This window comes from Morus notabilis, unplaced genomic scaffold, assembly GCF_000414095.1.
Source record: "Morus notabilis unplaced genomic scaffold, ASM41409v2 Scaffold804, whole genome shotgun sequence".
Taxonomy (NCBI): Eukaryota; Viridiplantae; Streptophyta; class Magnoliopsida; order Rosales; family Moraceae; genus Morus; species Morus notabilis.
This window is the reverse complement of record NW_010361209.1, coordinates 21,418-91,897: the sequence shown is the minus strand read 5'-3', so window position 1 is coordinate 91,897 and position 70,480 is coordinate 21,418. Positions and strand designations below refer to the sequence as shown.

The 70,480-nt window shown below is 35.2% G+C and overlaps 8 protein-coding genes and 1 pseudogene across 11 annotated transcripts in view; 6 read left to right on the top strand and 3 right to left on the bottom strand.

The window, feature by feature from the left end:
• The window catches only part of LOC21402432 (protein indeterminate-domain 7), a 3,506-nt gene extending 413 nt beyond the window's left edge, over positions 1–3,093 (bottom strand). Inside the window, exons 1-4 of the mRNA XM_010098752.2 lie at positions 2,792–3,093; positions 2,090–2,672; positions 1,441–1,840; positions 1–839 (exon numbers count right to left, since the gene is read on the bottom strand). The exon at positions 1–839 is cut by the window's left edge and continues 413 nt beyond it. Of these exons, the coding sequence (XP_010097054.1) occupies positions 1–839; positions 1,441–1,840; positions 2,090–2,270 (1,420 nt within the window). The 5' untranslated portion in view covers positions 2,271–2,672; positions 2,792–3,093. The remainder of the gene's footprint in view (positions 840–1,440; positions 1,841–2,089; positions 2,673–2,791) is intronic.
• A 16,126-nt stretch (positions 3,094–19,219) lies between these two features.
• Positions 19,220–22,241, top strand: LOC112091743 (annotated as a pseudogene).
• Positions 22,242–25,737: 3,496 nt separating this feature from the next.
• LOC21402430 (beta-fructofuranosidase, insoluble isoenzyme CWINV1) lies at positions 25,738–29,246 on the top strand. Its single transcript, XM_024166048.1, has 7 exons — positions 25,738–25,950; positions 26,114–26,122; positions 26,445–27,307; positions 27,581–27,742; positions 28,005–28,243; positions 28,704–28,794; positions 28,890–29,246. Exons 1-7 carry the CDS (start codon positions 25,791–25,793, stop codon positions 29,091–29,093), a joined length of 1,728 nt encoding a protein of 575 aa, XP_024021816.1. The 5' UTR covers positions 25,738–25,790; the 3' UTR covers positions 29,094–29,246.
• A 2,039-nt stretch (positions 29,247–31,285) lies between these two features.
• Positions 31,286–34,275, top strand: LOC21402429 (beta-fructofuranosidase, insoluble isoenzyme CWINV1). 2 transcript variants are annotated; one of them, XM_024166052.1, is made up of 7 exons: positions 31,286–31,619; positions 31,781–31,789; positions 31,962–32,797; positions 33,087–33,248; positions 33,357–33,595; positions 33,692–33,782; positions 33,898–34,275. In XM_024166052.1, the coding sequence occupies exons 1-7, from the start codon at positions 31,460–31,462 to the stop codon at positions 34,117–34,119; spliced, it is 1,719 nt and encodes a 572-aa protein (XP_024021820.1). In that variant the 5' UTR covers positions 31,286–31,459; the 3' UTR covers positions 34,120–34,275. The 2 variants fall into 2 exon arrangements, with proteins under 2 accessions (XP_024021820.1, XP_024021821.1); XM_024166053.1 differs by lacking the exon at positions 33,898–34,275 and having other exon boundaries at positions 33,685–33,775.
• Positions 34,276–37,599: 3,324 nt separating this feature from the next.
• Positions 37,600–41,700, top strand: LOC21402428 (probable ADP,ATP carrier protein At5g56450). The gene is made up of 2 exons (XM_010098748.2): positions 37,600–38,344; positions 40,800–41,700. The coding sequence occupies exons 1-2, from the start codon at positions 37,886–37,888 to the stop codon at positions 41,433–41,435; spliced, it is 1,095 nt and encodes a 364-aa protein (XP_010097050.2). The 5' UTR covers positions 37,600–37,885; the 3' UTR covers positions 41,436–41,700.
• Positions 41,701–44,414: 2,714 nt separating this feature from the next.
• Positions 44,415–45,545, bottom strand: LOC21402427 (glutaredoxin-C6). Its single transcript, XM_010098747.2, is given in 2 exon segments — positions 44,415–45,065; positions 45,067–45,545. Coding segments are annotated over 2 exon segments (432 nt in total). The 5' UTR covers positions 45,403–45,545; the 3' UTR covers positions 44,415–44,969.
• Positions 45,546–60,204: 14,659 nt separating this feature from the next.
• On the top strand, positions 60,205–62,617 carry LOC21402426 (heat shock factor protein HSF30). Of its 3 annotated transcripts, none has more exons than XR_002902291.1 (3): positions 60,205–60,648; positions 61,046–61,938; positions 62,215–62,617. XR_002902291.1 is itself a non-coding variant. In XM_010098746.2 (3 exons), exons 1-3 carry the CDS (start codon positions 60,334–60,336, stop codon positions 62,237–62,239), a joined length of 1,122 nt encoding a protein of 373 aa, XP_010097048.2. In that variant the 5' UTR covers positions 60,205–60,333; the 3' UTR covers positions 62,240–62,617. The 3 variants fall into 3 exon arrangements, 1 of the variants encoding a protein (XP_010097048.2); XR_002902292.1 differs by lacking the exon at positions 62,215–62,617 and adding an exon at positions 62,063–62,208; XM_010098746.2 differs by having other exon boundaries at positions 61,046–61,827.
• Positions 62,618–65,739: 3,122 nt separating this feature from the next.
• On the top strand, positions 65,740–69,358 carry LOC21402425 (cytochrome P450 711A1). Its single transcript, XM_024166051.1, has 5 exons — positions 65,740–66,183; positions 66,514–66,666; positions 67,664–68,462; positions 68,584–68,679; positions 68,887–69,358. The coding sequence occupies exons 1-5, from the start codon at positions 65,915–65,917 to the stop codon at positions 69,214–69,216; spliced, it is 1,647 nt and encodes a 548-aa protein (XP_024021819.1). The 5' UTR covers positions 65,740–65,914; the 3' UTR covers positions 69,217–69,358.
• Positions 69,359–69,409: 51 nt separating this feature from the next.
• Positions 69,410–70,480, bottom strand: part of LOC21402424 (protein IQ-DOMAIN 1) — a 2,772-nt gene continuing 1,701 nt past the window's right edge. The window contains exons 4-5 of the mRNA XM_010098744.2: positions 70,413–70,480; positions 69,410–70,326 (exon numbers count right to left, since the gene is read on the bottom strand). The exon at positions 70,413–70,480 is cut by the window's right edge and continues 46 nt beyond it. Coding sequence (XP_010097046.1) covers positions 69,628–70,326; positions 70,413–70,480 — 767 coding nt within the window. The 3' untranslated portion in view covers positions 69,410–69,627. The remainder of the gene's footprint in view (positions 70,327–70,412) is intronic.

Genomic DNA, 70,480 nt, shown 5'->3' with positions numbered 1-70,480 from the left:
TCCTCATTAACTGTGCTTCCGAGTTCCCACCAGCACCAGTAACTGTACGGCCAGTAACTGTACGGCCGGTACTACTGCTTGACGGAACTTCCAGAAAGTTCCCAGCACCAGCCGCCGCCGCTTGATCTCCAAACGTCGGCGTACCGGCCATGATCATATGATTCGCAGGAGGCGCAGACGTCTGCAGAGAACTCATCATGTCATGGACGAGATGAGCCGCTTCGAAATCATGATGTTCATGAGTAGTACTAGTAGTACTACTCCCCGCCTCCATCAACATCTGATGGTGAGCCAAAACGGCGGCGTTTGGGCCCATGATACTGGTACTGCTACTCTCAGGCGACATCATCTGGTGAGCTTTGAAAAATGAAGAAGAACGGTTGTTGCTGTTGCTGCTCATTGTTGCACCCATTTGGGCCGCCCTCTGAAGCAGCGCAGTGGCCGAAGCGAAAGCCGAAGGAGCCGGTGGGGCTGGGCTAGGGTTAGGTTTTTGGCTCATTACTAACTGTTGTTGTGTGAAAGAGTTGTCGAGGACGTTGTTATTAATGGGCGTGGCCGTGGAGAATAGCGGCGGCGGCGGCGACAACCACGGCGGAACGTTTACTACAGCTTCTTGTACTGCTTCTCTTTTGATTAGTGAATTTAGGGCTCCAAACTGTGTCATGTTGTCGAGATGTGGAGGTAGTAGTAATGCTTGTGACGAGGAGGCGGCCGAGAGGAGAAGTGTGTTATTGTTGTTGTTTAACGCAGTTGTACTCATCATGGCTCTGGCAGTGTTAGTACTAGTCTCCTGCGCTAAAGCATCACAAAAGGCTCTGTGGGTGATGAAGCTGTCCCTCCTGTTGTGTCATATATGCGTTACAAATTATAAACTAATTGCACAAACAAACAAAAAGTACAAGCCCAATTAAAAATATGGCAAAGTCACAAGAGCGCAACATTAACATATGTAGTGGGGTTTTTTCTTTCATTCATTTTTTTTTTTTTTTTGGTTTGGGGGAACAAGAGTAGTGTCTCGCTCACATGTCATGCACCTTTTTGTATTTTGCTTTGAAGGAAGGCAGTACAAGAGACATGATGGCATGAAGATATAAATAGCAGGTTGTAACCCATTAAAGCATATCACGACAAGCACTTTACGTTAGATATTAGAACCTAAAAAAGCTTGGCCACTACTAGTTAGTTCTCTAAAGGGAGTCATGTGAATATATATAGCTCAGGAAAAAAAAAATACTATATATACATATATCTATACATATGGTTTCTGCAGCTAAACACACGAATACTCTTTTCTTTCTCTCTCCGTCTCTCTCAGCACATTCAAGAGAGCAAAGTGATTAGTTACTTGGTTCGTTCAAATGTGGGTTTGGCTTATAAAATATTACTACGTACGTACATCAAATTCATATGCTCTTACATAGTTATATATAACATATATACCTTGAGAAAAGGGTTCCACAGTCGCATCTGTACTCTCTTGTGCCACAGATCTTGGAATGGGCTTTCCAATCCGATTGAACAGCATAGCGCTTTGAGCACTTCTCACACTTCCACTTCTTCTCGCCGTGCTTTCTGAAGAAGTGCTTCTTAATGCCGGTGAGATCCCCAAGAGCCCTTGAGGGGTCATGGTGTACGCATGTCGGCTCTGGGCAAACATAAACCTTCTTCCTCACCACTTCCTTGTTTGTCCTTTGCTTTAGCTTCCATGGCAGATTATGCCCTCTTCTGTGGAGCTGAAGGTTCTGGTCTCGCTGAAACCCCTTGTTGCAGATCTCGCATATGAACCTATTCGTTGTGAGTAGTGTTTTTGGAGACAAGGCCACCACTTCAGCATCTGGGTCTGATTCAAAATCAAAGCTAATATCAACGGAAAACGAATTGAACTAGTACATGACCGTAAACTGCCAGATAATGATGACATAGAAGTATCAAATAATGTAGTTTCAGATATAGTTTAGTGGTAATTCCACTCTTACTCCACGGTAAGGTGTAAAGTTTAAATCCTAATGCTGAGTTTAAAAAAAACATAGATGTACATATATACATATATATATATATATTGAGCTGAATTAATCTGTGATTTTGGGACCTGGGTTTCCTGGGAGGCTTCGTTTCTTCTTTGGTGGTGGTGGTTGATTTGTTGAAGCAGAGGACTGTTGAGGGTACAAGTTGGCAGCGGATTCATTTCTTGTACTTGAAGAAGCACTTACTTCGCCAGATGCAAAAGTCAAATTCGACATGTTGTCATCCACTATCAAACCCTTCATCATTTTTTATATATATTCTCTCTATCTTGTGGTGTTACAAATCAGAGGAATGTATACACACGCGCACGCGCACACACACACACATATATATGTTTATATCACTAGTTTTAGCTAGCCATACATATACTTCTTCTGTGGTTGGTGCCACAAAAAACTAGTCAGAATATTCATTTATGAGCTATCAGATCTCATCTATATATGGTCATTTTGTACTGGCCTGATGAAATCTGAGTGCTGCAAACCCTAATAATAAGTTGGAATAAGCAGTTCCAAAAGCGCATTAATTTTAGCTTCTCATCAGTGTACATATATGTCTATAAATCCCTTTATTTTCTTTTCTTTCCGATGAATATATCTAAGTACACTTCTTGGTGATTTTCTGTTCCTTCACATCAACGCTCTAATCTTTAAAAATTGAAGAGAGAAAAACAAAAAGAAAAAGTCAGAAGGAAGAACATATATAAAATTGAAAAAGGACAAATAAAAATAAAGAAAAAGAAAAGAATTACTTCAAGTTGGATTACCTTGTGGCCATTAATTCTCCTTATATAAAGTCTTCAACAACCACCTAATTAGCTTGCTGATTGCAAATTAAACACCAAGAAATCCAGAGAAAAAGCAAACAATATAAACCAATATCAGTTTCACATAATCGGAAAAGATTTAAAAAAATGTATTCTGGTGCTGGTGAGAGATAGAAAGGGGGGGGGAGAGAGAGAGAGAGGATACGTGTGAGTTAGAGAGAGAGAGAGAGAGAGAGAGATGTGGATGAAGGAGGGATTCCTTTCAAGCTCTCCATCCATCCTACACCACAGCCTAAGCCAACATGCTTGTTCTGACGTTCACTTTCTGTCTTTTCCTTTGTTTTCTTTCCACACCAAAAAAATATATTTTTTTTCTCCTTTAGTAATAATTGTATATTAATTCTAATCAATTATAAAATCTATACACAGTAGTTTTGCTTGATTTCTTTATGTACATTTTAAATCATCGCACCACCTTTCCTATGCCGTAAAAGTAGAAATAAAGCAAACAAGTAAAAAGAGAGCAAGATTTCACACACATCGATCGAAGAGAGAAAGATATGATACGGCCAGGATGATAATTATAAGAAGTTGATTATGGCCTTTTAACATTATGGGGGTGAAAGAGAAAAAGCAAAATCGTTTTTCCCTCTCTCATGTCCACTTACATGAGGCGCATGATTGGAACAATATTTAACGAATAAAGTCTCGTTTATTTTATTAATTTAAATTTTATTACAGTAAAATTTTTTTAAAAATAATCACATTTAATTTTTTTATTACAGTTAAAAATTTTCATATAAAATCACATCTCAATTTAAATTAAAAATTTAAATCATCAAACTAAACGGATCCTAAATTTTCTGCAGACACGCTTTATAGAAAACAGTTATTTAGATTCCTTTTCTATAATATATGCATGCATGGTTCAGTATCTATTATACATATGTATGTATGTAACTATATATATACACTAATTAGTTTTTTCTAGCCAGTTAATTAATATGCTTATTTTCTTTTTTTTTTTTTATTTTAACAGCGCTAGCTAGCTGCTTTATAAATTAAATACCTAATCAAATAATTAAAATATATATAGTAGCTAGATATCCTGGCATCGTCTTGGTTTCTGAAACCAAAAGGCAACAAGAAATAGGTCGGTCCCCAATGCTGCCCAACCCATCATCACTTATTTTATTGTGTCATGTGAGTGAGAGAGAGGGAGAATATCTCTATGAACGACATGCAAAAGGTACTGGCCTCATGATCTGGCGACGACGAGGAGGAGATAAAAAGGAGGATATTGGCTTTCAACTTTGATATATGGAGAAAATAAAAAAAAAATAAATCTGAATAAAATAGTTTTACTCCAATTATATTTCACTTGTTACAGTATTAAATATTGTGGAGCTAAAACTTATACATGACTAGCTACTTAGATACGTTGCGATGAAAATTAGACTTCGTAATGATTTGACTTTCTACTTTAAAAGATTAACTGGTCGGTTAAATGGAGTGATTAATGTCCTTACAAATTAATATTTATTTTTATATTTAAATGATACGAGACTCACATTTATTTTTGCTCTTTACATGTCAGATGCCATCTTAAGTACTGTATATGCAAGTATGCCCTTCTTAATTAGAAAGGTAGCACGTTTGCGAAGTAGGTAGAAATCTACCACGACTAATATAAGCATGAACTTGTTAACTCGGTGTGAGGACTAACTAGTATAGCAAAAGCATGTGAATATAATTATCAATGTTTAAGGTATTTTGAGAAATATCAGGCGCATTTGAAACTCATTCCAAAATTATTTTTATTTTTTGTATGTAAATGAAATTGAAAACATTTTTAATTTCAGATAAAAATCATTTTTGAAAATGCGTTTGGTAATTTTACCAAGAGATTATTTTCAGTATAAAAAACTACATTAATGTCTCTCTTTCTCTCTCTCTCTGCTCATTTTAAACTAAATTAAAAAATTATTTTCATTTCCGTTTTTTATCTTTATTGCGCCAAACATCGTTTTAAAAACGTTATTATTTTTTATTTTTCAAAAAATGTGAAAAATAAAAATAGAATCAATTCCAAACATAACCGATCATTTTCATGTTAAATATATATTTTTTTTTCCGGAAAGAAAAGGGAGACGGATCAGAAACATATATTTAAGAGGGGTGGCCCTTATTGCGCAAACCTTACTTCAAGTAACAGATGACTTTCTGTAGCACATTTTGAATCAGCATAGTTTCAACTCAAGTTTGTTCACGTTCTCAACAGTTTTGTCTTTCTTCACCCTACCAAAGGGATAAGATATATGGAATTTTCAATTTTTTGAACTTGGTAAGAAGGGTTTTGTTTATTAATTTTGCTTTCATTTGTCATTTTCAGCTTTGCGTGGGTCTTAAATTTTGTTTTTTTCCCTTTTGTTTTTTCCTTTGAAAAAGTTGCTGCCAGCTCGCCATGGTCTCACATTTTATTTACTTCATTATCCCAGAGGATTATTTGCGTTCCTGATTTATCTATATAATTTGGTTTATAAAAAAGGAATATGAATTGGGCCAGAAATGAGAAAAGTCCGAATTCTGAAGATTCGCAGAATAATTTTATTCAAATTAACTTATTCTTAGGAAAAGTATTCTCGAATTTACAATAAAAGAGAAAATATGGAAAACTGAGTGTTCAGTTCAAATCTCTAGAATGTTATGATAGTATAGTCAATAGTGAAAGACTTATTAACCAATAACCCAAGAAATGAAACGGGATAGATTGCTTAAATCAGAATGAATAACTTAAAAATTTTATTAGGAAGAATGAATAGTCTTGCAACCCCATAAAATAAAATATTAATCACTCATTTCTTTAAAGAAAATTAGATGACATGCTATAATTTTTTTACATGTTTTTTAATTTATATCATATTTTGTTGATCTTTAAGTAGTTCATTTGTGGTACAAATTTGAAATAGTGGCACAAATTTGAAATAGTAGTACAAATCTGAAACTCCAATATCAGTCAAATAAATTCGTTGGTGTGATTTCTTTTTGCCATTTTTCTAATCATTTTTCTTTTCCAATTTCAAAGTGGGAGAAACTCCCCCTCTATCGTGGTGTGAAATTAAGGCAAAAAAAAATAATGAAGAAAAATCAAGAGAAAATTACAGAATTTATTCTTAAAAGTGCATGAGCTTGAATTTTTTCTCATCATTCTTAATTAATACCCTTTTGTTAGTATAATTATTTGACTAAAAATGTTGTTAATCAAGAAGAATGGGTAAAAATCTTGACTCATGCACTTTAAACTTTAGGTATTTGTTTTCTTCCCCCTATTATCAAATTATCGCCCGGGAAAATACACGATATAGCATATTTAATATTCATGTTTGAAGTAAATAGCATTTTTTTAAGTTAGTGAATTAGAACATATTTGTATTTTCTCTTTTAAAATAATTAGTAAATTTCTAATTTTACCCTTAGTTGTAGGGTTTCCCTATACAGAATCTCTTCTCAATCTCTCTCTCCCCTCAACCTCTCTCTCTCTAGCTTCTCCCAATCTCTCTTCCTCCTCTCGGTCTCTCTCTCCTCACCTCACCTGAGAAGTGCAGATCTGTCGATCTGCTTCAGCGACCGACTTCGACACCGATCTCTCCATTCGGCTCTTCGTTGTCTGCTTCAGCAAATCGAAGATCTCTTCAGCGAACGCCGGCGAGCACCTCGCCTTAGAAGTGCAAATATGAGCTCTGTTTCAGAAATCTCCTTCAGCTAACGCTAGCGACCATATCTCCGAACCAGTGCGAACATGTCACGCCCCCCAAACGGGGTGGGTGACATGGAGCTCGATTAGGGGTTAATAAAGCAGATTTCCAGATGAGCCCCACTCAACTGCATTAAAATATAAATAAATTATAGAATTCCAGAGCCTCTGACACACAGGGCTCCACCCCACAGGACATACAATATCGTACATACATGCTCATGTAAATAATCATTACAACAGACATCAACCACAGTCTAGTTAATCCAAATATTACATAAGTTTACAGAATTTCTCAAATTCCTTACATTTGTCCAAGAAGATGAACTCAATCCTCACTTGATCCAACAGTAGCAATCTTCCACTACCCTGCACCGCTCCTAGAGTCTCCTGGGAGGGGTTTAATACACTTGAAATATAAAACGTGAGCGAAAGGCCCAGTAGGATATAATTTGAAATAAACGTTATAAATAAATGAATAATAAGTAAGCGAGGAAACAAATAAATAAATAAGTAAATAAAATAAGACATTCAGTTCCAACAGACAGCCGGAACCTCACATCCTTTTTCTCAAAGGAAATATAACTGAAAATAACCGTTTTTACAGGCTTCAGCAAGTAATTAGTACAAATTACTTACCTAACCAAGTGCCTCGCCTACCCGGACCGAGTTTCGGGTTATGCCCCTGAGGATGCACTCTCCGCATCCTATCTAGGCTTACAGTAATAGACTCTTTTACCAGTTCATAAGATCTCTTTGCTTAAGAAATCATTCATTAACATTCTGAAATCGTTAATATGACCCCACGAACTACTCAAGCCGCGGGCCCATGACTGGAGAAGCCATGAGGTTCCATGACTAATCAAGCCATAGTTTTCAAAGCATTTTTCTTTCACAAACCAAACCCTTTCTTTAAAACATTTTCAAGGCCAAATCTTCTTTTTAAAAACAAGCTCACAAGGAAAAGGGATAGAAATCCTACCTCGCGATATCAAACCTGAGACTAGCGTTGCCTTTTCCGGCTTCCGCTTCCTCAAGCCCCTTCAGCCTAAATCCTCAGCAATCACTGATACAAGACAACACTTTAGGATTAATTCTCATTCCTAAAGCAATCCAAATCTCAATTTCCAACCAAGATTTCCTATTAGCGTGCCCTAATCCATTTTCATGTTTCAAATTATCATTCCAATGGTTTTCAAGCTCAAAACAAGGATTAAAGATGTAAATCCATCCATCTCAAGTCCCCAAATGAAGCTAATTTGGGTTCTCCCTGAAAACAGGGGTCAAAACAGCAATTTCAGGCCAAACAGGGTCAAACCCCATGTCAACCGGTCGACCGGTGACAGAGCAGTGCAACACTACCGGTCGCCCGGTCAGCCTACAATCCGGTCGACCGCATAGGTCGACCGGTTTCCATGTGATCCGGTCGACCGGTGGAATCAGCTGCGCGAGAGAAGCTTATGAAAATCAGTCTAAAAACCTGCAAATCCAGTCTCAAATCAAAATATTTCAAAGGGAAACCACTAGATCTGGGTTCTAGGTCCTAAAACAAGTCCAAAGAACCCAAGATCTCCAATTTCTACCCTAGTTTTACTCAAAAACCATCAAAATCCGGTTTGAACCAAAAATAAGTTTTGAAATTCAAAAACTTGGGATTCAAGAGAGGCTCTTTCAGTAATCTTACCTCGAATCCTTCTCTTGACGTTGAAAACTTCTTTAAATCTTTCCTTGGTTCAAGATCCGTTTGATTTGGGACAAAAATGAGAGAGAGAGAGAGAGAGAGCACGGGAGAGTGGGAGAGAGTGAGAGAGTGAGAGGTGCACGGGAAAGAAAAGGAAAAAGGAAAGGAAAAGGAAAAAGAAAAGAAAAGGAAAAGGAAAAGAAAAAGACATGTGTACAATATTTTAAAACAACAGTCTAGAAATGCGCCCATACACACTTATGGTTTAAAATAAATTACTGAGAATATTTAAATACCTTAGAACTATTTAAACTCACACGTGTCAGAAACATTTATTAATTAATACTCAATTAATAATCCAGATTAGGCACACTAATAATCTCAATTACCTTAATTGATCTCAATTAATTCTTCAGGGTGTTACAGCTCCACCCCCCTTAGGAGATTTTGTCCCCGAAATTAAAGTCTACCTCAAAGTGTGAACAGATGCAGATACTGCTCCTGCATCGTCGTTTCAAGCTCTCATGTCACTTCCTCAACTCCATGGTGCTGCCATAATACTTTTACTAGAGGAATCTCACGATGACGCATACTCTTTATCTTCCGGTCAAGAATCTGAACTGGTGCCTCATCGTACGACGCGTCATGCTATATCGGAACGTCAAACCACTGCACTACAGCTTCCGGCTCAGGTTGACATTTTTGAAGCATGGAGACATGAAACACGTCATGCACGTGAGATAATTCAGGCGGTAAAGCCAACCAATAAGCCACCACTCCGACTCGTTGCACGATCGGGAATGGTCCCACATACCTTGGTGCAAGTTTCCCTTTCACACCAAACTAAACAACTCCCTTGCGTGGGGAAACCCTCAGCAAAACAAAGTCGCCTTCTTGGAATTCCAAAGGCCTACGCCTTCTGTCAGCATAACTTTTCTGACGACTTTGAGCTGTCAATAGTCGTTCCTGAATCACAGATATCTTCTCATTATTCTCTTGAATGACTTCTGGTCCAGTGCTCAGTCGATCCTCTGGTTCCAACCAACACACAGGTGACCTACAAGGACGACCATATAGAGCCTCAAACGGTGTCATTCTAGTACTGGCCTGATAGCTATTGTTATAAGCAAACTCAGCTAGATGCAGGTATTTCTTTCAGTTCCCACCAAATTCCAGAATACAAGCATGAAGCATATCCTCCAGAATCTGAATAACTCTTTCAGATTGCCCATCCGTCTGGGGATGAAATGCGGTGCTGAAGTTCAAGTCTGTTCCCATGGCTTCCTGAAAACTCCTCTAATACCTTGCATTAAAACGCGTGTCACGATCTGGCGTGATAGACAATGGCACTCTGTGTAGCCTCACGATGTGCTCCAGGTACAATTCAGACAGAATTTTCAGAGAATACGTCGTACGAAACGGTATGAGTGTGCAGACTTCGTCAACCTGTCCACCACCACCCAGATGGCATCGTGCTCCAGCTCGATTCTCGGTAGCCCCATTAGAAAATCCATAGTGATGTGCTCCCATTTCCATCCAGGGACAGGAAGAGGTTGCAACTCTCCCACCGGCTTCCGATGCTCAGCTTTAATCCGGAGGCAAGTCACACATTCTGAAACATACTCACGAACGTCCCTTTTCATGTCTCTCCACCAATACTGTCTTTTCAGGTCCTGGTACATCTTTGTACTTCCCGGATGAATAGCATACCTCGATTTGTGTGCCTCTTGCAGAATCGTCTTCTTTACCTCACACGCCTTAGGAACAGCAAGGCGGTTGCGGAAATACAAGGCTCTATCCTCTCAGATTCTCCAATCCTCGAATTGTTCTCCATTCTGGATCCGAATCCAAATTCCTTGGAGGTATGGATCCTGCCATTGATTCTGCTTAACCTGTTGCACCATATCCGGTGTAGAGATCAGATTGTACACCATAGCCTAGTTACGATCTTCGTAAAACTGAAGATCCTACTCTTTCACCACTTCAGTCCTTTTCTAATCTTCCAAAGCTAGTGACGCCAGAGCCCCTGTCGTCTTCCTACTAAGGGCATCAGCCACCACATTAGCTTTTCCATGATGATATTGCAGAGTGAAGTTGTAATCTTCCATATACTCCACCTATCTCCTTTGCCTGAGATTCAAGTCTTTCTGAGTAAACAAGTACTTCAGGCTTTTATGGTCAGAAAAGACCTGAAACTTTGCTCCATAAAGATAACATCTCCATATCTTCAGAGCAAATATTACCGCTGCTAGCTCCAAATCATGAGTGGGGTAATTCCGTTCATGGGGTCTTAATTGGCGAGATGTGTACGCTACCATGCGTCCCCCTTGCATTAAGACACAACCAAGTCCACTTCCCGAGGCATCAAAATACACCTCATATGGTTCCTCACTATCAGGAATAGTCAAGAGTGGTGCACTTGTCAGTCTAACCTTCAATTCCTAAAAAGCATTTTCACACTCAGCGTCCCACTGGAATCTGACTTCTTTCTTGGTCAACCGAGTCAGCGGTGCAGCAATACTCGAGAAGTCTTTCACGAAACGCCGATAGTACCCTGTAAGTCTGAGGAAACTGCGAATCTTCGCTACATTCTTCGGCCTTTCACACTGTAGCACAGTCTCGATCTTGGAAGGATCTACAGAAATTCCCTGTCTAGAAATCACATGCCCAAGGAACTTCACTTCTGTCAGCCAGAAGCCACACTTCTCCTTCTTAGCATACAATTGGTGTTCTCGAAGAGTCTGAAGAACAATTCTCAAGTGCTGCTCATGTTCTTCCCAAGTCTTCAAGTAAACCAGTATGTCGTCAATGAAGACGATCACGAACCGATCCAAGTATGGCCAGAAAACACGGTTCATTAGATCTATGAATGCAGCCGGGGCATTCGTCAACCCAAAAGGCATTACAAGAAATTCAAAGTGTCCATATCGAGTTCTGAAAGCAGTCTTCGAAATGTCTTCCTCCTTGATTTTCAGCTAATGGTACCCAGATCTCAAGTCAATCTTAGAGTAGAACTGTGATCCACCCAACTGATCGAATAATTCATCGATCCTTGGCAGTGGGTATTTGTTCTTCACAGTTACCCTATTCAATTGACGGTAGTCAATGCACAACCGAAGAGATCCGTCGTGCTTCTTCACAAATAGCACCGGTGCACCCCAAGGAGAAGTACTATTCCAGATATATCCCTTTTCTGTTAGCTCCTCAAGCTGCGTTCTTAATTCTTTCATCTCTGCTGGAGCCATCCGGTATGGAGGAATGGAAATAGGTGCCGTTCCCGGAACCAAATCAATACAGAATTCAATCTCCTGATCTGGCGGTAAACCAGGTAGTTCATCAGGAAATACATCTGTAAACTCATCCACTACAGGGATTCCCACACTATCTCCAATTATCTCGGGTTCATCTTTTAGAGCAAGAAGAGAAGATAAACATGCCAAGTTCCTCCGTCCCCCAACGCTGTACTTCAACAGTCGTTCCCCCAGGACTGGGTTCATATCCGCCTGATAAGAAATCACTGTTCCAGAATTCGTCACCAAAGTTACTTTTCTACGATAGCAATCAACAATTGCACCGTACCTTGACAACCAATCCATTCCGAGTACCACGTCAAACAGGCTCATTAGAAGGATAATCAAATCCGCTCTCAATCGCTCACCGCCAATCGTGATTTCACACGATTTACACTTACACACACTCATTACCTCTACACATCCCAATGGAGAGTTCAAAGTCATCGGGACTTCTAAATTCTCAGATTTCAGTTTCAAAGTTCGAACAAAAAAACTTGATATAAACGAGTGTGTGACACCTGTGTCAAACGACACGTGAGCAAAAGAATGAGATATTAGAATCATACCCTCAACCACCGCGTTGCTGGTCTGACCTCCAGAACTGCCTCCTGCCAAGACATAAGCTTGTCCCTGTACTTTCCCTTTCCTTCTGTCACCAACATTAGGTCGTTGGGTCGGAAGCCTATACTGTTGTGGTGGAGGTGGTTGTACCGGTCTCGGCGCTTGAGGCCGGAATTGTGTAAACAGAGGTGGTTGATAGGTTGGCACATGAGGGTTATGGCATCTGTTGTGGCTGATATGCTGGCATGTACTGTGGTGGCCCTTCTTGACTGTAGGAAGCGTCACTTTGGGCTTGTTGAGCCGGCGGTCGATTAGGACAATTCCTCTTAATATGACCCACATGCCCACAATGGTGACACCTGGGCCCGTATGGAGCACTTCTGTCACTTCCTGGCGAACTACTGCCACTGCTAACCACTCCCCCACCAGGCTGTCCCTGGTTGCTGTTCCTTCTACCACTCCTCTGTGGCCCGCCGGAAACAGATGGTCCCCCAGAAACTGAAACTCTTCCAGCTTGTTCTTTACTCTGGTGATAAGCTATGTTATCCTGCTCCACCCTAGTAGCAGCAGCCACCAAATCCCAGAAATTCCAGATTCTCAAAGCCACCAATGGCCTCCTCACAGAGTTCTTGAGGCCCTTCTCAAACTTAAGGCATCTAAGGTGTTCAGATTCCACCAAAGATGGCACGAACCGGGACAGGTCATTAAACTTGGCCTCATACTCCCTTACAGACATGTCACCTTGCAGTAGAGACATGAATTCGAGCGTTTTTTTCTCCCTATAACTCTGAGGGAAGTACTGCTCATTAAACAGGGTTTCAAATTGCTCCCAGGTCAATCCTGTAACATCTATCCTTATCTTGACCTGTTTCCACCAAGTATTCGCTAAGTCCTCCATCTTGTATACCACAAATTCCACCCAGTATTCATCTGGAACTCCCATAGTACTCAAATGCTTGACTATGGAGTCCAACCAGAACTCTACTTCCTGGGGTCCTCCCTCACTATTAAACGAGGGGATACGCGCACGCCTAAATTCCTGAAAGTAACCTTGCTTCCTATCCTCAAGCATCAAGGCCATGCCTTGAAAGGCAGCATACATGGCATCCAGAAATCCCTGATTCTGTTGTGCTGGTTGATTAGCGGGCCTACGGCAAGGCGCCATTTCCTTTAACTGAAATAAAACTAGACTATTTAGTGGATAACATATGTCACACATGTATGTATAATCCTGGGGTTTCTTAACCTAGGGCTCTGATACCACTTTTGTCACACCCCCCAAACGAGGTGGGTGATGTGGAGCTCGATTAGGGGTTAATAAAGCAGATTCCCAGATGAGCCCCACTCAACTGCATTAAAATATAAATAAATTACAGAATTCTAGAGCCTCTGACACAAAAGGCTCCACCCCACAGGACATACAGTATCGTACATACATGCTCATGTAAATAATCATTACAACAGACATCAACCACAGTCTAGTTAATCCAAATATTACATAAGTTTACAGAATTTCTCAAATTCCTTACATTTGTCCAAGAGGATGAACTCAATCCTCACTTCATCCAACAGTAGCAATCTTCCACTACCCCGTACCGCTCCTAGAGTCTCCTGGGAGGGGTTTAATACACTTGAAATATAAAACGTGAGCAAAAGGCCCAGTAGGATATAATTTGAAATAAACGTTATAAATAAATGAATAATAAGTAAGCAAGGAAACAAATAAATGAATAATTAAATAAAATAAGACATTCAGTTCCAACAGACAGTCGGAACCTCACATCCTTTTTCTCAAAGGAAATATAACTGAAAATAACCGTTTTTACAGGCTTCAGCAAGTAATTAGTACAAATTACTTACCTAACCAAGTGCCTCGCCTATCCGGACCGAGTTTCGGGTTATGCCCCCGAGGATACACTCTTCGCATCCTATCTAGGCTTACAGCAATAGACTCTTTTACCAGTTCACAAGATCTCTTTGCTTAAGAAATCATTCATTAACATTCTGAAATCGTTAATATGACCCCACGAACTACTCAAGCCGCGGGCCCATGACTGGACAAGCCATGAGGTTCCATGACTAATCAAGCCATGGTTCTCAAAGCATTTTTCTTTCACAAACCAATCCCTTTCTTTAAAACATTTTCAAGGCCAAATCTTCTTTTTAAAACAGGCTCACAAGGAAAAGGGATAGAAATCCTACCTCGCGATATCAAACCTGGGACTAGCATTGCCTTTTCTGGCTTCCGCTTCCTCAAGCCCCTTCAGCCTGAATCCTCAGCGATCACTGATACAAGACAACACTTTAGGATTAATTCCTATTCCTAAAGCAATCTAAATCTCAATTTCCAACCAAGATTTCCTATTAGTGTGCCCTAATCCATTTTCATGTTTCAAATTATCATTCTAAGGGTTTTCAATCTCAAAATAAGGATTAAAGATGCTAATCTATCCATCTCAAGTCCCCAAATGAAGCTAATTTGGGTTCTCCCAGAAAACATGGGTCAAAACAGCAATTTCAGGCCAAACAGGGTCAAACCCCGTGTCAACCGGTCGACCGGTGACAGAGCAGTGCAACACTACCGGTCGACCGGTAGTGTGCACACCGGTCGACCGGTCAGCCTGTAATTCGGTTGACCGCATAGGTCGATCGGTTTCCATGTGATCCGGTCGACCGGTGGAATCAGCTGCGCGAGAGAAGCTTGCGGAAATCAGTCTAAAAACCTACAAATCCAGTCCCAAATCGAAATATTTCAAAGGGAAACTACTAGTCTGGGTTCTAGGTCCTAAAACAAGTCCAAAGAACTCAAGATCTCCAATTTCTACCCTAGTTTTACTCAAACCCCATCAAAATCCGGTTTGAACCAAAAATAAGTTTTGAAATTCAAAAACTTGAGATTCAAGATAGGTTCTTTCAGCAATCTTACCTCGAATTCTTCTCTTGACGTTGAAAACTTCTTTAAATCTTTTCTTGGTTCAAGATCCGTTTGATTTGGGACAAAAATGAGAGAGGGAGAGAGAGAGAGAGAGAGCACGAGAGAGTGGGAGAGAGTGAGAGAGAGAGAGTGAGTGAGAGAGGTGCACGGGAAAGAAAAGGAAAAAGGAAAGGAAAAGGAAAAAGAAAAGAAAAGGAAAAAGAAAAGAAAAGGAAAAGGAAAAGAAAAGGACATGTGTACAATATTTTAAAACAACAGTCCAGAAATGCGCCCATACACACTTCTGGTTTAAAATAAATTACTGAGAATAATTTAAATACCTTGGAACTATTTAAACTCACACATGTCAGAAACATTTATTAATTGATACTCAATTAATAATCCAGATTAGGCACACTAATAATCTCAATTACCTTAATCGATCTCAATTAATTCTTCAGGGTGTTACAGAATAACTGCCTCTGAAATCTCCTACGGCAGTAACGACCTTCGATCAGATCACTAACCTCTGATCAGATGTCTTCCGAACCAACGCGAAGATGCTGATCTCTGATCTCATTGGCTCCTCAAACCAGATCCGGCAGAGATTCATGACATTGCGATGAAGATTCAGTGATCTCGCTGCGTTCTCCAGCCGCTCCGGCCGCTCCTGCGCTCATGTCACAGCGCCGATGATTTTTTTTTTTGGTTTTATTGGTTATGTTTGCATGTTTTGGTTTTTGTTTTGTTGGACGTTGCAGTGGCAATTTTTAGTTCGCGGCAGTGGTGGTTTTTTTTCCTACCTTGGTCGACAGCGAAGGGTAGGCTGAGGCATGGCTGGTTGGCTGCGGTGGTTAGGGTGGGTTTTGCCGGGAAGGGGTGACTGGCATGGGTTAGGGTTTAGGAAAGGGGCTGACTTGGGGTTGATTAAGGTATTAGGGTTTTTTATTTTGATTTTGTATTAGGGATTTTTGGGATCAATTTTAAGTATTAGTTAATTTGCATAATTTTTTGTAATTCTATGGATTTCTTCATACATTCACAAGATTGAAAATAATTTAGTATTTAGATGTAAATACGGTATTTACCATTCTCGACGCAGGCATTCAAACTTCCGAGTAAATATAGTATTTGACGCTGCAAATATGGTAAATACTGTATTACCATACTTTACTGAATCCAATTTTTAATATGGTAAATATTGTATTTACTGGTAAATATTCACTGAATTCGAGTTTGAATATGGTAAATATTGTATTTACTAGTAAATACTTCACTGAATTTGAGTTTGAATATGGTAAATATTGTATTTACTAGTAAATACTTCACTTTATCCAATTCTTAATTTGGTAAATACTGTATTTATCAGTAAATACTTTAGCAGTTAGAAGATTGAATATGGTAAATATTGTATATACTTGAAAATATTATAGTAGTTATAAGTTTGAATCGGGTAAATACTGTATTTACCAGTAAATATTTTAGTAGTTACAACTTTGCATCTGGTAAATATTGTAATACCTTTAAATACTTTAGTAACTACAATTTTGAATATGGTAAATATTGTATTTACATGTAAATACTTTGTGGTTACAATTTGGAATCTACTATATTTACCGGTAAATACAATGTCTAATGGCCGCCGGAGTTGGTGGCGGAATCTTTGGATAAATATGATATTTACTAGTGAATACAGTATTTACCGGTAAATACAATGTTAAACGGTCTCTGATGTAGGTGGCCAAATTTTTGGATAAATATAATATTTCCTTGTAAATACAATATTTAATGGTAAATACAATGTTAAACGGTCGTCGAAATCGGTGCCTAAATTTTCAGATAAATACGATATTTACTAGTAAATATAGTGTTAAACGATCACTGAAGTTGGTGGCCGGATTTTCGAGTAAATATGATATTTACTAGTAAATACGGTATTTATTAGTAAATACGATATCAACTTATAAATACAATGTTAAACGGTCACCGGAGTCAGTGGTCGGCTTTTCGGATAAATATTATATTTACTAATAAATGCAGTATTTAATAGTAAATACGATATTTAAGAGTGTTTTTAGGTTTTTAATTATATTTAAAACTTAAAACATCAAATTATATTATAATTTACTATTTTAAAAAATATGCTATTATTTACGAATCATATTACCAATTATGCTATTTTTTTCCTTTATCTCACGTCGCCCTACCCGAGCTGACTGTTTTGGGCCGGCAAAGCTTAGCTCGACGAAGTAAAATCAAGATGGGTAACACCAATCTGAGGCGTCGTTACAAATTCAAGCCCATGAACCAATTGTCCAGGGCCAAATAATTGCTGGTTGTCTCAGCAATGCCATCCGTCGTTGTCTATCACGCATCTTTCGCGTGTCTATATCCTCACTGGAAAAGACAACCTCTTAATTATGTTTTGCGTTGGACAAGTTCATTAAACTTGTTGATTTTTATAATCAACAACCTCGTAATCAGCAAGTTGAACGGTCAACCAATAGACTCGAAAGGGATAAATGAACTAAATCAAGTTCTAATCCATCTTCCATATCAATTTTGAGGAAGCTGAATAAGACTTGCTACCTAAAATTATCAGAAGAAATAGAAGAGAGATGTCTGTGATTTGGGTTAATATTGGTTTAATCATCTTATTATGGACAAAGACATTTTGATCAGTCCCAATGAGCAGCCCTACAAAACTGGCTTTCATTTTCAACCTCCTAAGAATTGGATGAATAGTACTCTCTCTCTCTCTCTCTCTCTCTCTCTCTCTCTCTTTCTTTCTCACTCTCTCTCTCTCTCTCTCTCTCTCTCTCTCTCTCTCTCTCTCTCTCTCTCTCTCTCTCTAAGAGATGTCATTACAGTGCACTCTCTCTCTCTCTCTCTCTCTCTCTCTCTCTCTCTCTCTCTCTCTCTCTCTCTCTCTCTCTCTCTCTCTCTCTCTCTCTCTCTCTCTCTCTCTCTTCCTAATGCTAATTTGGAGTTTCCTTTCTCAGACTTTTTCTCTCTATTCTATCAGTCTATTCTCTTGTGCTGACTTTTTCTCTCTTCCTTTCATTTGGCAAAATGGACGATGATGACTCGATGCAGATCCTAATGATATGTTTTCTCCACTTCCCATGTTTACTTTTTTTATTTTAATGCTCCCCAACTATTTAGGACCCGTTTAGTTCGTTGATTCGAGTTTTTAATTTGAGTTGATATGTGATTTTATGTGAAAATTTTTTACTGTAGTAAAAAAGTTAGATGTGATTATTTGTGAGAATTTTTTACTGTAATAAAACTCAAATTTTAAACTCGAATCAACAAAATAAACAGGACTTTATTCTACTTGTTTTTAATATTTTAAAATATGTTAAAACATCTTTTGTATACAAAACAGGTACAACCCTTCTGTCTAAATCTGTCCATAAATTTAACAAATACGCTGATGTGCAGCACACGTCAAAAAATGTTAAAATTATATTTATTTTACTAATTTAAATTTAAATTTTAAATTTTATTATAATAAAATATTTTTAAAAATAAATATTTTTAATTATTTTATTACAGTAAAAAAAAAAATTTTAAAAATTAGATCTTAATTTAAATTAAAAAATTAAATGATTCTTAAATTAAGCTTCAAAAAAGAGTAATTATTAAAAAGTAATAAACAAACTCATAATTTTTCTTTTGCTGGCAAAACAAACTCAGAATTTTATTATTAAAAGATAAATAAAAAAAATTCTTCCCCAATTTTCCTCACGATCCAAACCCAAAACAACTCTGTCGATCTCTCTCTCCCTCTAAGATCTTGTTCACCTTGTTCAAGAACAACCCAGACATTCAATGTTGGATTCCATGTTGAGCTTTTTTTGATTTTGATTCTTTTCGGTCTGTTCTGGAAAACAAGGGATGAATCCATAGCCAGAGTTATGTCTCTTGCTGATCTTGTGTCTTTCCCATTGCAAACACCCACTTGTACAGACGACGAACACCAGCATGCCTCCTTCCCTTCTTCTTCGCAGCCAAACGGGCTTTTGATCAGTACGAACGAAAAGGCGACGATGGAAAACGTTAACGGAACAAAACTACCACCACCTGCTGCAAGCCAAGCCGATCCAGCAAAATAAAAAAAAAATTTGGGCTGTAAAACGACGGTCAATTGGGCGGGCAAAGGTTCGGAGGGCGGAGATGGGCGGACACCGACGGTCAGTGCGGACCTGGACAACAAGGATCGATGAGGGAAGGGGCTGTTGTACTCGATGGGATGGCTGCAACGACGGCAGCGACTGCAAGTTCTGAGTTCAACACGACGGCGAGCTCTGGACTCCGTTGGCTGAGCTCACGACGATTGATTGGCGCCGGCGTGGGTTAGCAGCCATAGATCCACGATGATGTTCTGGACTTTTTTATAATAATCATAAAAAATCCAAAACTTGAACTCAAGACCCTTTTCTATTAGACAAATGGGCTTGAACCAGATTGGTTCAGAGACCCAACAACTGCACGATTAGGCGCAGACAAGATTTGTCGGGGAGAAAGAGGGAAATACATCGTATTTGAGATGAATTAAAATTAATAGATTAATAATTTACATAAATTAATAAATAAATTAAATTATTATTTTTATCTATAATTTATCTGGTTATGAATCATAACTTAATAAATTATTCACAGTTTTTATCTATAACTTATCTGATTATGAATCATAACTTAATAAATTTATCCATAATTTATTTAATTATGAATTATAACTTAATAAATTATGATCTATTAATTTTTATAATTAAAAATTAATCTATATATTTTTTTAAAATTTTCATATTAACATATTTTCTACCATTTTCGTTTGTCGGTCATCATTGGGCCCCAAATTAATGGAAAATGAGTCGCCATTTTGTGCAAGGGCAAAGACTTTGTCAAGTGGAATAGGACTAATAATCCGTCCGCTACACTCGTCTGCAAAAACTAACATGTGGGAGTGTCCCGATTTTTTCCCTGTTAGAGTTAATAGCACAAATGGTATAGACTTTTAGGACGATCAAGACCAATTTAATACTAAACATGTTCTTAAGGCAAGTTTTAATAGCCATGACTACTATATATTGGGGAAATACGTGGCCAAAACTGACGAATTTGTGGTTGAAACTGATTTTATGGATGTTGGTTGGGATTTGCGATTAGATTATGGTAAGTTTTACGTTTTTAAGGTATTTAGTTCATAAATTTAGAATCATAATTTAAAATTATTCTCATTTTATTTGTATTTTTTAAGAGAAAAATACTGTAAAAAATTATGAATCATAATTCAGAATCAGAAACGAATACAGAAAATAAACACCCCTTACGCTTCCAAAGTGTTTTATGATAGTGCAACGCAAAGGAGGATATTATGGGCTCGGGTTAATGAGTCCGACAGTGATTTGGATTTTGTGAACAAATGATGGTCCGGCCTAATCTTGAGAAATACTCTTTAAAATTACATGGATCAAAATTTTTATTCTTTACTTTTAATTTATAACTTTTTTAGTCAAATAATTACACGAACAAAAGAGTATTTATCAAGAGTAAGAGATAAAAGTCTAGATTTATGCACTTTTTAAATTCTCTATTTAAAAAAAATTATATATTTGTGTGTGTGTTTTTAAGTGAGGGTACCATAATAATTTTTCTTATTATACAAAACAATAACTAAGAATTTATGAAAAATTTATTAATCATATTTAAAATCTTAAAATTTAGTGACTCTGTCACTTATTGTATGTTCAAATGACTATCTAATCATGTATGCCTGACTAGTTGAAAAATGTGTTGAGACTATTGAGCATGGTGCTCAAGAATGTTTTTAACCGTAACAAGTGATTTGAATTTTGCATGTGTTTTTTAACTCTAACAAGTGGTTTGAATTTTGCATGTGTTTTGTTTTACAGATATTTCCTAGAAGTATTATTCTAAGCAATTCTGGACGACAATTAATACAATGCCCAATTAAAGAAATCGAGAAACTGAGAAGCAACAAAATTGATCTTCAAAAGAAGCTTGAACTCTCTTATTCGAAGTTTTTGGTGTCACATCTTCATAGGTAAAATCAATTGAACTCTCTTATTAGTTGTTTGTTTTTATCTAATTTATTTCTATTTAAAGTGGATGTAGAAGCTACATTCGATTTGGAGGAACTAGGAAATGCAAGTTGTTTGATCCCAGTTGGATTGATCCCCAACTGCATTGTAGTCAGAAAAATGCATCTGTTAAGAGGCAAAATTGGATCATTTGGTTTGTTGGCTTTGGCTTCCAAGGACTTTGACATAACAAACTACAATCTTCTTCCGCATATTAAAAAGCAGTGAAAATTATGGGCGCGTTTAGAACTCGTTCTAAAATGATTTTATTTTTTATATGAAAATGAAAATGAAAATGTTTTTAATCTCGGATAGAAATTATTTTTGAAAATGCGTTTGATAGTTTTATCAAGAGATTATTTTCAGTATAAAAAATTCATTAATGTCTCTCTTTCTCTCTCTATACTTGAGAGAGGAGAAAACGAAAATAAAAATTAAAAAACGACTAAAAGTTATTTTTCATTTCTCTCTCATTTTACACTAAATCAAAAAATTATTTTCATTTCCGTTTGTTGTCTTTATCGCGTCAAACGCTATTTTAAAAACGTTTTTATTTTTTCTTTCTCAAAAAATATGAAAAATAAAAACAGAATCAATTCCAAACACGATCGATGTTTTTCTCATGTGTAGTGACCAAAGCAGGTGAGTGAAATTATACTTGTTCAAATATAAACCTTTCTTTTATCCTTAGTTATTATAAGAATTAAATTAATTATGAAAATTAAAAATGGAGTAGGTCTTCATTGAGGGAAGGGCTTGACAAAACCACATATGGAGCGTTTGTAGACTTAGATCCTAGCAAAGTGAAAATAACATTGAGAAGCTTGGTATGTTTGCCCCTCATTTGGTTGCTCCTTTTATTTTCGTTGAGTTTTTTTTTTTTTTTTTTTTTAATGCGTTTGTTATTTTAAAATATGATATATGAGTTTATTGTGGTGCAGATTGATAATTGTTGAGACTTTTGGAGGGAAAGGAAGAACGTGCATCACAGCTAGAGTTTATCCGAAACTAGCAATTGATAAAAGAAGCCCATTTATATGGCATTCAACTATGGAAGTAAAAATGTTGAAATCTAGAGCCGGTAATATGGATCACGATACGACGACACGACTCAAAAATGATACGAATTTTGTGTGTTAGGGTTGAGAAAAAAGAGGCTCGGGTTAGAATCGGATCGACCTGAAATTGACACGAAAAACACGGATCAATTTTGGGTTGGACCCGCCTAACCCGAACACGACACGAAACTCGTAAAAAACTAAAAAATACATATATTTTTCATTTCATATTTTAAATTTTATTATGAACTTGTGATATCATGATAGTTATACTCAAAATCTTATACTATTATTTGTTTAATTTCAATGGATGTTATTATAATTTAGTGTGTTATGAATTTTAAAGTATTTCTAATATGTAAAAAACTAAATAAAAGTATACAATTTTCGTGTCAATTTCGGATTCACGGGTCATTTTCGGGTCGTGTGTCGTTTTAACTCGTAAAGTGGTCGTGTCGTGTTTGTGTTTGTGTTGCGGTTTTTAAAAAATTTCGTGTCACGGGTCGTGTTCGGGTTGACTGTAAATTTAAAAAAAAAAATCAAAACACAATACGTGACACGAATTGTCACCCCTATTGAAATCTCACCATAGAAAGGGGAAGAATACCAATAATTGGTGAGGAAGACAATTAAGAAGATTCAAATATTGTCCTTGTCGATAATTTCTCAGCCTCGCTTTGAATTTGTATTCGAAAACATCAAATATAAATTTGGCAGTACACACCGTCTATCTCTTTTAATTATCATATGTTAAAGCATCTTCAATACAATAAGAAATTAATGTAGTCATGCTTAAATATAGTATTGAAAAAAAAAAAACCCTTCTCTAATAGGTTATGTCGATTTTTACACGATTAACTCTTATATTATGTTTATCTACGCGTAATCAGAATGAGCATGAATTAGAGTGAGCATGATTCGGAGTGGGTAGGATTCGGAGTCAGAATAAGTTGTTTACTTAGTGATAGGATTCAGAATCGGAGTCATTCTAAATCTCATTCATACGTTTACTTACACCCAGAATCGGAATAAAAAAGTGTAAAAATATTAATATACTCTTTAAATCAATTTGATATTTTCAATTTAAAAATATATATTGTGTACTTATTATATTAAAATTAATCATAATTAAAATATTTAGTGTAATAATTGAGTACTAAAATAATAAATTTAAATTGTACAACTATTTAAAATATAAAAATAAATTTTTAAAAAATAAAATAAAATAAATAAAAATAAAATATAGTGTTAAAAAATAAAATATATTATTAATTTATTAAAAAATAAAGTACATATTTATTATATTAAAGTTAACAATAATTATGCTAATATTATAATATTAGGCAAATAAAATAATAAATATATGTTGCATTTATTATTTTTTGAATTTTATTTTTAATTGTGTATTTATAAGTAAAATAAGGGTATAATAGTAAATTGATATTAATATTAGCAATGAGAGTCTCAATCCCAAGGGGGAGCATGGGAATGCCAATCTCATTCTTTAATCTCAAATTTGAGTGGGACCCACCAATCTCACTCTCATTCTAGGATAAAAAAGAGCAAGTAAATATGGAATTGACTTTCATTCCCCACTCTCATTCTTCAATCTTAGTAAGTAAAATGATTAATTATAAATGAACTATAATACATGAAAAATAAACTATTATAAATTCTTTGTTGTTGTCTTCTTCGCGCTTTTTTTTTTGTGTTTTTTTTCCTTGGTTGCTAAGTTGCTATTGATTTTGTATTTTTCAAATTTTGCTGCTTCTTGTTTTTTTTTTTTTTGCCATTATATCTGAAATAAAAAAAAAGAACAATCACACACTAATTATTTAAATACAAAGAAAATCTAATACAATCAACTACTGATTTATCAGTGATCGACTCAAATAGTGAGTCCAATAGAGCCAATCCTCAATAGACCTTAGTTTATGAGCAAATTGACTAAAGAAATAGTGAGTTCAAGGTGTTGATAAGATCTAAAGGATGAGGGGATTCGGCGAGCTGAGTTTTGAAGAAGCAAAGGGACGTTGCAATGGCGATATCTACTGGAGGAGGAGGCCACAAGGACTCGATCTAGCGATGTCAAGAATAGCTTGGCGATCGGAAGATGGAGATGGAGATCTCCGTGGATGGTTGGGGAAGGATGTGATGGGCAATGGAGATCTTGGTGGCTCGGTTGGAAAGGTACTTTGTTATGGCAACTAGTGCCCTTGAGAGAAGGTCATAAGCAAAGCATGTGACAGAAACCGTCTATAATGTAACATACATTATCAATTGGACTCTTGATGCAACAATTTTGAAGTTGAAGGGGTCAATTGTCAAATTTTTTTTTCAGGGACTGATTTGTGAATCACGTAAAATTTAAGGGGTAACGTTCCAAAAAATCCTTAGAATTTTTCTTTCATTATGGTCTGATCATGTTTTTTCTTTAACGTAATGTTTTTTTGATGATTTTTCGTGAATGAAATTACTTATTATTTTGCTTTTACTTTTCATTATGGTCTGATGATATTTTTTCTTTATTGTAATGTTTTTTGATGATTTTTTGTGAATGGTATTACTTATTATTATTTTTTTAACTTTTCATTATAGTCTGATCATTATTTCAGTGAAATTACTTATTCATTCTGTACATATTTTTGTGTGTTTTGGGCACTCTAAATTGGATGGGGTTTGGACTTTTTTGGTCGTGGTTGCAGAGCTTTTAGGGCTTCCTTTCTTTGTGTTTTTAATGATCAAATGGTCTACTCTTTTTTTTAAAAAAAGAAGAAACTTTCTTTTTTATGCTCACAATTTCATTAATAAAATTACGGTAGTTGACTTCTTTTAAAACAATTTCATTACATACAATTGTTGAGGTTTTTACGATCTTTGACTTTTTCCTATTTAAAATTTATATTTAAGATTTTATCCCATTTTTATACTTTTTTGTGTGCTTTAATTATTTCTTTCTGTTTTTTATTATATGAGGACAAAATTGTCTTTATACATGCGATGGTCAATAATTTTATAAATAAACAAAAAAATAGGTATTTTTAAATTTAAGGTACTCATAATAGACATTTATGTAAATAATCCCCTCAATAATACCATATGTCGTCATCTATCCCTCATCTTTCACGTGTATATATCCTCACCGGAAAAGACACCCTCTTAAGTCTTAATTATGTTTTCCGTAGTACAAGTTGATCAAATTTGTTGATTTTTATATAAAATGATGATGACCTCCCTTTAGTAGTTAATTAATGGACGTTAAATTTACTAATTTAAATTGAGATATAATTTTATATAAAAAAATTTTATTATATTAAAAAAATTAAATGTGATTATTTTTATTATAATAAAATTTAAATTTTAAATTTAAATTAATAAAATAAACAAGACTAAATAAGACTGAAGAAAGTATTCAATATAATAACAAGTCTCCTATTAGTCTTTTTTAAATTCCTTAGTTTATGTAACTTGTAACATTAAACAAGGAATATGATTTTTTAAAAATAAAAAAAAATTAGTTTCAATATTTTTTAAATGAACTAAATCAAGTTCTAATCCATCTTCCATATCAATTTTGAGGTAGCTGAATAAGACTTGCTACCTCAAACTATCAGAGGAAGACCGAAGAGAGATGTCTGTGATTTGGGTTAATATTGGTTTAATCTTTGTGCTGATCAGCCATGGAACTGAAGCTTCTTATCATGAACAAAGAGATTTTGATCAGTGCCTTTCTAATGGTCAGCCCTACAGAGCCGGCTTTCACTTTCAACCTCCTAAGAATTGGATGAATGGTTCTCTCTCTCTCTCTCTCTCTCTCTTCTCTCTCTCTCTTCCCAATTTGGAGTTTCCTTTCTCAGACTTTTTCTCTCTATTCTATCAGTCTATTATTCTCTTGTGCTGATTTTCTCTCTCTTCCTTTCATTTGGCAAAATGGCCGATGATGACTCTATGCAGATCCTAATGGTATGTTTTCTCCACTCTGCCATACATATTTACCTTCTCTATATCCACATATTTCATTTTCCAGATATATATATATATAGTTCCAATCGATCATGAGAATTATTACCCGTTTATAGGAATCAACGCCTTCATATTTTCCAGATATACATAGTTCTAATGGATTCTGAGAATAATTACATGTTTATAGGAATCAATGCCCTCGTACTTATACAGATAATAAAATTTGGCCCTAATTTAACCTATTTTATCTGAAAAATTTTCTGGAAAACAAATTGAACTTTATCTTCAAAAAAATATTGCTTATTCTTCACCACAAATACAGGGCCAATGTACTATAAGGGACTTTACCACCTGTTCTATCAGTACAATCCGTTCGGTCCATTATGGCGTAAGAACATTACATGGGCACATTCAATATCATCCGATCTCATCAACTGGGTCCATCTTGATCATGCCCTACACCCCATCGATCCTTTCGACATCAACGGTTGTTGGTCGGGTTCCACCACATTCCTTGATGGGAAAATTCCTGCGATTCTATACACTGGAATCGACTCCCAAAACCGTGAAGTCCAAAACTTGGCTCTCCCCAAGAACCCATCAGACCCTTTTCTATTAGAATGGTCCAAATCTCCACACAATCCTTTGATGATTCCGACAAATGGGCTTGAACCAGATTGGTTCAGAGACCCAACAACTGCGTGGCTAGGCCCGGACAAGATTTGGCGGGTCGTCGTTGGGGCCCAAATTGATGGAAAAGGAATGGCCATTTTGTACAAGAGCAAAGACTTTGTCAAGTGGAATAGGACTGATTATCCGCTACACTCGTCTGCAAAAACTAACATGTGGGAGTGTCCTGATTTTTTCCCTGTTAGTGTTAATAGCACAAATGGTATTGATTTTTCGGATGATCAAGATCAATTTAATACTAAACATGTTCTTAAGGCAAGTTTCAATAGCCATGACTACTATACATTGGGGAAATACGTGGCCAAAACAGACGAATTTGCGGTTGAAACTGATTTCTTGGATGTTGTTGGTTGGGATTTGCGATTAGATTACGGTAAGTTTTACGCTTCCAAGGCATTTTATGATGGTGCAACGCAAAGGAGGATATTATGGGCTTGGGTTAATGAGTCCGACAGTGATTTGGATTCCGTGAACAAAGGATGGTCCGGCCTTCAGGTAATCTTAAAATTATTATACATATTTGTGTTTGTTTCAAGTGAGGATACAATGATTATTTTTCTTATTATACAAAACAATAACTAAAAATTTATGAAAAATTTACTCATCAAATTTAAAATCTTAAAATTTAGTCGTTCTGTCACTGATTATGTGTTCATACGACTATCTAATCATATATGCCTGACTACTTGAAAAATCAGTAGTGACTGCTCAAGAATGTTTTTAACTCTAACAAGTGGTTTGAATGTTTGCATGTGTTTTGTTTTACAGACATTTCCTAGAAGTATTATTCTAAGCAAGTCTGGACGACAATTAATACAATGGCCAATTAAAGAAATTGAGAAACTGAGAAGCGACAAAGTTGATCTTCAAAAGAAGCTTGACCTTAAGGGCGGGTCAGAGTTTGAAGTTTTTGGTGTCACAGCTTCACAGGTAAAATCAATTAAATTGAATTCTCTCAGGCCTCGTTCATTTCACCGATTTGAGTTTAAAATTCGAGTTTTGTTACAGTAAAAAACTCTCAGAAGCAGCCACATCTAACTTTTTTACTACAGTAAAAGCTCTCACATAAAGTCACATCTCAACTCGAATCAGCGAATTAAACAGGCCGTATTACGCCAACATATATGTCATTAATAAACATACAAATTAGTTATTAGTTGTTTGTTTTTGTCTAATTTATTTTTTATTTAAGGCGGATGTGGAAGTTACATTTGATGTGGAGGAACTAAAAAAGGCAGAGTTGTTTGATCCTAGTTGGGTTGATCCCCAACTGCTTTGCAGTCAGAAAAATGCATCTGTTAGAGGTGAAATTGGTCCGTTTGGTTTGTTGGCTTTGGCTTCCAAGGACTTGACAGAACAAACTGCAATCTTCTTCCGTATTTATAAAAGCAATGAAAAGTATATTGTTCTCATGTGTAGTGACCAAAGCAGGTGAGTGAAATAATGGTTCGTTTAAAATTTGTTCTAAAATAATTTTATTTTTTATATAAAAATAGAAATGAAAATATTTTTAATTTTATGCAGAAATCATTTTTAAAAATGCGTTTGGTAGTTTTATCAAAATATTATTTTCAGTATAAAAAAATTTATTAATGTCTTCCTCTATCTTTCTCTACTCGAGAGAGGAGAAAACGGAAATAAAAAATGAAAAACGACTAAAAGTCTTTTTTTATTTCTCTCATATTTTACACTAAATTAAAAAATCGTTTTTATTTCCGTTTTTTATCTTTAATTGTGCCAAACGCCGTTTTATAAACGTTTTCATTTTTTTTGTTTCTCAAAAAACGTAAAAAACAAAAATAAAAACAACTTGTTCAAATATAATCCCTTTTCTTTTTGTCCTTGGTTATTATAGGAATTAAATTAATTATGGAAATTAAAAATGGAGCAGGTCTTCATTGAGGGAAGGGCTTGACAAAACCACATATGGAGCGTTTGTAGACTTGGATCCTACCAAAGAGAAAATAACATTAAGAAGCTTGGTATGTTTGCCTCTCATTTGGTTGCTCCTTTTTTTTTTTTTTTTTTGGGTGCATTTGTCATTTTAAAATATGATATATGGGTTTATTGTGTGCAGATTGACCATTCAATTGTTGAGAGTTTTGGTGGAGAAGGAAGAACGTGCATCACAGCTAGAGTTTATCCAAAATTGGCAATTGATAAAGATGCCCACTTATATGCATTCAACTATGGAAGTAAAAGCGTTAAAATCTCAAAGCTTAATGCTTGGAGCATAAAGAGTGCCCAATTTGTCACCATGAAAGGGGAAGAATACCAATAATTGGTCAGGAATACAATTTCGAAGATTAAAATATTGTTGCCACCGATAATTCCTCGGGCTCGCGTTGAATTTGTATTTGGCCATGCACACTGTATGCTCCGTATCTATCTTAACTATCATATGTAGTAAGAATTTAATGCTGCAATACTTAAGGCCGTGTTTAGAATTGATCTTATTTTTATTTTTTATGTTTTTTAAGAAAAAAAAAATGAAGATGTTTTTAAAACAGTGTTTAGCGTAATAAAGATAAAAAACAGAAATGAAAACGATTTTTTAATTTAGTGTAAAATGAGAACATTTTTTATTTTCGTTTTCTCCTCTCTCGAGCAAAGAGAAAGAGAGAGAGATATATATTAATGGGTTTTTTATACTGAAAATAATCTCTTGATAAAATTATCAAACGCATTTTTAAAAATGATTTTTGTCTAAGATTGAAAACGTTTTCATTTTCATTTTCATACAAAAAACAAAATCATTTTGAAACGAGTTCTAAACACACCTTATATTTAGCATTTGAACACAAAAATTTTTTTTCTCCAATACAATGTAATGGTAATTTTGGCACTAAATATATCATATATCAAACATTGAAATTTGGGATTTTATTCATTGATTCAAATATTTGTTGCCAATTGCTATCAATTGTTACTCGGCCTTGCTTTGACTTTTGTATCTGAAAACATCTGTGTTTCTTCCCATATAATTTGGCCACGCACACTCTCTCTGTTAATTATCATATGTCGGCGCATCTCCAATGCAACAAGAAATTAATGTAGCTATTCTTAAATTTAGTATTCGAACACAAAATTACTCTAATGCAATGCTATGCCAATTTTGTTAATAGTAAATAAAACATATACCAAATATTGAAATCAGAATTATTCGCCCACTTTTCAACAATTAATCACAAGTTACATTGTTTATATTTAACCTTTTATTTTTTGTTACAAAACTCAATGATGATAAAAGAGTTATACACGGTGGTTGCAAGCTTGAATTAGTCATTAATGGTAATCCTGACTTACCTTCGAAGTTGAGATCTAAAGTTCGAATTCCTCCACGTCATATTTAAAAAAAAAAAGAAGAAAAAGTGTCATGAATGGCAATAAAAAATAATTAAAATAATACTTTAAAGTAATGACAAAAGTATAATATTTGTAGTACGAGATTTGATAGGATTAGTGCATTAAAACATAAAATGAATAATTGTGTCAAATGTAGTATTTTAGATTTCGTTGGCTATATTTAACAATAATGTGACATTACATACGAAGACGGTTTTAGGTTTTTTTTTATTTTTTATTTGTTCAAATAATAAATGAGAATTGCGATTTTTTTTTATATGGGGAAACATTGGGAGATAGTTCACCATTAAAAACAAAATGAGGGAAAAATATCATGTCATTATTGTCATGTAAAAGAAACATGTCTTTTATCTAGTGACAATTTACATAAACGACATGTCATATGCTGTCAACATATTATTTTATTGGTAGAAATTACATATTAAATTGAGTCGTTTTGATAAGAGAACAAAATTGATTGAAAATTATTATAAATAACAGATTTATGAAACTAATTTAAGTAAATTATAGATTTATAAAACTGAAATTAAGTAAAAAAGAAAAAAGGAAAAACACAACTAAATTCTCTTGGGAGGTAAAATTTTATCCTGAAAAATTGAACGCTTTGTTCATTTTTATCGATTCGAGTTTTTAATTTTAATTTTATTATAGTTAAAAACTCTCATAAAAAATTACATCTAACTTTATTATTACAGTTAAAAATTCTTCTCAACACAAATTAAAAACTCAAATTAAAAACTAACGAGGCCGAAATTTCCAAATTCCTGAGCATGAACAATCTGATAAGGTCTAAAATATTGACCTCCGACTCTTTGTACTGTCTCCTTCTTTCTTTCTTTAAAATAAATAAATAAACAAACTCCCTGTGTCGTCTTGCGCTTGTCATCCATGATCCTTCACTTGTTTATCTTTTTTTTTTTTTTTTTTTTAAAAAAAAATCATCTTTTCTATAGCTTAGCAAATCAAACCTTTTTTTTTTCCCCGCTTGTAAAACTTCTTTTCTTACAAGCCGATCAAACTTGTCAATGCTCATCTAAAGATTACCGCCCTTGAGTACTTAACTAAACAAAACCGAGGCAAATATTTACTAAAATAACATCCTCCCTGAATTATTGTATCATTTAAACAGAACTATATGTTTCTTTATTAGCTCTGAGTAATTTTTAAATGCAAGTTGGAGATCCAATTGACCCGAAAAGGATGAGTCAATTAAATTTGGATTTTAAGTCCATTTTCCCATCGATTTCTGGTAGCTGAATCCCGAATGTGAGTTGAACAGAAATGTCTGTGATTCAGGTTATTTGTCTATTATTTGTGCTGGTCAGCCATGGAATTGAAGGATCTGATCATGGACAAAGAACTCAAAGAAGTCTTTACACTTCAAAAGGGCAACCGTACAGAACTGCATATCATTTTCAACCTCCTAAGAACTGGATGAATGGTTTGTCTCTCTGTCCCACTTGAATCTACTTGTTAGTTCTTTCTTTCTTTTTGAGATCTCCTGTGACATTGGAAGTTTGATTAAAGAACCTCTATTTTCTTCTTCTTGAGTTGACTTTTCCCTCTCGTTTTTGACAAATGGCCGCTGGTGACTATATGCAGATCCTAATGGTATGTTTTCTCAACTCTCCTGCATTTGGCTGCTGTTTTGGTTATAAAGCACATATAATGTACATTTGAAAAGGATGAGATACATTTCCTCAACAAAAAAAAAACACCCATCTGAAATTTTTCTGGAAAAATTGAAATATATGTCTAAAAGATGCTCATTCAATTTACATAGGGCCAATGTACTACAAGGGGGTTTACCATCTGTTCTACCAGTACAATCCATACAGTGCAGTGTGGGGAAACATCACATGGGGACATTCAATATCATACGATCTCATCAACTGGGTTCATCTTGATATTGCTCTAAACCCCACTGATCCTTTTGACATCAACGGTTGCTGGTCCGGTTCCGCCACAATCCTTCCTGATCAAAAGCCTGCCATTCTATACACCGGACGTGACACCGAAAACCGTCAAGTTCAAAACCTGGCCGTGCCCAAAAATCTGTCTGACCCTTTTCTAAGAGAATGGTCCAAAACACCCCATAATCCGTTAATGGCACCCACTAATGACATTGATCCAGATTTCTTCAGAGACCCAACAACTGCGTGGCTAGGCCCGGATAAAATTTGGCGGGTTTTAGTTGGAGCCCAGATTGATGGGAAAGGAATGGCTATTCTGTACAAGAGCAAAGACTTTGTAAAGTGGAATAGAACTAAGAATCCTCTTCATTCTTCTACAAAGACTAAGATGTGGGAGTGTCCTGATTTTTACCCTATTAATGGGAAAGATCAAGTTGAAGATCAATTTAAGACTAAGTATGTTCTTAAGGCAAGCTTCCATGACCAAGACCACTACATAGTGGGAAAATACGAGCCGGAAACAGACACGTACGAGATTGAGAGTGACTTCTTGGATGATGGTTCGGATTTGCGATATGATTTTGGGAAGTTTTATGCTTCTAAAACATTTTACGACAGTGAAAAGAAGAGGAGGATACTGTGGGGCTGGGTGGCCGAGTCCGACAGTGAAGCGGATGACAAGAACAAAGGCTGGTCGGGGCTTCAGGTAATCTAGAATCTAATCTGTTTGTCCATGAGACAATAATATTAGAATATAATCCTACTGCCAGACGGTTTAAGTTTTAATATGAATTGGTAATCTAACATGGTATCAGAATAAGCGATCTTGTATTCAAATTTTTGTAATTGCAATTTCGTGACTTGTTATCTGGGGGTCTATTGTCTTCTTCGATAGGTATATGTCAGCCATTTGTATATGGATTGATAATCTAACCATCTGAAGTTGTTTACTTAAAAACAGATTTGACCCTTGAAATGTGTTTTTGGCTTTTCAGTCCATTCCTAGAAGTATTGTTCTTGGTAAATCTGGGAGGCAATTAGTGCAGTGGCCTGTCAAAGAAGTAGAGAGACTAAGAAGCAAGGAAGTTTTTGATCTCCGCAATAAGGAGGTCAAGCGTAGATCAGTGTTTGAAATTACTGGTGTCACGGCTTCACAGGTAAACTAACTGAACTTTTGTTATGACCTTATTTGTATACATCAACAACAAACATATGAGTTAGTAATTACTTGTTTCTTGATCTTATCTAATTTCTTCTCTTTTAAGGCGGATGTGGAAGTTACATTTGATGTGGGAGGACTAGAAAAGGCAGAGTTATTTGACCCCAGTTGGGTCGATCCACAACTGCTTTGCGATCAGAAAAATGCATCCGTCAGAGGCAAAATCGGGCCATTTGGTTTGTTGGTTTTGGCTTCAAAGGAGTTGACAGAACAAACTGCAATCTTCTTCCGTATATTTGAAAGCAGTGATAAGTATGTTGTTCTCATGTGTAGTGACCAAAGTAGGTGAGTGAGTTAATACTTGTTCAAATATAACCTCTTTTTTCTTACTCATTTTTTTATGAGAATTAAATTAAGTATGAAAATTGAAAAAGTGAGCAGGTCTTCGTTAAGGGGAGGGCTTAAGAAAACCGCATATGGAGCGTTTGTAGACTTAGATCCTAACAAAGAGAAAATAACATTGAGAAGCTTGGTATGTTGCCCTCATTTGGTTGCTCTTTTCTTTCGTTGGGATTTTTATTTTTATTTTTATTTTTTTTGTGAGTTTGTCATTTTGAAATATGATATATGGGTTAATTTTGGTGCAGATTGATCATTCAATTGTTGAGAGTTTTGGTGGAGAAGGGAGAAGTTGCATCACAGCTAGAGTTTATCCGAAATTGGCAATTGACAAAGAAGCCCATTTATATGCATTCAACTATGGTAGTAAAAGCGTTAAAATCTTAAAGCTTAATGCTTGGAGCATGAAGAGTGCTCAAATTGTTCCCATGAAAAGGAGAAGAAGACCAATATACGGTCGGGAGGAATGATATTTTGAAAATTGAGTATTGTCGCAGCCACACGAACTCGAGTAAGATTGAGGCTGATCAGAAGAAAAATTTTGTTCTGCCTCGGAATATCTTCCCTCTGCCTAGCTTTGAATTTACAATATTTGTTTTTAACTTTATTTTAAACCTATCCTATGTTGTCTTTTGATTTTTCTGTCTACTGTTTTTCCAATGAGAAATGCTTGTTACTACTAGTTGTTTTGACTGATTTTAATTTATTTTCCATATGTAAACGTTTTGGAAAATAATAAAACTTGAATGACAAGCCGTTGTACAAATAAAACAAAAATGTCACGTAAAAACAAGACATGTTATTTTTAGAGTTTGAAGAGAGATTAGAAGAAAATTTGAGGGAGAAGAATTGTATTTTGTAAGGAATTGGGCCTCCATCTTAAAAAGATTCGGGAGAGATTGACACGTCAAATAAATGAAATTGTCAGAATTAAACTCAACGTATATGCAATATTGAAATATCAGAATTGAAATTGAAATAAAAGATTTTGAAAACTTTCCAAAAATTTTCTTAACCGCTTCATGAATAGTTGTTTGTTTCAAATTTGCACAAACTGCTCCATGCATGGTTCACTCATAACCATTAATTAAGGTTTGAATGCAGTCACGAACGATGGGAACGGAAATGGTGGGGAGACATCGCCAATGATGAGCACAAAGCATTTGAGCGGCTTGAAATGGAGCAAATTTTTGCCACCAACTAGGACTTGATGTCAGATTCTTGTCCCATTTCCCCTATTTATAAAACAAGCCAAAAAAAATGGCAGAAGAAGAAATGTGTAAAACTACCCGTTTATTGTCATTTTATTAGAATAGATGAATTGTCATTTTATTAGAATAGATGAATTTAAACAAATTAAAAATAAAAAGGGACAACACTAAAGACAAGGGTAAGGTAATTTTTCAGGCGAAAAAAATAAAAAAATAATAGTTGTTATTTGATTAAAAGACGACATCCAGGTAAAAAGAGATGTCAATGTCGGGTGCGTTTGGAATTGGTTTCAAAACATTTTTATTTTTTGTATGAAAATGAAAACGAAAACGTTTTTATTTTCATTTTGAAATCATTTCTGAAAATGCGTTTGATAGTTTTGTTCTGAGATTGTTTTCAGTTTAAAAAAAACTGAAATTGTGTTTAGTGGTTTAATTTTTAAAAACATGTAATAATATTTAAATTAATAATATATTAAATAAATATATTAAATAATAATGTATTAAATAAATATATTAAATAAACATTATTATATCTATTAAATATATGTGTTGCCCAAAAAAAAATGGAGAAAAATGGTAGAAGAAGAAATGTGTAAAACTACCCGTCTATTGTGATTTTATTAGAATAGATCAATTTAAACAAATTAAAAATAAAAAGGGACAACACTAAAGACAAGGGTAATATTACGAGGGATAATTTTTCAGGAAAAAATAAAATAAAAAAATTATAGTTGTTATTCGATTAAAGGACGACATACAGTAAAAAGAGATGTCAATGTCATTTTCGTTAAGTAAAATGCGACGCGGCGCTTTAGTTGAAGTATAAATGGCATGTCGCTGTGTTACTGTGTTAGAGCAAGAGAAAACAATAGGTTTTTTGGGCAAACGACAACATCTAGGGAACTGAGAGTGGAATGAAAATTTTAGGCCCTGTTCTTTTTATTGATTTGAGTTTAGAATTCGAATTTTGTTACAATAAAAGGCTCTCAGAAATAATCACATGTAACTTTTTTACTACAGTAAAAAATTCTCACACAACATCACATCTTAACTCGAATTGACGAACCGAACGGGATGGGTTGATAAAGCCACATGCCGTTTTTTCTTACAAAAATGACTGTATTTTTTGTTTCAGATAAAAAAAAAAACATCATGGAGCAATGAAATGTCGTTTCTTTTTACTTGCAACGACATGTCGTTGATTGAATAAAAATCATACAATAAAACGATAAACGAACTGATGTTTAGGACATTAGCAAGAAACGATTTTTATTTTGTTTTCTGTTTGTTTTTTCAATTTAGTTCAACCGACCATTTTTATTTTTTAAGTATGTTTTCGACAATGCTTACACAAAAGAAAGAGGAGTCATGAAGCGAGACAACCACATTTTATGTATTTTTGAACTAAACATAATGAATTTTATACTTATCCGAATATCATTCTTTTCTTTCTAATTTATCCTCGCAAGACAATATCAGAAACAAAACAAATATACATTAAGGAAAGTATAAATATATATATATATGTATACCTTTTACTTTGACTTTATTTAGAAAGTACATCATCTATTTTGAAACTAACAAATTTATATCTTCAATTGATCAATGCTCGAGTTTTCATTATTCAAAAAGACCGGGAAGAAAAATAAATAAAAAACTGAAAAACTCACAAAATTTTAATACAAAAATATTTGTTGCAAAATCGTTGACTTATTTATTACAAGAAATTTGAGGATAAACCTAAACATCTCATTGTTCAGTTGTATTTTTGAATTATGGTAATTTGAATGTAGATCTTGAGTTGAGTTGAAGTTGTAACTTGAGTTTGTGTTTAAATGTGCACATTTGAGTTATGATTTGAATTGATAATTTATTTGAGTTTGTGCTTAAATAGGTCAAAATTTGAATTTGTATTTAAAATAGTATTTTAATAAAAACTCAATAGTAATAAAAAATTTTAATGCGGTATATGGGTGGGGTTTTATTCGTCTCTTCATTGTGAACGCATATTGTTCCTTAATTTGAATTGGAATTAAAACGAAAAAGTTATGACGTTTTTAAGAATAGAAAAAATATTGTTTCTTAATTTAAGTTTGAGTTTAAGAACTTGAGTTGATGATGAAACTTGAACTCAGATTTTAGGCCTCAAACTCAAGTTAAAACTTGAGTTAAAACTCAAGTTCAAACTCAAATTTTACAAACGAACATGAACTTAAATAAAGTTGTAACTTGAGTTCAAACTTTTTTTTGAGTTTTACTCTAAAAGAACAAGCCCTAATAATGCATTTGGTTGGTGGATTCGTGTCATGATTTGGATCATGATTCGTGGCTCGCTACAGTATTTTATCTCACAAAAAATATACGTAAACTGAGAATGATTTTGAATCATGATTCTGAATTTATGAACTAAACGTTCACTAAATATTTTTTGTTTAGCCAAAAGTCTATTTATCATGAACTAATTAGGTGTTTAATATAATAATTCATCTTATAATTCAAATCATAATTCGTGATTTATTATAATATTTTATCTTATAAAAAATATACATAAATTAAAAATAATTAAAAATATCATTCTACCTTTTTTCAGGAGGGACTAAAATATTCTTTCCGAGTATTAAACAAAAGTTTCGTACTGAAAAATTACTATTTTCGGACAAGAAAAAACGCTATTGGGTTTTGGTTTTTAATTATTAAAAAAAAAAAAAAGAAGAATTATACAAAGTTGGGGAAGAAAGAGAGCGCGGCCTCTTCAGTTTCCCCCTCTCGACCAGATTGCAAGAAGAGAGAAGAGAGAAACGTCTTTTCATAGCTGAAGAGAGAGAACACACCAGAAAAACCTTCTCTTCCAATTTTCGAAGCTTCCAAAATCCAAGAACACAACCCGCATCACGTGTCTTGGGTTTCGAAACCAGTTTTTCCCCGCCTCCTATTGGGTATCCATCAATCTTACGGAACTTCAATTTTTCTTTCTTCTTCTTCATATATATATATATATATATACACACACACACATGTATATATGTATTTACAGAGTAAAGAAGAAACGCAAACATTTCGAAGAGGACAGAGTTTCAAGAATCTGATTCTTCCAGAGACTGTTAGAGAGAGAGAGAGAGAGATAGAGAGAGAGAGAGAGAGAATGGGAGAAGACGGCGGAGAGGATAGGGCAAAGGCGGGGGAGAGGTCGTCGGGCGCGTACAAATGGCTGGCGAGCTTCCAGAGAGATCTGATGGCGGGGGCGGTGATGGGAGGGGTGGTGCACACAATCGTTGCCCCAATCGAGAGGGCGAAGCTGCTTCTTCAGACGCAAGAGAGCAACATCGCCATCGTCGGCGGCGGCGGAAGGAGGAGGTTCAAGGGAATGCTCGATTGCATCGTCCGTACCGTCAGGGAAGAAGGCATTCTCTCTCTCTGGAGAGGCAATGGCAGCAGCGTCCTCCGCTATTACCCTTCCGTCGCCCTCAATTTCTCCCTCAAGGTTTCGTTTTTCTTTACAACTTTATCTCTTTCTTTTCTATTAATTAAATTTTTTTTTAGGGATTGATTTTGCCTGAGAAAAAAGATTAGTTCTTGATTGTGACTTGTGGCATATTTGATTGAATTTAGGAATCTTCTTGATAGGAATTATTGGAAGTTTAATTAATTCGTCGTCAGGGATGTGTTAACTATCTAATTTTAGGTTGGGAAACAATGAAATCAATGAGAAACGACAATGTTCCATTGTTTTCATTTCACACTATTTTATGTTTCTTTCTGTTATTTTTTAAATTTAATAAGAGAGGCAGGGGAAAAGTTAATAAATTTGTTTAATAGTTTACTGGTTTCTTTGTTAGATTAATTTGCTTTGATTTGCTGCGCATTTGAATTTTGAGGGAGTTGGATTGGCAAGGGCCAAAGGCATGGAGCACACTTAAGTCAGCATTTTGAAACTAACTTGTATACATGGACTTTTGATGTCTCTCATCATGTCATCTGAATGACTTTTAACCTCAGATAGTTACCTTAGGTGACCTTTATGGACAAACTTTTATTTATTTTAATTTTTGGGTCTTGAAAAGTTAGTTATTGGAATCTTTATTTAGATCAATATTTTGCGCTGTTTTTTTCCCTTCAATCTTGACCTTTCATTTGATCTTACATGCATGCTAAACAGGGCATTTCTCTTAACTACAATAACTCCATATTGTTACTGACTTGAGGTTGAATAGCCTTCTAGGCAAGATGGTTTTGTCTGAAAGAAACCTCAAATAATGTATTTCATTTAGTTTCTAATGTAACCTAGTTTAAATGAGATATATGCTGTCGATCCCCTGCATCTGATCGATTGTATATTCGTATAACTTATGTTCTAAATGTATATAGGAGTGTATTTAGTATGATCTCATTTATAAGGAGGGACAGGTATAAAATTTATGATATACTTTGGATCCAGCTTTTAGCTGACATTGTTGAAATACTTTTGTTTTTTTTAATCTATATTTGCAAATGCAAGTTGAAATTAGAATAAAGAACATAGCTTCAGAGGCAGTAGATGGACTAACTAGAAATGCTAAGGAATGTGGATGTAGAAATATGACATTCTGACTCGTGCTATAACATCCTTATTTTAAAAGAAGATCAGTGAAAATTGAAGTGATAGTCTTATTTGGGAGTTAAGATGAACTTTCTGTTGCACCCAGAAGTTGGTAAAGTCACGAGTCACAAGGCAAATCTGGGAGTTTTGTTCTTGCCGTCTTACAGACCTAGATCTTTACCTTCATCTAGAACCAACTGAATCTATAGATATGTTCCAGCATGGAATTATCGGTAGGGATTCTTGGGAACTTTAGGGCGCGTTTGGAACTCGTTCCAAAATAATTTTGTTTTTTGTATGAAAATGAAAATGAAAACGTTTTCAATCTCAGACAGAAACCATTTTTGAAAATACGTTTGGTAGTTTAATCAAGAGATTATTTTCAATGTAAAAAACTCATTAATGTCTCTGTTTCTCTCTGCTCGAGAGAGGAGAAAACGAAAACAAAAAATGAAAAACGACTAAAAGTCGTTTTTCATTTCTCTTTCATTTTACACTAAACTAAAAAATCGTTTTCATTTCTATTTTTTGTTTTTATTGCGCCAAATGTCGTTTTGAAAACGTTTTCATTTTTTCTTTTTTGAAAAACGTGAAAAATAAAAACGGGATTAATTCTAAACACGGCCTTAGTCTTTTATTTGTGTGGTGTGATACGTTATCGTGCATGTGCAGCCATACATAGGATTTTTTTTAAGAGTTATGAGATTGAGTATTCCATTACTCTACCTAGCGGCTAGCGGCAAAGAGTGACTTATTAAATTCCAACAAGTGCATTGCCACCTCAAACAGCGTGGTGATACTTTTTGGATTGACAAAGCGTGTCCTTTTGTCATTGGGAAGATCAATATTAATCATGTCCGTACAAGTTGAGTCATCATTGATCGAAGCATTATAAATTTGTTGAGGTTGCTTCAGGTTGCAGTGGGAAAAAGTTGATCAAATGTAATGAAATTAGCTGCATCAACCCTTTTTATGGGTCTATATTATATTATATAACTTGATATATCTTTAGTTTTATGTGAGGATGGGGGGTCGCCCAGGAGATAGTGTTGATGTTATAAGACAATTATTAGTACGCATGCATTAGCCTACATAATTATTTTAATAGAGTTGAAATTTATGGAAGATGCCTTCTACTTTATCTTTAAAGATGTCACTGTTTACTTATGCATGGTAAGAAAACCGTTATTCAAAGTGGGCAAACTCGTGAATTACACATCTATCTAAGGACACGTTTCACATCAGAATCGGGAGATATTACCGTTTTACTGTCAGGATTTTCCTCTTGTTTTGTTGTTTTTACTGGCATTCTATGTTGTTGTTTTAACTGATTCTTTTTGAGTTGTTTTTGTTCCAACAGGATCTTTATCGAAACATGCTAAGGAACGGAAACTCCCAAGATGGTGGTCATTTTGCGTCTGGCGCATCTGCTAACTTCATTGCTGGGGCTGCAGCCGGTTGCACCACATTAGTCCTAATATACCCGCTTGATATTGCCCACACCCGTCTTGCAGCCGACATTGGAAGGACCGATGCCCGACAGTTCCGTGGAATCTACCACTTCCTCTCCACCGTGCACCAAAAAGACGGACTCCGCGGCATCTACCGGGGGCTTCCAGCCTCTCTACATGGAATGGTCGTCCACCGGGGTCTCTACTTTGGAGGATTTGACACCATGAAGGAAGTAATGTCCAAAGAATCCAAACCCGAAGTGCCACTTTGGAAACGCTGGATTGTCGCTCAGGCAGTGACCACCTCGGCAGGGTTGTTGTCATATCCATTGGACACGGTTCGGAGGCGGATGATGATGCAGTCCGGGCTGGAGCAGCCAATGTACCGCAGCACTCTGGATTGTTGGAGGAAGATATATACGACAGAAGGGGTGGCGTCGTTTTACCGTGGCACGGTTTCTAACATGTTTAGGAGTACAGGGGCTGCTGCGATATTGGTTTTGTATGATGAGGTCAAGAAGTTCATGAACTGGGGAAGGTTGTAGCAGGAAATCCCATTTTGGTTGCTTGTTGTTTTCAACTTTCAAGGAAAGGATTAAAAAAGAAAGGAAAAGAAAAATACACACAGGAATGATGAGACAAATTTACAGTACAGCGTCTAGGAGGATTATTAACATTTTGTTAAGGTGGGAAAGTAAAGTGAGAGAGAGAGATTGATTTGGCTTCGGTGCACACTGCACTAGTGACATTCATTTTGCCACGTTGCTTTTTTGGGCGTCTGGCAATTCAGACCTTGATTTTTTTTTTTGTTTCTCCGAAGAAATAAATAAACAAAATGAAAAGTATAGTATCAGTTGGGAAACTACAAATCATACCTTAAATTGGTTGTCGTTATTGACTTTATTCATGTACCCTTTTATGGTTCTCTCAGGTGGGAATGAATGACATCTCGCACATAAGGCAGCACACAGAGAAGTCATCTCTCTCTCTCTCTCTGCCTCACAAATGGAGCAGTTTCATTTTTTCATTGGTGATGATTAGTTGATTATTACTATTACCTTTTAGCTTAATCACACAGTTTTTCCCATCAACATGATTTGTGTTGGCATCAATTACTTTTTTTTTCTTTATATTATTGAGAAAATAACCCCTTTAGAACCGAAAGTCAAAAGTACACTTGCCTTTCAGGTATTTCTGATCCTCCAAGTTCAAGTACTTTTCAATTATTTGTTTATTTGCGAAAAAATCAATACAAAGCACAAGGGTAATTTGACTAGGTATCTCTTAGTTATGAACTAGAGAGAGAGAGAGAGAGAGAGAGAGAGAGAGGGCTTTAAAAAGTCCATGAGTGTGGCCTGATTTGGCCCTATGCTGGGATGTGTATCCAATCAAATGAGTTATGTGTGAGGGTTCCACAGTAGGAAGATAATGTGCGAACCTCATCAATCACCAGTTACCACTAGAGGAAAAGTTTTTTAAAAAATTATATTAAAAAAATATTAAACAGGTATAAAAAAAAAAAGCAAGTAAACTTGACATGAAGTATCTAAAGAGGCTTTTGGAACTTTAGACTGAATTTTAACTTTTCAAGACTTAAGTGCATCTAAAGCCCTACCATTAAGGAACTTTCAGTGGGGGTCCAATTTACAATTTTTTTTTCCTTTTTAAAAATAAATAAATCAAACGACTTTTTCTTTTACCATAATTTTTAAACACTTTCATATGTCATATAAATAAACTTCTGAATTTTGCCTTGGTATTTTTTTTTTTTTTCCTTTTATAATGTCGCCTTGGTATTTTTATTTTTATTTTTCCGTTTATTTTCTTAAAAAAGAATCACAAGGAGATTCTTCTTACGTTAGGCTGTAAAAGATTCTATGTGGAGGGGTCCACTATAGGTGTAAAATCAAACCCATTGCATGTCTGCCACGTATGATTCTCGATTAAAGGGAAAAAGAAATTGAAAGAGGGGATACGCACCACTGGAATTGTGGTTTGTGGTTGTTAATGTTTTTTTTTTTTTTTTTTTTTTTTTTTTTTTTTTTTTTTGTTTTTGGTAATTGTGGTTGTTAATGTTGTTGTTGTCATCAGTCATCACTTAAGCTGTCTTTTCCAAACCCACAGGAAATTTAAAAATAATTTAAAAAAAAGGGCAATGGGGCCCACTAACATGAAAAGTGGGGTTGGCCCTCTTACCCTCTGTTATCGCCGGCTCACAAAACTCTCTTTCTCCATTCCTTAATTGGGAAAAGATCTAGAAATCTTTGAAGAATGCTCTATTCGTTACCACACACTGACATAGTGACATGATATATTCCTCCTACATTTATTATAAGAGAATAATATTGTAACATTATTGTCAAATTACAATCTACAAAACTAGCTAGATTCAACAAACCAGGGCAAGTACATCCCACCCTTAATTTTTTGATTTTATTTTCCCATAAAAGACTGTTTTTTAATTACTTTATTAATTTGAGCAGTGGAACAACCGTACTTTGATACCCTTTTTTTTTTTTTTTGGTTTGAAATGATTCGTACCATAAAACTTGTACAACTTCATACATCAAAATGGGTTGCAAATAAAAAAGCCTAGTGTTGGTCCACGAGCTTTATCATGTAGTAGAAAATAGGCAATTAATAAGGGATGGCACAGTGACGGTGAAATTGGGCTGTCGGGTGGCTGAAGGCGCAACCATGTTAAACCGTGACGCAAGAATGTTGTCTGATGGGGTCATGACAAAATTTGGGTTTTTGTCGTCACGTTCCAGTTTTTGGTGTAAACTGTAAACCCATCTGTCACTTTTTAATCAAACAAGTCCCTTACGCTTAAGTTGTCAATTCCAAAACAAACAAAACAGATTGAATAAACAAAGAAAAGCCCCAAATTGTAATTTCAACTTCACCTATTTAAATTTAAAATTTAAAATTTATTATAATAAAAAATTTAAAAAAATAATCACATTTAATTCTTTTATTATATTTTAATTTTTTTATTATATTAAAAAATTTTCACATAAAATCATACTCAATTAAAATTAAAAACTTAAATCCAACTAAACACAGCTCGATAACAACACCGAGCGGCTAGCTAGCAAATACAGATTAGTGTCAATCCCAAGAATAACGTGGAGTAGATGCCAACAGTGAGAATTTCGCTATTTTTTTTTAATTATTATTTTCTTAAATATTTTTCAATTTCCAACCCCCTTCAGACTCGGAAGAAGGCTATGGAGATTAGAGAGTTCAAAAGAAGCCGTGTTTGGCTAATGAAGATATTTGCAATAATTGGACGAACATTGTCAGAATATCTAGCAGTCCCCAATTCTTTCCAAAGTTTTGTCATCGTCACCAAGGTACTTTTCAGGATTAATTAAAGAGACTTTTCCTCAACTCAGAAGAGCATATAATACATGGCACTACACATCATACGTTAAGAAGTATTAACCATTGATCACCAGAACCTACAAGCGAACAGAATCATATATATATATATATATATATATATCATCCAATTCTCAGGCTTTCGTTGCTTCAATAATTGAAAGTGGGACCCTAATATATATTGATAATTGGTCTAACCCCAACATATGTGAATAACAAAATACATAGAAAGAAAAAAGAAAAAAAGAAGGGAAAAAAAAAAACCCCAAGAAAATTTACAGACTAACTAGGCCTATATGATCAAATTCCACGGCCACAAGATAGTACTGCAGATCATGAAAGTCCACATATTGGACGGCCCTGATTGCCACTAAATAATACTACCCTAGTAATTAATCACCCCAGGCCGGCAACACCAAACTAGATCGAACTGAGAACACATATGATATAGGAAACACACACGTGAAGCTAATTAAGAGAGAAAATTTCCCATCTTAAAGTCGTTCTGGTATTTGACCATGATTATCAAACAACGGGAATTGGAAAATGGAAATTGGAAACAGCCAAGGGGAAGGGTTTTTTTTTTTTTTTTTTTTTGGGTTCCTAATTCTTTACGTTTTTCAAAATAACCCGAATTTATATATCCATGATATGATGAGAAATTAAGCTAAAGCGTAATTCGTACTGATTATGAATCAGAGGGCGCCAACTTCGACAAGCTTGGGGATGAGGTGGCCGCTGAGGTGGAGGGCGACGAGGGCCTCCAAGCCGCCGACGTAGGAGCCGGGCCCCGCCGATGAAGACGGAGGGAGGAGAGACAGCGGCGGCGGAGGCGGAGCTGGGATGGTCGGCGGTTGTTGTAGTTGTTGTTGGGAGAAAGGGGATCTCGTGGTCGTCGAGCTCGATGACGGTGGGGTGGACGCCGATGGTGGCGAGGAGCTTCTTCATGACGTGGCACATGCAGCAGGAGTTGCGGCTGAAGATGATCACGGGGTGCTCCGATATCAGCCGTTGGATTCGCGCCTCCGCCGACTCCTCGTCGTCGATCGATAGGGAGGCGCTCGTGGGCCCGCCCAGGTCCAGCTGGACTACGTCCTCTGAGCACCGCCTTAGGCCTTGTATCTCCATAGACACAGAGAGAGAGAGAGAGAGAGTTAGGGAGTGGGAGTTGGGAAGAGGAGGAGAGTGGTGTTGATGTCAACGCGGGTGTAGTGGGGTGTGTGTGAGAGAGGAGGGGAGTTTTTATAAAAAGAAAAGAAAATGTGGTGGGGAGAGAGAGAGAGAGACATAGAGAGAGAAAGAGAGGGAGTGTGCGTGTGTGGTTGCTTACATCACAAACTACTGTGTTTACAATTACAAATATACGTGCTTTGGAATCGTAGGTTTTTGGAACTTTTGCCTTCCCTAACCCCCACGCGCCCCTTATATATATTATTACTTATTACACCACCCCTTCTTTTTTTGGTCATGTGAGTCTTTTTTTTCTCTATTTTTTTTTTCCTTCCTTGAACTTTTGCTTCATGCTTGGAGCTTTTTTTTCTTTTTGTTTTTTTTTTTTTGTGTGACATAGACATTAATAATTGTTGTTATTGTGAAAATATAATTATCTCTGTCGTTTCGAAAGGTCATTTCTTTCTTTCGTTTTTTTTTTTTTTCAGAATTAGAATACACGTGGTGAGAATTTTGAATTTAAGCGTAAATCAGAAGAAGCCTCCTGAAGATAGTTTTTGACAAGCTTTGATGATGCAACATAATCGTAAAGCAAGTATCTTCTTAGGAGACGTTTGATTCATAGATTAGAATCATGTGATTAGAATTATATTTGATTTACGTGTATTTTTTGTGAGAGAAAACACTGTAACGAACTATAAACCATGATCCAAATCATGGTTTGAATCCTCCAACCAAACATCTCATTAGCTTTATTACTTTGTGAAAAAAAAAACAGAGAAATTTTTACAATGGAGATGGCTATTTTATTTTAGTGTATGATTGTTGTTTTTAATTGTTAGATAATTTTTAATAGTTATATATGTATATGTCTGTAATAAAAATCTATACGTGACATATAATTATTTCAATTACAAATCAAACAATTAAAAGCTAATTCAAAGTTTAAAACACGGTGAAGCAAAATAATCTTTAATTATACCTTGCACTTAATTTGACAGATGCCAAAATCACAACTAGACTTTAATTTCATGGATGAAAAAAAAAATCACAAACTTAACCAAAAATTTCATTATACAAAAGAACATTTTGGGCCATGTTAATTCCAAAAATGCAGTAGTAAGGAATTCAAAAAAGTTGTAGGACATGAAAGTGATTCTTTAAAAAAAAAATTCAAATACAGAATTGAACAATAGGGCAAAATAAAAAAATAATAAAAAAATATTATTAATGTAGGTACAATTTAACATTAATTTCATACCTAATTTCATCGTAAAGTAAAGTGTAGAGTGCAAATTTCTCCCTTAAATTAAAAAGATGATAATAAATGGACAGATTTCTGCTTAAAAAAAGATTAAATCAGAATCAAAGCAAAAAGAAAAAAAAAGTAAAAAAAAAAACATATATAGAAAGCAATGAATTATTGAAAGGGTGGTGAGAGCTGGAGCAGAAGAAAGCGCGTGAGTATCATCGCTGTCAAAAACACGATGAGGTAGTTCGGAAATACTGGATATTTGCCGGTTAAGTGGCGTGGCCGTGGAGCGATCACATGGGGGTGGGGGGAGGGGGGGAGCCAAGCAGTAAATGAGAGTGACGTCACATTGACTTTGACGTGGAACGGCAAGATTGAACCGTGACGTAACAAAAAGCTAAAGCCCCAGACTCCAGTGCAGTAAAAAGAGAGAGAAGCTCGGGCTGACGTGGACTGGTATGCCGGGGTGAGGAAGGCCGGGTCCCACCAACCTCATGACATCATAACCAGATCTGAATCACACTTTCCACGTCATCATGACGTTCCCTGCAGGACACGTGGCGCTGTCTTTGGCTTTCCTTCAGGCATGGAGGTAGTGTGGGCTTGGGGGGAGATAAGTAGGAGCGGGGCCCATCTGGCTTTTTGGGTCTGCCTGTAGGGACCAATGGAAGCTCACCACGTGGTTTGTCAGTTTGCTGCGGTGCTAATTGTAAATGGGAGGGCGTTCGAGGGTGACGTTGTGGGGTGTGGGCCCCACAATGAATAATATTAAGTCATTTGGAAAGTCCATTAAAGGTGCACCGTTGATGGTGGTAAATATGGTGTCTGCCATATATTTGTGAGATCAGAGATTGCATCACGGCTACCTGGGATGGCCCACACTTAAAATTCACCGTGTTCGGCTCTCTAACTTTCTTTTCTTCCTTCATGTAGCCCCCCCCGCCCTTTTTATATTTGTTCTCAAAATACCCAATGGGTAATAAAACAAGACCCTCTAATATAAAATTGTAAATTATGTCGCATTCGCATCAAAAGTTCAAAACTAAGTTGGAAACCCACAAATTACATGGGGTTTTGCTTGTACCCAAATTATTGTGAATATAATAATTCAATGTCAATTATTAAATTGTCCACATGTATTGCCTTTTCTTTTCCTTTTTTTTCCCCTATTTTTTGATGGGGGGCACTATTGTTGACAAAGAACTAAATGAGTCCCATTCAATGAGATTGAGCTTTCGGAAAAGTTAATGGGTTGCAGGAGATAATTTAAACAATCATCTGAACAAGGTAACTTTTAGGGTAGTTTTGGTTAGAGTTAGTGGAATTAAATTTAAAAAAAAAAAAAAGACTCATTATTTCATTTGGTCGTATCGATTTAGTACGCACTAATAATTATTCATCTCATAGAAGATTTTTTCCCTCGTTAAAGAAATTGTAATTGCCTTTCCAAGTTGGATGAATGCACATTCTCTTTTTTCATGAGTTTGAAATGTGGTGGTTTATTTATTTATTTATTTTGTCGTTTTAATTATAAGGTGTAAAAAGTGTGAGCTTGGAGTCTAAATTGATAATTTTTTTTTTTTTTGGTTTGATTGGTTTTACTTATTACATCATGCATAGTTCAAATTAGAGCTAAAACATGTGCATCCAAAAGACACCATTTTTGAACGGGGTTCATAGTTCAAACTTCAAATTGCATGAACCTATTAGCCGAATAGCCCTTTTTTTTTTTTTTTTTTTTTTTTTTTTTTTAGGGAATTGTCATTGTCATTTGAGGTGGAATGAACATGGCAACATATCAGCCCATTGTCGTATCTCCTCTCTCGATCTCCCTCTTAACTCTCTAATGAATCCCCTCTCAAAACTAAACAAAACAAAAGAGTAAAGATAAATAAATCTTTTCTTTTTCTACGTTTTCTTGAGCTTCGGCATAAGCTGGTTCTCACATGCATGAGGAATGATGTTTGTTTTAAGATTATGGTTCTTGATTCTATTATAGTGTTTTTCTTTTATAAAAAATTTAAATTTTAAAAATTAAAATCATAAACTATGATTTCAAAGCCGTGAATCAAATGTCACTTTCGGTCCAATTTTAGCGTCGTCAAATATGTGAGGTTGAAACTCCAATGAAATATCTTGGAATCCGTTTAATTCGTTGATTCGAGTTTTTTATTCTAATTAAGATGTGACTTTATATAAAAAATTTTAAATGTAATAAAAAAATTAAATATGATTATTTCTCTTAATTCCATTATTTGAATTATTTCTCTTAATTCCACTTATTTATCTTGTTTTTAATGACATTGACGTGTAACTGACTTTTCTAAGCTAAAGTCAATAGTACACATGTAGTTCTATGATGTTCATGTATCCCTATATGAATGTGATGCGGCTGATGTTGACCTCTAGGACTGTAATTGGATGGTTCTAAGGATGCTAAGCCTAGGGGTACCTATAAGTTTCTACGTGTTTTACTTTGACAATTTCTTTTTTTTTTTTCTTTTAGGATTTTACTTTGACAATTTTGTGTGGGTAATGCCGGATAAATGAAAGATATGAGCTTGTTTTGAGAATGTCTATAATGCCATGGATCCAACCAAGAAAGATCCCGAGAATAACCATTCACCGCTATTAAAGGATAAATAAAGTGACAAATAAAATGCAGAAGTGAGGCGGCTAATTAACTTGTTGGTATTAGCTGTGTTTAGAATTAATCTCATTTTTATTTTTTACGTTTTAAAAAAAAATAAAAATATTTTTAAAATAACGTTTGACGTAATAAAGATAAAAAAATATAAATGAAAATGATTTTTTAATTTAGTGTAAAATGAGAGAGAAATAAAAAACGACTAAAAGTCATTTTTTATTTTTTCTTTTCATTTTCGAGCAGAGGAGAGACATTAATAGATTTTTTTTATACTGAAAATAATCTCTTAATAAAACTACCAAACACATTTTTAAAAATGATTTATGTCTGAGATTGAAAACGTTTTCATTTTTATTTTTATACAAAAAAAAAAAAAAAAAAAAATCATTTCGATTTTTTTTTCTCCTTTTGTTATGAAAAGTATGCTATAGACGACCGGCTGTAATCATTATTATTTTTGCCTAAGAATGAATCCTGTCACTTTTGTTTTATCAAAGACCAATGAATGTTGAACCCTTGACGTAAAGACAGTATCAAATTTTTTTATACAAAACTCGAATGTGAGAATTTTTATTTTTTTTTTTGTTAAAAACGCTTAGAAATAAGCGTAATTCTATCGGGCGACCAACTTTATGGTATGCTATTGTTGTATGATACAATAAAATTTATATATAAACACGTTTTATTATTGGATTAATTCTTAAATGGTTTAATAATTGATTCAGAAGGATCTTTAACGCAAACACTCATAAATTATACGGTTTAAAACTGATCAAACTACTAAAACAAGATTTATATTTCTAATGAAAGAGGACAAGTCCTACTTTAAAAAGTTCCACTAAATAATAAAGGAGCGGACAATCATTACTTTTTCTTTCTATTATACTAAACAACTTTTTATAAATAAAAATAAAATAAAAAAAAAGGTGAATTCTTTCGTCGTACTCCCCTTGTAGAGGGAGAAAAAGAATCTAGCGCTGCTGCGAAACATGGCTTAAGTTAAATTTCGAAAGGACGACTAGTGCTGATGAGATGAGAGGAGGATGTGGCAATGGTCACCAATCACCATGCACAAAAAAAAAAGGGTCAATAATGAAGAATCAAATCATTTTACAATGTCGTCATGCTCAACATCAGCCATTCAGACAGGCCTCTTTAATGTCAATGGACGAAATCTTAAATCCCATTGCCACAGCTTGCTTCCCTTTAAAAATTGTCCCCCTGATTGTCTAAAGAAGAATACGAATAGGAAAAAAAAAAACAAAAGAAAAAAAGAGGTTTTAAAATGAATGGCAATGCGGAACCGGCAAAACCTCTGCGTGGTGGCAGACGATTAAACGAGTGCGTCATCTTGAATCTTGATGACCTTTTTTTTTTTTTTTTTTTTTTCTCATACAGACTTTTTCAGTGTAGTAAGATTTTTTAATGGGCTATAGATAATAAATTGTTTTTTCTCTTAAAGGCTAAATAAGCGTTTTTTTTTTAATACATAGAGTCCGTTTAATTCGTTCATTTGAATTTTTAATTCGAATTAAATGTGATTTTATGTGATAATTTTTTATTGTAATAAAAAAATTAAATGTGACTATTTTTAAAAACTCTTTATTGTAAAAAAATTCGAATCGGTGAAATGAACGTGACATATATAACCTTTTTTTCACCTTCTCCATGTATAAGCAATAATCTAAAATTGAATTCAATTATCCAAATTCTAACATATATACTCAGATGAATACACATATATTAGACAAAATCTAATGCAAACCTGATCAATCATAAATTTGAGATGTATTCTTGCGTGTGGGAAACTCTAACATGCATTCGGAATAAATAGCTTTTTTTTTTTAGATTTCATTATAAATAGCTTCTTCGGAGAAAGCAAAATGGTTAACACTTGGTTTTCACGATATAATTTTTTTTTTTTTTAATTTCAGTTTTCTAGTGTCACGTGTATTGAGATTATTAATTATTATCGTAGTAACCGGTACTTTTATATCTTTATTTATATATAAAATAGTTTTCCGTTTTTGAAAACATAAATTATTAAAATAGGCGTGCAGCAAATTAAGTAGGTAGTTGAATCCTGGGAGGTAGTTTTTTTTTTGTTTTTTTTGTTTTTTTTTGTTATCGAAAATCAAAGGAGATAGTGAAGATCCTCTGTTAATTTGGTGGTCCAGCCGTTCGAACGGAGGAAAACAAAAAGAAGAAGGAAAAAGGCTAAATAACTAAGAACGAACAATATCTAATCATAGTTTCATAGGTAATTTCCAAACGTTTTGCTGCGATCTTGAAATTTGTTTCACATTATAGATGTGTTACATATTTCATACAAGATATTCTCTTTTAGAAATAACTTTTTTTGTGATTACAATTAGTATTCTTGAAATTTGTTTCAATTAGATGTGTTTCACATTATAGTGTATTACACACGTTATCGTTATATAATATATTTATTTCTGAAATTTTATTGTTTATAATATAATTTTATAATATGTTTTATGATATTGTAATTATATTAACCATTTTAATAATATTATTATATTTTATATCATAATTATATTATAGTTTTATTGTATTATATTAAATATAATAATAAATATACATTATAGTGTAATTATATATATTATACTATAATATAATATAATCATAATTTTTAATTATTTCAGTTATTATTTTAATAATATTATTATATTCTATATCATAATTATATAATAATAGTTTTTTTGTATTATATCAAATATAATAATAAATAAATATTATATTGTAATTATATATATTATATTATAGTATAATATAATTAGTCATAATTTTTAACTATCCAAAATAATTTAATCTCATAATTTATCAAACGTTATTATGCTAATTTTAAAATTAATATAATTATTATAATTATAATTTACTAAACACTTAATTATTTTTTGTAATAACTGTTTTTTTTTAACATAATTAAAAGTAATTTTTTCAAAATTTTTAACGATACCAAAATAAGCCTTAGTGCATGAATGCAAGTACGGAGACTGCAGAGTCTACACTGACGCACATGCACCGATTGTAAGCAACTCGCTTGTGAATCGCGTGGAAATATACATATACATATACATATATATATATATATATATATATATATATATTGAAGTTTCCCGTCGTACACGATTTCGTTAGGATGATGATATGAACAACAAAAATTCATAACCCACGTAAGCACTAAAGCATAGCACATGCCTATACCTTCCAGAGAGCCAGCTAAGAAGGCCAAAGACACAGAAACCCGTACAAAAACAAACTCACCAAGTCAAAACCCGGACCCAGTTCGGATCCGATCCACAATTCTCTGACGGATCCTAGGAGTGAGTGCACAATGCGCATGGCCCCCACCACTCGGCGCACATTAGCAATTTTAGACTAACATCCACCACATCTGCGCCTTCCTCTTGAAACTGTCGGCGCCGCTGCTAGTCTAATACCGCTATTATTGCCGATTTTTTCTATTATTAACAAACACAAAGTTCGTTGACCGAGCGCTATGACACATGGGTGACGCTATCTGACACGACAGTCACATGTCATTGGGTGGGGGCACAGTGACGTCACGATCTGAATCTTTGTCGGCTGATGATGCTTTTTAAGTGTACGTAAGTTCTAAACCTTCTCAGTTCCCCCCACCCTGGATCTTCTTTGCCCAGATTCAGGCATGTAACATAACGTCATTCTCGTCACCGGGTTAGTCCACGCTGGCGAATCCAACGGTGATGATCGATTCTTTTCCTGTGTGGCGTGATCACAGCGTTTTGGCAGTACGGTGTGGGCCCACGGAAATGATGATGATGATTAATTAATCGAGTGTTTTTTTGTGTTTGGTCATTTCCTTGTGGGGTCAGATTCCTAGCATGAGAAATGGAATAGTAATGTAGAGAAAGAAAGGCAGAGATTACTCCATTTTGTTGTGCCATTCTTCTTTGAGCAAAAGGCCTTCTTCTCCTTTTTTTTTTCCTTTTTTTTTTTTTGAAGGTACATATATCTATTATATATATAGGTTTGTGTATTAGTACACCCCTATATAGATGTAGATATATGTAAAGAATCATTTCAGGAATTTCTATGGTACAACATCTGTACCTTTCGTTGATTTTTTTATAGTCTCTAAAAGCAAGGATGAATTTGGCAGTCTTAAGATATTGAAAAAACACATTACTAATGCTGGACGTAGAGGTGTGTCAATTGGGCCGGGCCATCCATAGACGGCTCGGCCCAACCCGTTACAGTAGTAAATTCGGTACGGCCCGGTCCTGTACTGTTATGGGCCGGGCCGACACGGCACGTCAGAAGGGCCTGGGCTGGGCCTCATGTTTGAGGCCCGCAGCCCAGGCCCGCCAAGGCCCAGGCACGCCAAGGGCTAGGCACGGCCCAGGCACACGAAGGGCTAGGCCCGCGACATGAAATTTTAATGAGGTTTGAGGCACTTTAGGACTAATTGGCCGACTTATGCCGTCTGGTCAACCAGTCATTTTCTTATAATTATTCATATTAATTCAATAAAATCACATATTTTTGAGGCATATGATATATTACTTTTTTTTGTCATCAAATTTGAAATTAAAAAAAAAATCCTAAAAATATTGCTAATTATAAGTGAAATTCAAGTGCATTAAGAAAATTAGGTTAAGATTGAGTTTAGACATAACAGAATCTTCTAGAGACACTTAGGTTTTGTAATTTACTTATCCTAGAATACTGCACTCTTTTTTCCTTCACTAAGGTTTTGTCCCGATCTCCCCACGAGATTTACTTGACAAGGTTTTTAACGAGTTGATCATTTATGTGTACTTATTTGTATTATCTCAATTCAATAAAATCACATCTTTTGGGGACATATAATATATTTTCTTTTTTTTTTAAATAATTATTGAAAAAAAAATTAAAAGGGCCAGGGCCGGCCCGTGAAGGGCCTGCGCCCAGGCCCTTATGGACTAGGGCCAGTGCTGGGCCTAAAGGTTTCTCCTCAGGCCCGGCCCTGCACTGTGCAGGGTCGTGCCAGGCACGGCCCAGGCCCGCCATGGGCCTGGGGTTAGAAGGGCCGTGCCGGCCCGGCACGGCCCTTTTGACATCTCTAGCTGGACGGATACGAAAGGTGGCCATTATTAATTAGTTATTATTGGATTAATCAGTTTTAATTTACCACTATTTTTAAGATTTCCTAATGAAAAATCAGTGTCCTGTGCAAAAAAAAAAAAGTAAAAACAAAACGCACCAAAAGTATGCCCTGGAAAGTTTAAATTATTAGATATGATTAGATAAGTGACTTAAATTAGTTTTCTTTTACGGTGTATTAAGAGTCTATAAATAAATATTTTGTGTAAAGCTTTATGTGTGTACTCAAAGAAAAGTGTAAAGATAAAGTGCATCTTTTTGAGAGAGAGAGAGAAGTGAGGAGAGAGATAAACAAAGGTGTAAAGGGTTTTGGGTAGAGAGAGAAGTGAGAAAGTTTGTTGAGTGTGTAATTTTGAAACTGTTACTGAACTTTTCTCCATTTTCTGTGGACGTAAGAAATTTTTTCAAACCACCTAAATCTTTGTCTTCTCTATTTTTTTTTTTGTTATTGTTGTCTCAATTTATTTTTCTACTGCATGAGTGTAGGGGTGTATTTTTTTCCCAACAAATGGTATCAGAGTTATGGTGAATGTCTGAAAAAAAATAAATTAAGATGATGTTTAGGATAAAGTTTGAGCGGATTGAGCGTTTTGACGGGAAGAGTAATTTTAGCATATGACAGAGTACGGTGAAAGATGTTCTAATTCAATAAGGATTACTGAAAGCGCTGCAAGGAAAGAAGCCAGAAAATATGAAAGATGAAGATTGAGAAGAATTTGACGCGAGAGCGATAAGCACAATTCATTTAAGTTTGACTCCTGAACTGAAATATAGTGTCATGAATGAGATATCTCATTCCGAGTTGTAGAAAAAATTAGAAAAAGTTTATATGTCGAGATCCCTAACAAATAGATTATATTTGAAGAAGTAATTTTATAAGTTAAAGATGGGTGAGGAAAGTGATTTTATGGACCATATAAATAATTTTAATAATTGCATAACTCAGTTATTAAGTGTTGAGGTCAAAATTGATGAAAAAGATAAAGTGGTCATTTTATTGGCCTCCCTACCCACATCATATGAGACTTTGGTGACTATACTTTTAGTTGGAAAGGCGACGTTGACTGTAGATGTGATGTCGACTGTTTTGTTAGAGACTGCAAATATAAAAAGCCTAGTGTTACATCTCATACTGAACAAGTTTTAGTGCCAAAGTCAGATTCAGATAAGGATAGGAGCAAGCCACGATGAGAGATATTATGATAAAAGAGATGATCATTTCTAATCCCATCCAATGAATGATATCGAGTGCTATTATTTTCATAAGAAAGGGCATATTAGGAGAAATTGTGAAGACTTGACAAAGGACCTTGAAGAAAGAAGAAAGTAAGAAACCTAAGAGACTTCAGATTCTGCAAATGTTGTTAGAGACAGGTATAAAAGTGAAGATAATGTGTATTTTGTTATTACTGATGAAAATATTTATGACTCTTGGATCTTAGATTCTGGATGCTCGTTTCATATGTGTCCACATAAAGACTGGTTTGATTCTTATAAGCTCTGTGATGCCGGTACTTTGTTGATGACTAATGATTCTAGTGCTAAAGCTATTGGAATAAGTACTGTAAAGGTGAAGATGTTTGATGAAGTTGTGAGGACATTAACAAATGTTAGGCATGCTCCTCAACTAAGGAGAAGTTTGATTTCTTTGGGAGTTTTAGACACTTTGGGTTGTGAGTATTATGCGAATGGTGGTTTTATATGCAAGTTAAGAGATGTGATTTAATAGCCACGAAAGGTGAAAAAGTGAAAAACTTGTATAAGCTTATTGGGACAACAGTTGTAGGTGGAGCTATGAAGGAGGAACCATGCCAAGAAGAGTCTTCTTCTATTATGAAAGAAGTTGCAGGAGTAAAAGAGTGCAACAAGATGTTGATAACAGTTGAAGACAATAAATGTAAGATGGTGAAGACTTGTGGCAGTGAAGATGCTTTGAAGAAGAAGAAGACGGTCCTTATGTCAAGTTTGATGAGAGTTTGAATTTGACACATGTTTATTCTTGTTGATGTTTACATTGTCGGTGCTATGACGACTGTCGAGATTGGATACCCAATTGAGTGAGTTGAGAGACTTTGAATCAAGGTGGAGATTGTTATGTAAGTGACTCAATTGGTTTTGAGAAAGTTAGGAGCTGTTCGGCAGCCCCTTTCTTGAGTCAAAAACTCAAAAAAAGTAACTCGAGTTATAACTTTATTCAAGTTTATGTTCTTTTAAGTTTGAACTCGAGTTTGTGACTAAAACTCGAGTTCAAGTTTCCCCTTCAACTCGAGTTCAGAAACTCGAACTCAAATTAATGAATAGTATATTTTATATTCATAAAAATGCTATAACTTTTTCGTTTTAATTCTGATTGAGATGATTTTTTTTCTATACGTTGACAACGAAAAGACGAATAAAACCCCACCCATATACCATATTAAAATTTTCCATCAACATTGAGTTTTTATTAAAATACTATCTAAATACAAATTCAAGTTCTGACTAACTCAAACACAAAATCAAAAAAATTCTTATCTCAAATCATAACTCAAATGTACACAACCAAATACAAATTCAAGTTACAACTTCAATTCAAGTTATAACTCAAACTCAATTCAAAATCTACACTCAAGTCACCTAACTCAAAAAGGACAAAAGAACAGCCCCTTACTATTTTGTGTTTTTGGATAAGTTACTATTTTCAGTTTTTAGGCAAGGATTATTTTATGATTTATTAGGAGTATATAAATAAGTGTTTTGTGTAAGGCTTTATGTGTGTGCTCAGAGAAAAGTATAGAGACAGAGTGTCTCTTTTTGAGAGAGATAGATAGGCAAAGGTGTAAGGGTTTTTGGGTAGAGAGAAAGTGAGAAAGTTTGTTGAGTGTGTAATTCTGAAACTGTTAGTGAATTTTTCTCCCTCTTCTGTGGACGTAAGAAATTTTTCTGAACCATCAAAATTTTTATCTTCTCTATTTTTATGTTATTTTCGTTTCAATTTATTTTTCTGTTTTATGAGTGTAGGGGTGTATTTTTTTTCCAACATATATATAATGGGAAACAAGATGAGGTCACCAAAAACCATGTGGGGTTTAAAAGAAAAGACCGGTTGGTGATAATCCCTGCTCCTCTCTGTCTTTCTCAACTATGGTTTTAAGCTAATCAAATGGCTTGGTTTGTTTTAAACCATTAAAATTTGTAATTTTTGCTTCAAATGGTTAATGATGATAGAAATCACTATAAGAGGCATATAATTCAGAGATGTTGTTTCACACGTCTCTCCTAAACTTAGGCTTTACAGCATAAGGAGTGCTTTATAATTTTTGCGAAAGGACAATTATAACGAAACGTAAGCTAGCACAAAAGTAAATAAAAGTGTTTTGGAATATGCAAGATAACTTCGTGACTAAGGGATGATTCTGTTTCGTTTTTACTTTCAAAGATTTGGACTTGGTATTTATATAAAGAAAAAAAGAGAAAATTACATTACATATTAAAATTTTATACCTCAAATTGAAATTTAGCAAATTTTTTAAAATGTACAAAAATAGAAAAAATGACTTAGTAATTATCACATTGATCATGAAAAAAAGGGTGAGAGAGCTCGAATGGAGAGCATGAAATGTTGGGTTATTCCTGGCGAAAATTGGGCCACCAGAAATCCAAATGGAAAGGAAGCTTATAGCAAAGAGGCCTATCAAATGAAAGGAGCCCATTTAAAAGTGTTTTTCTCATGCAACTGTAGTTCTTGTATGACGATTCTCTCAAGAAAAGGACTAGGACTCCTAGCTCGAAAGATGTGTTTGGTATGAGGATTCATGTTATGATTTAAATTATAATTCGTGACTCATTATAGTATTTTTTATCATAAAAAACACACGTAAATTAAAAATAATTCTGAATCTATAAATCAAACGTCCACGTATCTCTATCTCTGAAGACATAAAAATACTGAATTTTCCATTATATCTTTCTCAAGCACACTTCAGCATTTCCAAAAGTCCAGAAACCAAGTTACCATCGAAATAGGCTTAGAACATCTCTTATGTAATTGTCAGTTTCAACAAGAGAAAGTTCCTCTCATTCTTCTCTATTTATTCAACTGGATTATGTGTGGAGGTGAAATTTTAGACCGCCCGACCCGACCTTAGCAGCCCAAATAAAAATTTAGAACCGAGTTGACCCGTACCTAAAAGGAGAGAGTCAGCTCAGTCTCACACTAAAGCACAACATACTTAAGGACTATCCAGGAGTTTATAAAGTATTTTCAAAATTTTTTTTTTAAGAAAATGAGTGTTTGGGAAAGTCCGATCCCGGCCGAGTGAACTTTCGGGCTCGGAACCTCAGCCCAATTTGGTTTGAAAGTTCAGACTAGGTTTAGCTAAGAATGATAGGCCTTGAGTCAGTCTATTTAACCCGCTTCAAACTTGCAGCTCTATTTATATGTCTTTCCTGCCTTATTAGCAAATATAGTCCAAATATAAAACATGAAATTATGTTATGGTATTTTTTTTTTAACACAAATCTCAAATTTTAGGATTGCAGATTCTTTTTGTCTTGAGTATCCTAAGTTTAAACCTTGATATCTTATTAAAAATTAAAGGAAAAAAAAGGCCATTAATGTTAAGACCATTAGAAAAAGACCAGCACGAAGTGGGACAACTACGATAGAAAATTACGTAGTATGCCGCTAATGCTCAACAATCTTGCATTAATGCCATCCAATCTCTTACTATTTTTTGTTGATTTTGTTATTCTACCATAATACTCTTCAAAGACCATAGCCAAAGATATCTCGTCATTTTATAGAGGAGAAAAATGATATGGTAGAATATCCTACTAAGATATTTGATTATTTTTTGATGAATTGAGTGATATATATATATATATTAAATTTTTGATGAATCGAGTGATATAGATATTAAATTTATACTATTGAGTGATATATTGTAAAGATAATTTTGAATGGAATTTTTGTTTTCTCTACATCTACAGTCTGAACTAACCATTTGCCATGCATACCTCATTATCCAATTAATTTAAGAAAATTACTAAATTTATCCTTAATGTTATAAGTCTAAATTTTTAGCCCTTATTCTTAGTTAATATAATTAAAAAATGTATTAATTAAGAGTAAGAGATATAAATTCAATTCTATATACTTAAAGATGTATTTATCTCTTTTCTCTAATAAAAAATTAATGAACTCACATTTAAATGTATTGTTTTAAAATTTTTACCGTTTATTTTTAATTAATATTTTTTAATTAATATAATTTTTTAATTAAAAGGCATTAATTAAATATAAGAGATAAAAATCTAAAATTCATACCATTCTAAAGATGTTTGTCGCTTTTCACCTTTCCCCAATTTATTTCAGCCCAAATCTTTTTAGCTCGGTGATTTGGACTCTTCAACCCAATCTGTATAATTTAGGAAATTAAAAACCTTTCCTCTTTTGTTGAATCAGTAATACGACAGCGTTGCATCCATCAAGGAGCCAGCCCTAACCCCACAGAAAATCTCGATGAACGGCTAAGATAAACCAATCTCTCTGAAGTGTCCACCGTAAGATCCTGCAACGTAGAGAACTTTCTAGAACATTGAAGTGATTGCCAGATAACAGAGCCGCGACATATGGCGAAATTTAGAAGCTTCTCAGAGTTAAGAAAGGAAAAGCAAATGAAACTCCGACAAAACAAACTTGGCTACTTTCTCTCTCTCTAGAACTTTCCTTTCCGTCGCCTTAAATTCTCTCTCCTCCTTCCTCAAAATATCTCTGAACTGCTTCCGAACGACACAGCAAAAAACTCTTAGCTAACTGGAAATTGTATTAGACAAATGCTCTGTTTTGCTCTGTATCTCAATGGATAGAGAGAAAATAACGGTTAAGGAGGAATTAGAAGAGACGCTCGTGAACGTCGGCGGGTCGTCGGCGTCGTCGTCGTCTTCGAATGTGTCGCCGCAGCCAATGGAGGGATTACACGAGATGGGTCCGCCGCCATTTCTGACGAAGACGTTCGAGATGGTGGAGGACCCCTTGACGGACACGATCGTATCGTGGAGTATAGCGAGAAACAGCTTCATCGTTTGGGACTCTCACAAGTTTTCGACACTTCTTCTTCCTCGCTACTTCAAACACAGTAACTTCTCCAGCTTCGTTCGTCAGCTCAACACTTACGTAAGTACTTCTCAAACAATCTAATTTTAGTTTGCTAATTATTCGATTTCACACAGAATGTTTGGAATTTAAATAAATTTCAATTATTTCAATTGCTTTGCCGATTAATCTCAAAATGGAATATATCCTGAACATATGTGCCATGGTTCTTTACTGTCAAGAATACAACTATCTAGATTTGCTATTTTTAAATATTTATTCGGACCTACCCTAAGTAGCAACCAAAAATTTGTATCCATTTTCCATGATGTTATGCAGGGGTTTGATGTATTATGACGAATCCTTGAGAAAAGATTGTGTAACATTAGCTACAGTTACAAAATTTGAGAATTTTCAATGTTCAAAGTAACAAAAATAATAGGTTTGATTATTCGCTGACATAGATTATGGATTGCAGGGTTTCAGAAAGGTTGATCCAGACAGATGGGAATTCGCAAACGGAGGATTTCTAGCAGGGCAAAGGCATTTGCTTAAGACCATCAAGAGAAGGAGGAACGTGTCAAGCAGCATACAACAGAGCCAAGAAGCTTGCGTTGAGGTGGGCCAATTCGGGCTCGAGTGCGAGCTCGAGAGGCTCAAGAGAGATCGGAAGGTGTTAATGGCGGAAATCTTGAGGTTGAGGCAACAACAACAGGATTCACGAGAGAAAGCCATGGCAATGGAGGGTCGATTACTATCCACAGAGAGGAAGCAACAGCACATGATGAACTTCCTCGCAAAAGCACTCAGCAATTCTACTTTTGTTAACCAATTCGCTCAGAGAAATGCCGAGAGGAAGTGGTTAAACGAGGTGGGGACTGGACGAAAACGGAGGGTCATTGCGAGTCCAAGCTTGGAAAATCTGCAGGGACAAGAGGCTGTGGGTGAGGCTGGATTGGAACCGGAGATGGAGACGTTGTTCTCGGCTGCAATGGACAACGAATCGAGCAGTGGTATCAATGACCCTATAGCGAGTTCTGTGGACACTGCGAGTGGTGATGGTGGTGGTAACTTGGATTCGGTTAACGAATCGATTTGGCAGGAGCTACTGAGTGATGATATGATTGGTGGGAATCAAGAGGAAGAAGTTGCGCTAGTCGATGAATCGGAGCCCGACGTTGAGGTCGAGGATTTGGTTGCGCAAACTGATGATTGGGGTGATGATTTGAGTGACCTTGTTGATCAAATGGGATATCTCAGGTCCAAGCCCTAACTTGGAAAGCTAATGTTACAACATACAAGTGGTTGTGGTGTAATTTTTTTTATGAGTTGGTCCCAGCAACTGATCTATTCCCAATCCAATTCCTATTGGTATGTCTTATTATGAACTCTTGTTATTTGTCATGTCTATTGTTGTGAAGAGAGATTTAAGAGTTTTAACTGTAATGGTTTTTTTTTTTTTTTTGGTATTTTTTTTCCTTACTTTTTTGCGCAGCAAGGGAATGGTCAAAGTTGCAAATGGACCAACTTAGTGTTGTTCTTTTTCTGTATCCTTTAACTATGATTTTATATCCCTTGTTGTGTTAAATTCCTTTGTTATTCAATTGTTTCTTGTTTCTTTTTTTTTATTATTATTTTTTTTCGCAGGCGGGCTCGCCGCAGGGCATCTTGAGCAGGCTAATTAGGAAGTACGTACGGTATGGTACAGTGACTTATGAGTAGAAAGTACGGAGATTGATGATGCTAGTACATACTACAAAGATTGTATACTGGACAGAAGCCTTCGGATTAGGAAGTACGATGTTTAATTTATTATGCTTAGAACATATTGTAAAGCATGCGTAAATTGTAATATAACAAAAGTCGCATAGCTGAAATATCTTGTTAATGTTAGGATCAGCAAAAACTAGGTGAAGATTGCCTCCGGGAAATAATGTAAAGGAATGGTGTCTACCTATTTTTTAGCATATTTTCTTTTTGTTCTTTGCCCGAGAACCCGAGAATCTCAAAATATGAACGGAATACTGACGTGAAATCTCTGTTACTTTTCTTCAATGTTTAACTCTGCTTTTCTCTCTCTCTTTTTTCTTTTTTTTTTTGGCCGGAAAGCGGCAGATTTATGCGGCGAGGCGCTGACCTGCCGGGAAAGGGCAATATGAAAAATGGTTCCAACATTGGGGTTCTAACTATTTGGGATTTGGGTTTTGAATTGCCTTAAAAATTTAAAAGGAATTTAAGTTTATATATATATATATATATATTTTTTTTTATTTTTTTTATTTTGAGGGTTTACAACGGTGGTTAGAGTTGAACGATTTATAGTTCTCATTTTTTTTAAAAAAAAAATGTCGGATTTGAATGGTTCTCATTTAAAAAAAAAAAATGTCAGATTTTGGATTATAGTTAAAATGAAATTAGTTAGAAATTATAAATCACAAGAAAGAATAAGGCTTTTGATCATCGTTAAGTAAATCTATATTCAAGCCAGCAAGTAATAAAATATTATCATCAGCAGATTATAAACGTGAATAAGTTTAAAAGAACATTTAAAAATAAAATAAAAGACCAACATGTATAGTGGTTCATTCTAATTGAGAGCTATGTCCAATGTAGGTGTTATTCACTATCTAGAAATGTTGATGCAAATCTCAGAAGTACAAACTCAAAAATTCCCTCACCGCGGGTCTCTCCACCACTACCTAGAACGTGGATAGTAGGTCCTCCAGATGTTGACACGTGTCATGACCCATTTCTTGGAAATCTTTTTCTGATAGTGGGTGGTTATTAGTTTGAGTTGTGCTGTTTATCTTCGAGAACGATGATAGTCGGCTCTTTATGTAGGGTTTGATATCACCTATCTTGAGGGCTTTACCTTCATCTGATTTCTCTGATTGGCTCGGTGGTGATTGTAATCGATCGACCATATGAGACAATTTGAAAGCGATATAATCTCAAGGGCCAAGGCAACAAGAACTGAAAAACGACAATAGTAAACACAAGTAAAAGATGACAACTACCATGAGACAATTCGACGGAAAATGACAACTATATAGAAATGATTTTAATAGGAAACACACCAGCAGCTATTAAGGGCTCAATTTTTTTATGGGTTCAAATCACGTGATTTTGGTTCAAATAGTATTTTCTATCACAAAAAATTTGAATTTAAAATTAAACTTTAATTCAAACCACTGTTTTGAACTCATTTTAAATGGACATTAAGATGACACAATTAAATTTAAACAACTATTGAATCTAAAATGACAATTATGTACGAACAAAAGATGACATAATTGACTATACGACGGCAACTATGGGCAAACGATAACCACGTGGAAACAACAATAAAATATAATAGAACTGGAAATATTGGAACTCAAAATAAAATGATTATACAATTCAAAAACGACAGTAGTCTAGAAACAACATGAACATGAACGACAACTTGTAGAGGCGCAGTAGTTAAAAAAAATGAAACGACGACTACAAGAAGACAATACGGCGGAAAAACGACAATCACGAACATAGAAATGGTAGTAATGTATATAAAAGGAAAAATACAAAGCTAAAACGTCACAACACATTAAAGCGACCATATATTAACAAGCAATAAGGGCAAGAGCGACAACTATAGGAGGACAATACAATGTATAGGGGCAGGTGTTATAAGACGACGTTTTATGTGAAAAAACCAGACAGAAACGACAATGTTTCCCTAAATCAGGGTTTGTTAGTTCTACTTGTTGGGCTGTTTACCTTATTAGCCCAAGAACATTCCACATAAAACATGTGAAGTTATGGCATATAGATTAGTTTTGAAAATATTTATGATAAATTATATATTTCAAGATATTTATGATAAATAGTATTTAAATGAATAATTTACCTTAAATATGTTAGTCATCACGAATATTCTCAGAAAAAATGCTATTTAGCTCTTATGTTGTCATTCTATTGACAATCCATTTACGTGTATTTGTCTATTTGATTTCATATGTAAACTAATAAGGTTGTCATTCTCTTGACAATCTATTTACGAGTATTTGGCTATTTTATTTCATATGTAGAGTTTTAGAGCGGAATCTTTGGCCAGGTCTTCAGGAACAGATTATGCCAAGAGAGCTAGACAAACTGTTGCAGTTAGACAAACAAGAATTAATTAAGTTGTATTCGTCAGGATTTCAATATTCGTTTTTGGTGCCAACAACCGGAGATATTATTTAAATTTACTTTAGGAATCAATAATATTAGTCACGCGTCAAGAAAAACACACGAAAAGAGCATCTTTTTAAACCAACATATCATTCCAAAGAAGGAGATTCCCATCCATTATATACCAAGAAAATATAATGTTTATGTATCATAGTATAAACTATAATTGTGAGGTGAAAGCAATTAGCTTCGTCATTGCCACTAAAAACCAGAAAATTATCATACTGTAAAAAAGACTTTGGATATGGTGTTTGAGGTAGATTTTGTCCGAAAGAAAAGCGTCCTGGTGTGGTCTGGTCCGTTCCCTAGGCCTATCCAGACATCCAAGAAAGTCCATTTCAAGCACGTGTTGTCGAATTCGACGAATGTAGGCTCGAGGGACGAGAGTTGCGAGGGTTCCATCGGAAGTTTTTTTTCGGAAGAGACTTTTTAGTGTCGATCCAAAAGAATTTGTTCACTAACAATCTTTCCATTCGAATTATGCGTTTTGACTGACAAGAATTTGCGCAAAAAAGAAAGCGTGGCAAATAAGATTGTCACGTATCTATGTGTGTGATTATGTGTTTCCGTGTTGGAGAAGAAAAGGCAAGTTCATGGATTAAAGCCTAACTCCATTCTTGGCTCAGTTTGTGAGTTCACTAGTGCGCATATCAACAACATATGTGTGGTCACGTACTGATCTTCTCTTCTCCTGCCTTATCTGCCGTTGATTTGGACTCAGACTTATGCCACAATGTGATTAACCATTCTTATTCATAAACTGAAAACTTAAAATAGAAAAAACGAAAGGAAGAAAACAAAAGAAAATGAGAGGAACTAGTTGCCAATTGCGCTACGCAAAGTGGGACTTACTGTTTCTGCTAATATTACATATATATATATATATATATATATATATATATTGGTATTGGAGTCATTGTTGTCAATATAGAAATACCACAGACGATATAAAAAACGATATGATGGGTTTGGCCAAGTTTTCCTAAATAAAATCATTGAAATACCCGACAAAGACCAAGTGTCCAAACCAACCTCATGATTTTATAAACCATTTAACTCCCAAGCCCCCTCCGGCTCACCTTCAACTAGAATTCTCTCTCTCTCTCTCTCTCTCTCTCTCTCTCTCTCTAAAAGAATGGCAGAAGTAGCAGAGAGCGTTCTTGAGAGATTGGTGGGCATGGAAGCTGGGTTGTTAACAAGTGTTTCTTCTGTGATGCCAACGATGTTGTTCACAGTGTTGACGTTAGTAGTAGGGGTTTTGGCATACTTGTATGGGCCCTACTGGGCGGTCAGAAGGGTACCTGGACCACCATCTATCCCCTTTGTAGGGCACCTTCCTTTAATGGCCAAGTATGGTCCTAACGTCTTCTCTGTTCTTGCCAAACAATATGGCCCTATTTTCAGGTACTGCATGATAGGACCTAATTGTAATCTTCTCTTATATTTATAATCCTAATTTACTTTTTTTTTCTTTTTTTTTTTGAGTTCTTTGTGAGTTTTTCTCAAATTCTTCCTTTTTGAACAAAAATTCCTGTTCATATTATTGGGGACATTAATTCAGTATTATCATTATAGGCGTGACAAATGGAAGACTTTATTTAATTAGCTGTCAAGACTTTGTGTGTGTGATGTGTTTATTTGTTTATTTATTTATTTATTTATTTGGGTGAAACTGAAGATAATAATTTCAACAAGATGATATCATGATTTGAAATAAGTGGGGAAGTGGGGCAGGTTTCATATGGGGAGGCAGCCATTGATAATAGTGGCGGATCCTGAGCTTTGTAGAGAAGTTGGAATAAAGAAATTCAAAGACATTCCTAACAGAAGCGTTCCCTCTCCCATCTCTGCTTCTCCTCTGCATCAAAAGGGTCTCTTTTTCACCAGGTACTCTATTACATAACACAAGCCTAGCTAATATGAAAAGTCCATTAATTTGAAATACAATTTTTTATTATTATTATTTTTTTTTCCTACAAAGCAATTATTTTCTACACTACTTCTCAAAAGTAATTATAGTTTGCTGTCAATATATACCATTTAACGACAAAGTATTAATAGTGCAAATGTTAAGAATCAAACATGTAAATATACCCGGTATTAACGAATCCAAAATTTCATTTTAGTGGGGGCATAAACTATGCCTATGGGTCGTTCTTTTTATAACTCAATTTAAAATTAACTTTTTTATTTAGTGTTTTTCACTCGTATATATAATTTAAGTTCTCAATTTAAGTTGTAAAAAGAATAATTTTTAAATTATTACTTATAAATTAAAATTATTAAAAATAAATAGGATAGGTTGGTAATTTAAGAAAGAGAGTGTACAAGAACACTAAAATCAATTCATCAATATATAGAGTTAGAACTTGGTGGTACGCTGTTGGCACGCAGATTAAAAAAAATAAACTGTAAATGGTGTTTTAAAGGAGAAGTGGATAACAATAATGGATAATGATGTCATCAATTTAACAAGAATGAAATGGAAAGAAAAAAGAAGCATTAATTAGTCGGAAGTTTTACCCTTTATGGAGAATGGAAAACAAGGTGCGAAAGAAAGAGTTAATCATTGAGCGGGAAATTAAGTATATATTAGAAATAATTATTTTAATTCAGTAGAGGTACATGTCTTTACTGATCCTAATGTAGATCCGTGACCGAATATACCACCAAAATAGTAAATTAACTTATAAGTCGTTTAATAGATGAGAGGTCTCGAATTTAAATCTTTTAAGTTATCGGCTCAATATTCATTATTTTTAAAAATATCTCTTCATAAGTAGTTACGAGACACTAGGAACGCTCTTTCCAGTATTTGTGGAGTATAAACTACTCATAATTTAGTGATATGTAATACTAGAATAACATGAGAATATTAATCCAGGGACGCAAGATGGTCGACCATGCGAAACACCATCTTATCAGTGTACCAGCCATCTCATCTGGCGAGCCTCGTCCCCACCATGCAAGACTCCATCGATTCTGCCACCCAAAACCTCGAATGCTCCTCCTCCTCCTCATCCGAACAGCAGGACATCACCTTCTCCAACCTCTCTCTCGGACTAGCCACCGACGTCATCGGTCAAGCCGCCTTTGGCGTCAGCTTCGGCCTCTCCAAACCCCATTCTGATCATGACTCACTCACCACCAACGGTAGTAGTAGTACTACCGACGAAGTCTCGGACTTCATAAACCAGCACATCTACTCCACAACACAGCTAAAGATGGACTTATCAGGCTCATTATCCATCATCCTCGGCTTGCTCATCCCGATTCTCCAAGAACCCTTCAGGCAAATCCTCAAGAGAATTCCCTACACTATGGACTGGAAAGTTGACCGCACCAACAAGAAACTCAGTGGTAGGCTTAATGAGATTGTGGCCAGGAGAATGAGAGACAAAGAGAGAGGTTCCAAGGACTTCTTGTCTGTCATATTGAATGCTAGAGAGACGGAGACGGTTTCCAAGAACGTGTTTAGTCCAGACTATATTAGTGCTGTCACGTACGAGCATTTGCTTGCTGGGTCAGCAACCACGTCGTTTACTTTGTCTTCCATTGTGTATTTGGTTTCCGGGCACCCGGAGGTTGAGCAGAAGTTGCTTGCCGAGATTGATGGATTCGGGCCGAGAGATCTGATGCCGACGGCTCAAGATCTTCAAACGAAATTCCCTTATCTTGATCAGGCTAGTTTAGACTCTTTTTTTTATGGCTATTTGCTTGTGTGAATTTTGTTCTGTTTAGCCAAATGGTATGCGACTATATTTGAAGTTTTATCTTTTTTTGGCTTTGGTTATGTGAATGCAGGTGATTAAAGAGTCTATGAGGTATTACGTTGTTTCACCCTTAATTGCCAGAGAAACATCAAAAGAAGTAGAAATTGGAGGATATACCCTCCCAAAGGTATACTAATTAACGTTTCTTATATTAGAGCTTTCTAGTATAGCAAAGGTAAAAATACTGTCGAAATAATAATCAAAATGTAATATGAACAAAATTTGACACAAATATAATGGTTTAAAATTGAGCCCTGAGGTAACTTTTTATTACTCTATCATAGAATTTTAATACATATTGATAAAGTGCTCACGAAATCTCTCTTATGAATAGGGGACATGGGTGTGGTTAGCACCAGGAGTATTATCAAAAGATCCAAAGAATTTTCCAGAGCCAGACAAGTTCAAGCCAGAGAGGTTCGATCCAAATTGTGAAGAAGAGAAACAAAGGCATCCTTACGCCTTAATACCCTTTGGAATTGGGCCACGGTCATGCATTGGTCAGAAATTCTCCTTGCAAGAGATAAAGCTCACACTCATTCATTTGTACCGGAAATACATATTTCGACACTCCCCCAACATGGAAAACCCTCTTGAGCTCGAGTATGGCATTGTTCTCAACTTCAAGCATGGTGTCAAGCTTAGAGTCATAAAGAGGACATGAAAGATTGATACCGATAGTTCTTTATCATAATTCCAAGTCATTATGCATAAAATAAACAGACTTGAAACACGATTAGTAAATATGTTTGGTTGCTTTTCATAGAGAAAGATTTTTAACAGCTTTTGAACTCAGGAAGCCATTAGCAACTCCAAAATGCAATACCAAATGGTGATCACGGTATTAATTCGAATGCATGCATAAGGAGACAAATTTAACCATGATAATAAATGAACTATTTTACAAGGCAGAATTAAAAGCATACCTCCAGGATACTAATCCGTTCTTCGAATACAACAAGTGTTATGATTTATATAGAACACCGCGCTAAACGATTAATTAATACACAATAAAATCAAAATGCAAAAGGGACAACAAGCTGTTGATCTTCTTCTCAATCTCAAAGTAATGTCCTCACCTTAGTTTCATTGCGTTCAACTGTGTTGACATGTAAAGTGGCCTAGAGTTGTTGAGTGAAGAAGATTGGTCAGAACCAGCAGTGCTTTTAGAATCCCCATTGGCGAAAACAGCAGACCTCTTCAGAAACTGAAACTCATCCATGGACTGCCTAAGAATTCGGTTGTGAGATGGCTGCTGGGTGCTGCTTCCCTTTTGCTTTGCCTTCGTAGACTCGGTCAAGTTCATGTAATTGGGCCTGCTGTTTGTGCTGCTATCATCTGTTCTATCTGAAGCCAAAACTGTGTTCCCAGAGATTGGTGTTGTTGATGTACAGAACGAAGAGGAAGCAGAGCTCTCGCCGTAACGAAATTCAGAACTGGGACTCGAAGATGAGCGAGTAGCTTGCCCAATTAGTGGAGGCTTTGCTGAAATCCTTTTGGTGACATTGTTGTTTCTGACTTTAATGGCACAAGCTTCCCAAGATTTCGACCGTTTGCAAGCAAGCGAGTCTGTGGAATTCTTTGAAGGTGGAGTGATCTCTGAAGGGTCAGTTTGGGATTGTTCCATCAGCCTAGTTTCCCACGGCTTTGCAGCCATCCAACGCTCCAACCAACTCCATCCCCAGCTATTCTTGTCAAACTCTTGATTCTTGAGAGAGAAAACCGAGCTATTATGGTTTGGTCGAGAATTCGAATCTTGTGTTGATCTCCATTGCTGAAAAGACACAAGTTGAAAATTCTCAGTAAGCTGGAAAGGAAAAGGTAGTGAAAAAGTTGTGAGAAACTCATTCATTTTAGTACCTTTTGAGCTAAAGAGTATGCAATTGCTCTCTCCCTCTTGAAGGCCCCTTCTTGCCTCATTTGTAACT

Coding starts and splice junctions, on each gene's coding strand:
- LOC21402425 (XM_024166051.1), top strand. CDS start 65,915: ATGGCAGAAGTAGCAGAGAGCGTTCTTGAGAGATTGGTGGGCATGGAA. Junction 66,184..66,513: donor CAATATGGCCCTATTTTCAG/GTACTGCATGAT, acceptor GAAGTGGGGCAG/GTTTCATATGGGGAGGCAGC. Junction 68,463..68,583: donor AATTCCCTTATCTTGATCAG/GCTAGTTTAGAC, acceptor ATGTGAATGCAG/GTGATTAAAGAGTCTATGAG.
- LOC21402430 (XM_024166048.1), top strand. CDS start 25,791: ATGTCTGTGATTTGGGTTAATATTGGTTTAATCTTTGTGCTGATCAGC. Junction 27,308..27,580: donor AAGGATGGTCCGGCCTTCAG/GTAATCTTAAAA, acceptor TTTGTTTTACAG/ACATTTCCTAGAAGTATTAT. Junction 28,795..28,889: donor AAATAACATTAAGAAGCTTG/GTATGTTTGCCT, acceptor TATTGTGTGCAG/ATTGACCATTCAATTGTTGA.
- LOC21402428 (XM_010098748.2), top strand. CDS start 37,886: ATGTATTTACAGAGTAAAGAAGAAACGCAAACATTTCGAAGAGGACAG. Junction 38,345..40,799: donor CCCTCAATTTCTCCCTCAAG/GTTTCGTTTTTC, acceptor TTGTTCCAACAG/GATCTTTATCGAAACATGCT.
- LOC21402426 (XM_010098746.2), top strand. CDS start 60,334: ATGGATAGAGAGAAAATAACGGTTAAGGAGGAATTAGAAGAGACGCTC. Junction 60,649..61,045: donor TTCGTCAGCTCAACACTTAC/GTAAGTACTTCT, acceptor TATGGATTGCAG/GGTTTCAGAAAGGTTGATCC. Junction 61,828..62,214: donor GATCAAATGGGATATCTCAG/GTCCAAGCCCTA, acceptor TTTTTTTCGCAG/GCGGGCTCGCCGCAGGGCAT.
- LOC21402429 (XM_024166052.1), top strand. CDS start 31,460: ATGTCTGTGATTCAGGTTATTTGTCTATTATTTGTGCTGGTCAGCCAT. Junction 33,596..33,691: donor ATGTGTAGTGACCAAAGTAG/GTGAGTGAGTTA, acceptor AAAAGTGAGCAG/GTCTTCGTTAAGGGGAGGGC. Junction 33,783..33,897: donor AAATAACATTGAGAAGCTTG/GTATGTTGCCCT, acceptor ATTTTGGTGCAG/ATTGATCATTCAATTGTTGA.